Source organism: Neoarius graeffei, chromosome 25 (assembly GCF_027579695.1).
Source record: "Neoarius graeffei isolate fNeoGra1 chromosome 25, fNeoGra1.pri, whole genome shotgun sequence".
Lineage (NCBI taxonomy): Eukaryota > Metazoa > Chordata > Actinopteri > Siluriformes > Ariidae > Neoarius > Neoarius graeffei.
Genome location: NC_083593.1, coordinates 37,322,552 through 37,394,640, shown reverse-complemented (window position 1 = coordinate 37,394,640; position 72,089 = coordinate 37,322,552). Strand labels below are relative to the sequence as shown.

Sequence of the window (72,089 nt, the reverse complement as noted above, 5' to 3'; positions counted from 1 at the left end):
GCTTCAATCAGATATATGAAACGCAATGTTATTAAGCCGTTGTGGTTATGAAATGATTCAATGCCCTGTGCGTTGGATATGGTGCTCAGTGTGACTTGCTCTCCCCTCGTTTGTAACATGAATTGCGTGCCGCGCGTGCCTTGGTTGGGGTTACTTTACGGGGCTGGAAAAAGTTGGCTGTGTCTTACCCAGTGATGGGAATAACGGCGTTAGAAATAAACGGTGTTACTTTTTTTAGTAACGAGTAATCTAACTAATTACTTTTTACATCGTTATAACGCCGTTCCCGTTACTTACAATAAAATACTATGCGTTACTTTATTAAAGCTGTTCTCATCTGGCACGCTGCTCGTTCAGCCTTTCTTTACTCTGCTTTCGTATGGGGCGGGGAGACACGAGACAACGGCACAGTAAGCCAATCAGAGTAGATTTGGACAACATACGTAGGTAGGCCACGCCTACTGCACTACTGCGCGCTCTTTCAATCGGAAGACACAGCGATGGCGGGCGGTCAGCCCAAGACTGCGCTTTCAAATTGGAAATACAGCCATTACTTTTCATTACTTGAAATAAAAGGCAAGAGTGTTTACGTGCAATGCACATTATGTCGAGGAACAGAGCGTTTGTCCTCGTCAGTGGCCAGTAATTAGTAACATAATTTTAATAACTACAAAAATATATTACATTTGATAGATGTCTTATCTCACATTGTCCCACAAAAATATTAATATAGTGTAGATAACGTTACTAATTGGTTCTGTTAAGTGTCCATTTCAGTCATTAAACACATTTAACATTCACTTTTATTATGATTACACTAACTGAATTAGATTTTTTTTGAGGGGGAACAAAATGTAACGGAATAATTACTTTCCCTGGTAATTAGTTACTTTTATGACAAAGTAACTCCGTTACTAACTCAGTTACTTTTTGGGAAAAGTAACTAGTAACTATAATTACTTTTTGAAAGTAACATGCCCAACACTGGTCTTACCTGGCTCAGCTGCCCCACTGCCTTTGCTAGTATCTGCTGCATCATCCGAATCTTTTTTAAAATATTTATGTAGTGAGCCCCTGAGTCTCTTGGTTTCTTCCTCTCTTTTTCTCTTTTCTTTTCTTTTCTTTTCTGTGCTCCTGACTTGTGCATGTTGGCAAATGGCACGCACGCTGATTGGCGAAGCGCTATGATCGAATGATGTCGTTTTTTTCCCCTTAATCAAAGAGTCAGACCAAACCATTTTTGCATTAGGGGTGGTAGGGGGTTCTTGACGCCTTTTTCAAAGACAATAAAGACAAAAGATCTAGAAATCATTTATTGAATGCAAATATAGCACATTTCTCCCCCAAATCAACACATTTTGAAATGAAATAAAATAATCACAACTTCATGAGAGCCCAGTTCTGGGCCCCCCCCCCCCCCCCCCCCATTCCTGGGCCCGGGACAACATACCCGTTTGTCCCCCCCTGTCGGCGGGCCTGACAGTGCTAACCACTACACCACCGTGCCGCCCTGCCCTAACTTAGCCACTTTTAAATGTGAAAATAATCAATATCCTTTCAGAATTGCTACCTCAACTTAGAGCTACTTTGAATTAAATGTCAAAGTGCTTAATTACAAGTAAATTCATATTTTACGATTCATTTCCTTTAATGTTCACACTGAACATCAATGAGGGGTTGGGGAGGGAACATAATCTCAGTCAATTTGACCATGGCAGGGTTTTTGATACCAGATTGGATAGTTTGAGTATTTTAAAAAGGCTGATCTCCTAGGATTTTCACACACATCACTCTCTGGGGTTTACACAGAATGGTGTGAAAAACACAAAACATCCAGAGCAGAAATCCCACAGACTGGTTCAACCTGACAAGAAGACAATAGCAGCTCAAATAACTACTCTTTACAACAGTGGTGAGCTGAAAAGCACCTCAGAATGCACAACACCTTCAGGCAGATGGGTTTCAACAGCAGAAGATTAGATCAGGTTCATTTCCTGTCAGCCATAAACATGAATCTGAGGCTACACTGGGCACCGATTCGCCTAAACTAGATGGTTGAAGACTGGACAAACATTTCCTGGTCTTTTTCCAATCATTTCTAGTTTTGGTGAGCCTGTGCTCACTGTAGCCTCAGATTCATCCCGTTTATAACACATCATTGCGCTCTTGTGTAAAGATCCCTGTATATAATCAGGACCTGGAGCAAATTAGTTTGGGCTCCTGCCATTAACATCTGGAATCATGCATCCTCAGTATGTTTGGGGGAAAAACAGAATCCTCCCAGTATTAGGAAAATCATGCCAGGAAAACATCAAGATAGAGCATCTACACCCTTTCATTTCCTCTTGCTTACGCCGGACATGCACAGCTTATCTCTATCAGTAAAACACGGCTTGGAGCCCAATAGCGAGTTTCAATCAAGTATAATAATGAATGCAACCTATACCCTACCCTACAAAGTGGACATTATTGGATAAACTGCCCATGCAAATTGTGAAATGAATAGCTACAGTGGTGCTTGAAAGTTTGTGAACCCTTTAGAATTTTCTATATTTCTGCACAAATATGGCCTAAAACATCATCAGATTTTCACACAAGTCCTAAAAGTAGATAAAGAGAACCCAGTTAAACAAATGAGACAAAAATATTATACTTGGTCATTTATTTATTGAGGAAAATGATCCAATATTACATATCTGTGAGTGGCAAAAGTATGTGAACCTTTGCTTTCAGTATCTGGTGTGACCCCCTTGTGCAGCAATAACTGCAGCTAAATGTTTCCAGTAACTGTTGATCAGTCCTGCACACCGGCTTGGAGGAATTTTAGCTCATTCCTCCGTACAGAACAGCTTCAACTCTGGGATGTTGGTGGGTTTCCTCACATGAACTGCTCGCTTCAGGTCCTTCCACAACATTTCGATTGGATTAAGGTCAGGACTTTGACTTGGCCATTTCAAAACATTAACTTTATTCTTCTTTAACCATTCTTTGGTAGAATGACTTGTGTGCTTAGGGTCGTTGTCTTGCTGCATGATCCACCTTCTCTTGAGATTCAGTTCATGGACAGATGTCCTGACATTTTCCTTTAGAATTTGCTGGCATAAGTCAGCATTCATTGTTCCATCAATGATGGCAAGCCGTCCTGGCCCAGATGCAGCAAAACAGGCCGAAACCATGATACTACCACCACCACATTTCACAGATGGGATAAGGCTCTTATGCTGGAATGCAGTGTTTTCCTTTCTCCAAACATAACGCTTCTCATTTAAACTAAAAAGTTCTATTTTGGTCTCATCCGTCCACACAACATTTTTCCAATAGTCTTGTGGCTTGTCCACTTGATCTTTAGCAACTGCAGACAAGCAGCAATGTTCTTTTTGGAGAGCTTTCTCCTTGCAACCCTGCCATGCACACCATTGTTGTTCAGTGTTCTCCTGATGGTGGACTCATGAACATTAACATTAGCCAATGTGAGAGAAGCCTTCAGTTGCTTAGAAGTTACCCTGGGGTCCTTTGTGACCTCACCGACTATTACACACTTTGCTCTTGGAGTGATCTTTGTTGGTTGGCCACTCCTGAGGAGGGTAACAATGGCCTTGAATTTCCTCCATTTGTACACAATCTGTCTGACTGTGGATTGGTGGAATCCAAACTCTTTAGAGATGGTTTTGTAACCTTTTCCAGCCTGATGAGCATCAACAACGCTTTTTCTGAGGTCCTCAGAAATCTCCTTTGTTCATGCCATGATGCACTTCCACAAACATGTGTTGTGAAGATCAGACTTTGATAGATCCCTGTTCTTTAAATAAAACAGTGTGCCCACTCACACCTGATTGTCATCCCATTGATTGAAAACACCTGCCTCTAATTTCACCTTCAAATTAATTGCTAATCCTAGAGGTTCACATACTTTTGCCACTAACAGATATGTAATATTGGATCATTTTGCTCAATAAATAAATGAGCAAGTATAATATTTTTGTCTCATTTGTTTAACTGGGTTCTCTTTATCTACTTTGAGGACTTGTGTGAAAATCTGATGATGTTTTATTTATGCAGAAATATAGAAAATTCTAAAGGGTTCACAAACTTTCAAGCACCACTGTATTTCTTTCCATAAAACTGTTTTAGCAGATGAGATATAAAAGCACATATTAAAATACTTAGAATTAATAATCATATGCGTCCCATAATCAAGTATCACAGTGTAATAATGGAAGCAACAATCGGTTCCACTGCAAGAACAGGTAGCAATGTAAGTAATGGCGTACATTCAATCATGCATATGGTATAACAAATGCTCAGTTCACCTACAGAAACGGGCTTCATGCTTGCATTTGCATTTGTGTCAGTTCAGCATTTGTTGCTTTATTTGTACAGAAAGGAGGAAAATACACTCAGGGGAAAGAAAAGGAAACTGTGATGTAAATTTTTGTTTGAAATAAATAATGTCTGTGTTTTGGCAAGTAACAAAGAACAACTTAGAGTACGTGAAAGGAGTTGACGGACCACCTGAAGATAACAATTAGTGTAGTATTTTTATTTAAACAGAAATATTCTTACAACAATTTGCACTCGACTGTTTTTGGTCCTCTGAGTTGTTTGTAACACAAGGGCTGCGTTCAAAACAGTAGGTTGACGCCCTGTTATCTCACTGCTGTAATACAGTAGACAAGTGTCTCATAAGGCAGGACTTTAGACTGAAGGCAGTGGCGTGCACAGATAGACACGAGGTGGTGCTCAAGCACCTGCCCCTCTGCCCAAAAAAGTGCCCTTTTGAATTTTTTTTTTTTTTTTACAGTTTACTGAGGCCAATGTCGACATGATCTTTTGGAAAAGCCGCGGCATTAAAAGCGTGTGTGAAAATAATGTCCCGATGTGTGCCCCCTCCACACACACACCGGACCTCTGTCTCTCTTGCTCTGTCACGTGAACAAGCGTGCAGTGCATTCAATGTGAGGTTGCAGCAGCATAGCGTCCTGGAAGCCACGGCCTTGTCGTAGCGCAGACAACACATCGGGCAGTCAGTCAGCTCTTCCCCTGCCCCACCAGCCAGGTAACACATGAATCGAGTGAAAATGTATTGTTTGCCCTCTAAGCCCAAGCTGTAATTATTTTGTCGTGAAGTAGCCCGTCGCATACAGAAACAACTGCACATAAGTATTATATTTTTTGCTAGACCATTTTCAGATTTAGGAAAACAAAAATTTCTTTTTCTATTTTGTTCAACTAGAGATTCCTGGCAAAGTCAAAAAGCCTTGATGTAATAAATTAACATTAAGTGGTTGTTTTACACCTTTAAAAACTAAAACGGGTCAGTGACGACCCGAACACAAGAGGAGGGTTAAATCTCAGACTTTTATAATAAGGTGTTCCACATGCGCAAAAAAGTGCCCTTTTTTCCCCCCAGAGCACTTGCCCCCCAAAATGTCTGTGCACGCCACTGACTGAAGGCATCTTCTAAGGACGTTAGTTTAGAATGACCTTTTAGTATAGCAAGGGACAAGGGCTGCCTTGTCCCTTGCCTCACAAATTACACTCACTGGCCACTTTAATAGGAACTTGTTCTTGATTCGAAGATTCCTGTTCTTGGCTGCAGGAACGGAACCCAATGTGATCATCTGCTGTTGCATGATGAGATGCTTTTCTGCTCACCACGGTTGCAAAGAGTTGCTACGAGTTGCTATATCCTTCCTGGCAGCTCGAACCATTTTCCTCTGCCTTCTCTTATCAACAAGATGTTTCCACCCATAGAACCGTCGCTCACTCAATGTTTTTTGTTTTTCGCACCATTTTGTGTCAACTCTAGAGACTGTTTGTTGTGTGTGAAAACCCCAGGAGATCAGCAGTTTCTCAAACACTCAAACGAGTCCATCTGGCTCAAACCAACACGATGCCACAGTGAAAGTCACAGAGATCACAATAATTTCCCCCATTCTGATGTTTGAAGTGAACATTAACTGAAGCTCTTGATTTGTATCTGCATGATTTTATGCATTGTGCTGTTGTGGAGGGATTGGCTGATTAGAGAACTGCATAAATAAAACGGCAGCTGGATGGTCGTTTCTAATAAAGTGGCCAGTGAGTGGATATCAATAAAATTATTTGGCCCCGCAAAAAATTATATATTTGTATACAAAATCACTTTTCAGAGAAGTTTGATCCATAAGCATTTTTTTTTCATTGTTTGAAGGAGCTGCTGCACAGATTTATGGGTAATCAGCAGCATCGAAGATACATCGCTGTTGTCTTCAACTAGGGACAGTTTGAAGGGATTTTAGAAAACAGGAAATGAGAGTTTGATCGGTTTCTAACGGTCCTTGATGCCTCGCTGTTTTGTTAGACATTCTCCTGAAACAGCATTTTCCCCCATTTCAAGTGCACCCAAGGAATGTTGTGCAGGTGACAAGCAGGGTCCTTAACAGGTTTGGAAAAAATATGAAATATGAAACTCATTCATCCAAATTTTACTTACCAAATTAGCATAGTTACAACAGTAAAGACATTTCTGTTCATTATTTGATCTTCAGTATCTGTTTTATTCTGATCATAGTCAGAAATATGGGAATATGGTAAGACGGGCATCACGTACACACATATATATGTATTCACACAGTCAGTCATGCATGTTGTTCAAGGTGGAAAGAAGAAGCAGCAGCTTTTATTTGTCACATGCGCATTCAAGCACAGTGAAATTCATCCTCTGCATTTAACCCATCTGAAGCAGTGAACACACATATGCACACATACCCAGAGCAGTGGGTAGCTATGCTACAGCACCCAGGGAGCAGTTGGGGGTTAGGTGCCTTGCTCAAGGACGCTTCATTCCCAAGCACACCCCCCCCCCCCCCCCCATTTTAACCTAACCACATGTCTTTGGGGGGAAACCGGAGCACCCAGAGGAAACCCACGCAGACACAGGGAGAACATGCAAATTCCACACAGAAAAGCCCCTGTTGGCCGCTGGGCTCAAACCCAGAACCTTCTTGCTGTGAGGCAACAGTGCTAACCACTACACCACCACACCGCCCAAAAGAAAGAAATTGGAAGGAGGCCCATACAGACACTGGGAGAACATGCAAAACTTTACACAGACAGTAACCTGAGCTCATGTTCAAACTGGGGGGAATCATCACTAGTTACTGCACCACCAGTGTTATTAGTGGAGCTAAGACTATGGCTATGAACATGGTAGTAATGAGGATTAATTAGCAGGAAAAATCTTCTAAGGTCACTCTTTTACAAGCACCATATTTACATACTAATACAAAAAAATCTAAACTCTATTCCATAAAGCACAAAGACCACATGCATTCTCTGTGGACTTCAATATTATTCCATGTATAAGCTGGATATGCAGATACACGTCCACACACACACACACACACACACACACACACACACACACACACACACACACACAGAGCATCTGCTGGGACAGCTGGCTGCAGAGGCTCCCTGTGTCTGCACATCCACTACAGGGATTAGTGTTCTTCATGCAGTGTTCTCGGTGTGAACGCCCAAACTCCCCTCCCGCCTGTTCCCCCATTTCCCCATGACCCCCGATGCTCCCCCTCCAAATCCCCTCTCCCATTAGCAGGCTGAAAAAGAGCCCACAGAAAAACAGCGCCAGCTCCTCGTCATGCTCCTGCATACATACAGATCAGCCAGACTAGCTAATGAACGCTAAATGGGATGGGATGTGCAACAATAAAGAGCCATTTCATATGCCACCCTAAGTGTCTCCGCTGAATAGATTCAGATGAGCCTGAGTAGATAATAAACACCAAATTGAATGGGATATGCAGTAATAAAAATGCATTTCATATGCCACCCTAACCACCTTTCCACATGTTATCATGTTGGCACTCGATTACATTTTTTTTACTGCTTGTATCATTCATATTCTGATTAGCTGTTTTGTGAACAGTGTTTCCTGAGTACGAGCTCTTACGACAACTATTGTGTCCAGTTGCAGCTTTGTCTTTTGTTCTGGACAATTTATGAGAAAACGTGAAAACATTATAACATGATTGAATCTATTTCTCAAAATTTTAGCTGAGAAATTTGAAATAAATTGAACTGATTTGAATTAATCTAATCGTTTAAAATCATTTTATTGCATTGGTAGATCATTTTGGTTTCTTTCATACTCATTTAAAAAAAAAAATCTAAATTATCTTCCAGTGCAATCGGTTAACCTCTTAAAATCCCTGCTTACAGTTTGTTGCATAAGTATTCACCCCCTTTAACTTTTCTACATTTTGTAATGGCCTCATGGGTGCTTCTCGGACGACTGCCCTCTTATCCCTGCTCACTGACTTTTAGTGGACGGTCTCCTCTTGGCAGAATTGCAGTCGTGTCATGTTCTTTCCATTTTTAATCATGGATTTAAAAGTAGACGGCCTTTCAATTTCATTAAATCGGTGAATTTTAGTTCTTTTTGAAATTTGGTCATTGTGATATGTTTATTTTTGTAATATCTTTAAAAAAATAAAATAAAAAAATAAGTCATTCTGTGGCTGGGAAGTTATTTAATTTGAAGGGATTCCCTAGCAAATAATGTGCATGAAATCATTTGCTTTGGACAGTCAAGCAGACAGAGGAAGTCTGTGTGCGCTTAGTTATTGTCATCTTCTTCATCTTTTGGGTTTTACGGCAGCTGGCATCCACAGTGTTGCATTACTGCCATCTACAGGTTTACCTTTGACCGCTGATATTTATTAGTTTGGTCCTGCGTTTCCTTTCCTTCGCACATAACGCCTTTTCTTCTCGCTTTCTGCTACTGTAGTCAGTCTTTCATATTTCATTTGCACACTCACGTCCTCCATTTTTATCTCCTGTTTCAAATTTCTATCCCACAATGCTTTGCGTGAACGGGGAAAGCCCACCACGTGATGCATGACATAGTATCTTGAATTGGGTCATGGTGAAGCAGGAAAAAATAGTGGAGAATTTAGAGCCACGTGGCCCTAAATTAACTAACTGTTCTGTTTAAAAAAAAAAACTAATAAAATCAGAAGTCTGTGATTCGAATTCAGTAGCTTTCGGTCCACTAAACAAAAATAATTGGGTGTTGGGGAAAATTCTTTTTATGACCTACACTTGAAAAATCTGAAAGGTAGTCTACCTTTAATGGTGTTCTCTGGGATGTACAAAATTTGAGATATATTTCCTTTCTGACTGAAAACTTTGTCCTGGACTTCTTTTATTAGCTCTTCATGATGCTGTTTGATGAGATATGCTCTCTAACAAATTCTGGAGTCTTCTGTAAACATGTATTTTTAGACTGAGATCACATGGCACTTTAATTGTGCACGATCGACTCCACTCTAATTAATTATGTGACTTCTGATGGCAGTGGGGCTGAATATTTATGCGATACTTTTATGTTGTTTATATGTAAATGATTTTTTAAAAAGTTTACTTTTCAAACTGCTTTTTCTTGCCACTTCAATTTTATGGGCGATGTTGTTTAGATTCGTGATATAATCCCCCCCCAAATAAACCCATTTCAGTTATAGGTTGGTCTACTTCAAAATGTGGAAATGTTCAAGGGGGGGTGAATATTTATGCAAGACACTGTATTATTCATTTACTCAACTTAAAGCACATAATTCATTAACCATTATGAATTATTCAGTAATTATAGACAAATTTCCAAGGAGTCCAACATGTTTAAGGGATTAACAAGTCTTATAATAATTTGATGACAGTACACTCTCAGAAAATAAAGTACATTACTGTACCTGTAGGGGTACAATGGCTTGTCACTGGGGCAGCACTCTCAAATTTGTACCACTTATATACTGCTTGGGAATGTATGTGTACTTTTTTGGCCCTAAAAAGGTACGCATAGTTACCTTGAAGCCCAATAATGAGCCCTAAGGGGTACATTAGTGTACATTGTACCTTGGGGGACAGAAATGGACTCCTACTGTACCCCTATTTCTGACGGTGTATTGTTTGCAGTATGGCATTGTACAAAATGCTCATACTGTATCATTATATCCTTAGGTGATTATGCATTGTGGCACTTGTATCACTGCCAGCTCCTTTAGCTGTATGCATCCTTTCGATTCTTCCTCAACGTCAAGTCGCTTTGAATAAAATCATCTGTCAGTTCAGTAAGTGTAAATATTAGCATCTGGAGCTTCTGGGCACATTCATGAAGCTTCTACAGTACATGAGATCTCTATCACCTGAGACATTGCTGCAAAAGTGAAGTGAACCCTGTAGCTTTGTTTCTCAATCACGATGTTAACGATGGTCATCTTGGCACTACACAGAATAGAAACTACTGTAGATCAGTTTTCAGCTGCTCCAGCCCATTGACCTCTGAGCAAAAGGGCAAGAGTGTAAGGGCTGTGAGGGTATAACAGGCTACGGCGCATATACCCAAATAGTCTCCGAGATGTTTATTCTACTCATTGAATATTCACATGGTCTTTTTACAGAATACCAAGCTAGCAGTATATACCCGTCTGACCTAACTGTGAGGAAAGACGGTTCATGATCTCCCTCTTCTGGTGTGTGAGTAAAATGTGAGTGCATGCTTTATCACACTTTGACAGGATTTACATCATCAAAGAGGGCACCCTGTATTTCAAAATAAATAAAAAAGATGACCAGCAGTGCTAGGGTTGGTGATTGTGAGGAAACTTTCAAAACTGATGAAATGGTATTTGTCTGCTTAATTTCTGTGATGTTTTTTTGTTGTTGTTGTTGTTTTTAATAAGGTGTTACACATAGTTTCAAGTTCATTTTTTGTTCTTGAGCGCTCCCCTACAAAATGCTCTAATGGCTTTTGAGTAAGCATGAACACCACAGAGGTTGTGGTTGTACTTTGTGTGTGTGTGCGCACGCCAGCCAGCCAAAGGGTTGTTACATGCCAAGAACTGAGAAAGTGATTAATGAACCCCATCTGAAACTTTAATCATGGTAGAGGAGATCATTTAATTGTAATGAATAGACCTGCATAAACATCCCAGAGAAAGGACATACATGAGGGTAGGAGCACAAGAATGGAAAAAATATAGGAAGGAAATATATTTATCAAAAAAAGACAGTCTAAGTTAAAATCTCATACTGTTGCTTGGATTTTAAGAGGTAAATATCATCATTATAACTATATGCTAAATGAATGCTATATAACTATGCAAAAAAAAACACAAGGGAAGCATGCTAGTAAGTAGAAAAAGAGGACTCGTCTACCTTGCACGTGTTCTTGTATGCATGGTGTGTGTGCGTATGCAGTCCCTCTTGGCACTCGCATGCATCTCCCGGTTCTGACAATAAATCATCATAAATGCTTGATTTTCTGCCTTTCATTAAACTCCACCATTTATAAGCAATTAGGTTGGTCTCATAGGACCTGCTTTTCCCCCAGAAATCGAATCGTCATTTATTCACTAATGCCAGAAACACACTGCAGAAGAGAAGCAACCATAAACTGACTCCTGCATGTCTGCTAACAAACTCTCCAATAGCAGGAAAAGGACAATATTGGATATCATATCATATAGACAAACAGGTGCACAATTTTTGTGGACAGTGGGAAGAAACTGGAGAACCCAGAGAAAACCCACACAAACACGTGAAGCTCCACACAGACAGTAACTAGATTAAACAAGTGTTGCCAGGCAAAACAAACCTCGCCCGGTAGCACTTATGATGAATATGAAGGAAGATATCGTGAAAAAAAAAATAGGTACCCTATGGGTACATGTAGCTACTGCTTATAAATAAAATTGTTTTCTGATCCCATGTCCATGCACTAAATATAGCATATATATTTACTCTATAAGGCAGTAGCCACAAAAATGAAGCGTAATCCAAAAATGAACAATTCAAAAGTCACAGAAGTAAAACATACCAAGTGTCTGTACTTTATATTATTCTACTCTTACCTCTTACAGTTTTCGAAACTGAAACCTCCGAACCGAGGCTGACATGCACATGCTGTCGCCATGACCCAAACTCTTATTTCCTGGAAATGGCCTGGCGCTAGAGCTCACTTTCTCTCTGTAATAAGCATAAACATGTCTGAAAGCAATTTCTTTAGTCTAGTCCATTTATTTCGAATGGCGAACCAAATTGTATACACTCACCAGCCATTTTAATCAGAACACGTGTACGCGCAGTGCACGATCATTACACGTTTACATTCTTACAGCACAATGACATAGTGGCTAGCGCCTCTATATGAAGCAGTAGCCACAACAAAATCGATTTTGACCTTTTTGGTGACCTTGACCGGATGATCCTCAAAATGTTGGACGTTCTATTTGAGACCAATGCTCATCTATCCTGAAAGTTTCATGAGGATTGATCCAGCCATTTTCCTGTAATATCATTAACCAAAAACAAACAAATAAACCACACCAAAAACAATACCTCGCCCCTTGGTGGACTCCGTCCTGGACGAGGTCATAAACGAGACCGTCAATGATGGCATAGCTCACTCTGGCCCCGTCTAGTCCAGAAGGAACGCTCTAAAGTGGGCCACCTTGCACAACAAAAGTTGCAAGCTATATATACTATATACACGCTATATATAGAACCTATACACCCTAGGAATACCGACCTGTTTGCTAGAAAGAATCCAAAACGGCGAGGAATTGACCGAGAAGACGCAATTTTTGTTGAACTGGGGTGGGTTTCCCAAAAGCATCATAGGACAAAGATCATCGTTAGATAGTAAAGCAAGCATCACAATGAACACTTTCTCTCCTAGTTAAGATGCTCTTTGCATTAAGAGGCTTTTGGGAAACCCATCTGTGCTCATTAAGGCTTAATTAGTCCATAATTTAATTAATAATTGCAATTAAGCAAATCTGGTAGAAGTTATATGCACCCGAGGTACGCCTACCTTCATGCCAGAAAGAATCAAAATCGGTGAAGAATTGAGGGAGAGGAAGCGATTTGTGTGGTAACTGCTTGTTAGGGCTTAATTACTCCATATCTTCATTATTAATTGCAATTATGCAAATTTGGGTAGAAGCTATATGCACCCCAGGCAGACCCACCTTCCTGCCAAAAAGAATAAAAATTGGTGAAGAATTGAGAGAGAAGAAGCGATTTTCGTGAAATGTGGACGCCGCCGGATAGATGACAAACAACACACGATCGCATAAGCTCATCGCCTGTCGGCTGGCTGAGCAAATAAATAAACTAGATCTTAAGTTTTAACATTTAATATTTTAATATTCTTGAGATATTAGCTTCTTAATTAGTCATATGTTTCTTCTTTATGCATAGATTCCTTTCTCAGTATTTTTTCTCTTTCAGTAGTCATCCAAGTTATAAATTTATCAGAAGCTTGCTTGTGAAGGTGTGTTAAAAAAAAAAACTGCAGCTTCCGACACCTATGGTGTGTGCGCTTTTTGTGTGTGCACTGAATTAAGATCAATTTTGTGTCAATTGTGTACCTGTCCCCTGTCTCTCGGCTCTTAATAAATAATTCACAACACTACACTCTGCAAAATGCAAAAGCATGCATACAAACAGCAGAGAGAAACTGAGAGCAAATGAAAGCGAAGCAGTGCCTACGGACAGAACATAGAGCCCATGTCACTCTGGGGTGCTTATTGAAAAGGAAAGGCATGTCTCCCACTAGACTCAATCATGTGGCACCTGAGCCCTTCTGTGATTTCCCATCTCTTTATGAACACATCATGGGGCAGCTCCTGAGCTCTGAGCTGCCAATCGAAATCTCATAATATTTGAGTCGTGAAAATGCACAAGGTTTAAATGTTATACAGTCATTGCAGAAGAACATTTAAAAGCATCCAATGTGGCATTTAATGATGTGGTATGATGAGGATGTGCTGGACCTACACTGCAGCCAGTCTGGTGAGTTTTGACAACGCTAGAATGTGTGATGTGGTGCAATTATTATTCACACTGTTTATCTGAGCCTCGACAGGAAGCTTCATCAAACAGTGCGACTTCTGACTCGGGATTCTGAGGTAATGTCAGTTAAATGAAAATACAAGCAGAAGGAACCAGTAATTTGTGTCAAATCACTTAGAGCCATGTTGAGGCATTTGGCATTGCCTTCATCTTGCCACGGTTGTGACAGGCACAGCAAGTATGCATCATGCGTGAAGGATTACAGCATCCCACTGGGGAGCCCCCCTGCAGTGACTTCATACATTTCCTCCTTACACAGGGTTGTGATTAATAACAGCAGCAGAAGTAATGTTCAACAGCCTGAAAATATCCATCCATCCATTATCTGTAGCCGCTTATCCTGTTCTACAGGGTCGCAGGCAAGGTGGTGCCTATCCCAGCTGACTATGGGCAAGAGGCAGGGTACACCCTGGACAAGTCACCAGGTCATCGCAGGGCTGACACATAGACAACCATTCACGCTCACATTCACACCTACGGTCAATTTAGAGCCACCAATTAGCCTAACCTGCATGTCTTTGGACTGTGGGGGAAACCGGAGCACCTGGAGGAAACCCATGCGGACACGGGGAGAACATGCAAACTCCACACAGAAAGGCCCTCGCTGGCCACGGGGCTCGAACCCAGGACCTTCTTGCTGTGAGGCAACAGTGCTAACCACTACACCACCGTGCCGCCCAGCCTGAAAATATATATTGCTTATACAGAGCGTAAACAGCATCTCACGAGAACAATGAACCCACAAAGGCAGAAGATGATATTTTGGCCATGGTCAAGGCATAACTCTTTCAATCAGTTTGCCAATGATTATGTTTTTATTTATTAAACAATATCATCATACTTTTTAAATCCATTTCTTATTACATTTTATCAGAGGGGAACCGTCATGGCCTTCTAGGCCTTCAGAGAAGGCCCAAACATATCAGCATTTCAAATGTTATATTTAATTTCTTTCATTCTTTCATAATTTCATTATTCTTATTCTCTTCTAATTTTAATTCGGACTCATTTTCTATTAAATTTGCTTCAGAAATGAAATGGTTACTATCCTGAAAACATTAAAATCGAGCTCATCTCATTATCTCTAGCCGCTTTATCCTTCTACAGGGTCGCAGGCAAGTTGGAGCCTATCCCAGCTGACTACGGGCAAAAGGCGGGATACACCCTGGACAAGTCGCCAGGTCATCACAGGGCTGACACATAGACAACCATTCACATTCACACCTACGGTCAATTTTAGAGTCACCAGTTAACCTAACCTGCATGTCTTTGGACTGTGGGGGAAACCGGAGCACCCGGAGGAAACCCACGCGGACACGGGGAGAACATGCAAACTCCACACAGAAAGGCCCTTGCCGGCCCCAGGGCTCGAACCCAGGACCTTCTTGCTGTGAGGCGACAGCGCTAACCACTACACCATCGTGCCGCCTAAAATCGAGCTATCCAATGAAATTTTTTTTGTTTGTTTGTTCTGTCTAGGCAGAGAAGAGTTTAGAGCTGGCTCACTCATTGGTTAGGACTTCATTGCCGGGACAGAAGGCCATGGCATTGTATGTTTATGTAGGAAGTGACAGATGACTTAACCAATCAGATTTTGATTTATAGTGGGCGGGGCCAAAAGTTTATCGCCCTAGGCCTTCTCGAAGGCCAACGCGAGCTTAACTGCGAGTCAGTGCCGTCAGTGCAGCAGTGAAGTCACTTTCCAGCCGGTGTAGTGTTCATCAGTAGTGTTAGCAAATGCTAATAAAGCAGTCAAGCCAGTGCTATTGAGAGCAAGTAGCACAGGCTAACGACCTAGAAACTAATATTTCTGTCTCCAGACTCTTCTTCCACGCACACTCGCCACACTATTTTTCACTCAAACTTAAGTATTCATGTCCCTGTGTAATTTATTTAGTTACTTTTAAAATCAACATCGACAACTACACACAACAGAGCGACCTGGCAGCCTGCCACTAATCCCTTGCAAAATCCTTTGCCCTGTTGCTCTTTTGGTGTGTCTGGCTAAGTTTTGGCTGAGCTGAAGTCCTAGCTCTAACAGTTCGTGACTGCATTTTATGGTGTGGCACATCTGCAAAGCAAATAACACTATATGGCCAAAAGTTTGTGGACAGTTGTCTGTGTGGTTCTTCCCAAAACTGTTGGCACAAAGTTTGAAGCACACAACTGTCACACAAATATTTTCCTGTCTTAGAACTAAGAGGCCCAAACCTATTACAGCACGACAATGCCCCTGTGCATAAAGTATGGACTTTAAATACATGGTTGGCCAAGGTTGGAATAGAAAAACTCAAGTGTTCTGCACAGAGCCCTGACCTCAACCCTACTGAACACCTTTGTCATGAATTGGAATGCTGACTGCACCCCAGACCTCCTCACCCAATGTCAGTGCCTGAACTCACGAATACTTTTGTAACTGAATGATCACAAATCCCCAGAGCCACACCCCAACATCTAGTGGAAAACCTTCCCAGAAGAGTGGAGTATACTACAGCAGCAAGTCAAAGTCCTTCCCACGCCATGTGGCGCATAGGGCGGCGCCAATCTCCGTTTCCATAGCCCTTGGCCTCTCACATAGCTAGGGTTACAGTGGGGGGCTAGTCCTCTGGTAACCCTGAGAGTTTGACTCCCCACTCGCATCTGTATTGCAGCGTGCCTTGCCAGCCGGCAATAGGTACCATTTTTTTTATGATGGTCTTTGGTATGACCCAACCGTGAGTAGAACTTGTGATCTTCCGGTCGAGAGGCAGACACGCTAACCACTAGGCCGCTTGCGGTACTACAGCAGTAAAGGGGGACTAAATCCGGAATAGGATGTTTGAAAAGCGCATGATGGTCAGGTGTCCGCATACTTTTGGGCAAGTAGTGCAGTTCCTGTTATATTATATGTTATATTATATTATTATACTTATATTATAGAAGCTATAAACAGTTGTTCTGTCACCTGCCTTTCTTTTTCTTACTCAGAGTTACGACCAAAAAAAAAATGTAGCTTGTTCCCAAGAAGCCACAATGTGCAAAGTCCACTGTCTGAAAGACTCTCGTGGAAAAGCCTTAAGGGGCAGCTTTAGCTATGACTATTACAAAGCAACGACACTGGAGACTCCTTCTATAAAAGTTAAATAAACATCTCCTTCCATAAAACTTTGCTATATCCAAGTTTTCCTTTCTTAAATAACAACACACATTTTAATCTGTTTAGTATTATACTTTGATTATGGACTGGAGTGTCCACCTTACAAGACACTGTGAGTAAGCTGTTACTATGGAAACAACAATGCTTTAGACTAAGCCCATTGCAACCATGACTATTTGTCAAGCTCAGCTTATGTGATCCAAATTATTATGAAAAATATATAATAATGAATAGAGATTCAGATTCTAAATTTCTAAGGAACTGTACTGGGGGCTTGAGCAACATTCTTCTAAAAGATATTCTTATTGGTGATATGATGAAGAATGCTGTTTACCACCTTACTCTAAAATCTTCCATTGTGTTTAACTGGGTTGAGTTCTGGTGATCACAAAGGCCACAGCATATTATTTCCATTGCTTCCATCCTCATCCATCCATTCACTGAGCCGTCACTGAAGCCTGTGGATAGGAGCACTGGCATCCTGGAAGTGACCACACCCATCAGGATAGCAATTTTGCATCAGAGGATAATTGTGTTCAGTCATCCATCCATCCATCCATCCATCCATTATCTGCAACCTCTTATCCTGTACAGCAGGGGTCACCAAACTTTTTTCTCTGGGGGCCACATTGTCGTTCCTGACTGTGATGGGGGGCCGGGGTCGGGTCAGCTATATAACATAGAATTGTATGACCCAGACAAATATGACCACCAGCAGGCCTCATTGTGTAGTAGAGATTACTAGCCTGGCACAGCCATCCCCACTACTATATCCACACTACTATATCAACACTTGATTCCTGGCACATATTTGTTTATCTTTACTAGTGGTTTGCAAAAGTAGTAATCGAGTCTTCACACTTTGTTTTAATTTGAAATACCACAGATATTCCATTTATTTATTTTCTAATAAAAATAACATCAAAGCTGTCAAGGTAAGAAACATCTGCCTAGTTGAAGTGATTGACACTGGCAAAGGTGAGTGGAAAATTGTAGGTAGGCCTGTTGATATTATTAATAATATTAATAATAATTGTGTGCAGCACTTAATAAAGGTCAAATAAATAGGCCTATAAAATAAATACATTTAAAAAAACAGTGAAATGATAATAATATGAGCAATAGATCAATAGATCGTAGCAGTTGTGCTGTGTCCTGCACGTCATTGCTCTCATCCATGGCCAAAGCAAAAAACTCTAATTCTGACGCTTTCTCATTCAGCTGGTCATACACGTTGTCCCCCAAATCTTCGGTTCGCCTGGTCATAGTAGGTGCGGAGAGACTCACCGCGTTGAGCGCATCCTTCTTGTCGGGACACACCTCCTCGGCCACAGCAAGCATGCGTACTTTAACAAAGTCCCCATCAGTAAACGGCTTTCCATGGGTAGCTAGTAGGTGAGCTACCTTATACAGTAGCTAGTTCGGACAGCAGCCTGGTTGATCTGGGTTTTGCGAAGGAATACATTCTGTTGTGCAGCCAGTCCGCATTTCATCCTCCGAATCCTGTCTTCTCTTGTTTGCCCTCGCAAACTAGCATACTCTTTGTGGCAGGTTTCGTAGTGACGACGCAGATTATATTCTTTGAAAACCGACACACTTTCTTTACATACAAGACAAACTGCACGGTCCTTACACTGAACGAAAAAATAATCGGTGGTCCACTGTTCTTTAAAAACTCTGCACTCTCTGTCAGCTTTTCGCTTACCGCTCGCCATTTTGCTGTCCTGAACACTGACAGTTCTCTGCGCGTGCACTGCCTGCCACTGCTTGATCGTGAGCATATGATGAAAATTCGGAAAATATGAATAGATAATTTTATAACTAAATATCAATTTTAATTGATAAACTCAACAAAATACAAGATGCAGACATGTTATTATTTGCCAAAAAGCAATTTAAAAAAATAAGCCATGACCACTTTTGGGGATTGCCTCATAGAGCCGGTTCAAGTGGTGGGGGGCAGAGGGGCTGGAGGGCCGGTCAAAGGGGGGTGGCAGGCCGGAGTCGGCCTGTGGGGTGTAGTTTGATGACCCCTGCTGTACAGGGTCGCAGGCAACCTGGAGCCTATCCCAGCTGACTATGGGCGAGAGGTGGGGTACAGTCTGGACAAGTCACCAGGTTATCACAGGGCTGACACACAGAGACACACAACCATTCACACTCACATTCACACCATTCACACTCACATTCACACCTACAGTCAATTTAGAGCCACCAATTAGCCTAACCTGCATGTCTTTGGACCGTGGGGGAAACCGGAACACCCAAAGGAAACCCACGCAGACACGGGGAGAACATGCAAACTCCGCACAGAAAGGCCCCTGTCGGCCACTGGGCTCGAACCTGGTATGAATGTGAGTGTGAATGGTTGTTTGTCTCTATGTGTCAGCCCTGTGATGATCTGGCGACTTGTCCAAGATGTACCCCGCCTCTCGCCAATAGTCAGCTGGGATAGGCTTCAGCTTGCCCATGACCCTGCACAGGATAAACGGTTATGGAGGATGGATGGATGCTCACACATTTTTAAACATATGATATACACTCACAACCCACTTTAATAGGAACTTGTTCTTCATTCTAAGATTTCTGTTCTTGGCTGGCAGGAGCGGAACCCAATGTGGTTTTCTGCTGTCTTTGCATGATGAGATGCTTTTCTGTTCACTACGGTTGTAAAGAGTTGCTATGAGTTGCTACATCCTTCCTGGCAGCTCAAACCATTTTTCTCTGACCTCTCTTATCAACAAGACGTTTCCACCTACAGAACCGTCGCTCACTCGATGTTTTTTTGTTTTTCACACCATTCTGTGTAAACTCTAGAGACTGATTGTTGTGTGTGAAAACCCCAGGAGATCAGCAGTTTCTGAAATACTCGAACCAGTCCATCTGGCTCAAACCAACACCCATGACACAGTGAAAGTCATAGAGATCATGATAATTTTTCCCATTCTCATGTTTGAAGTGAACATTAACTGAAGCTCTTGATTTGTACCTGCATGGTTTTATGCATTGCGCTGCTGCTGTCAAAGCATTGGCTGATTAGAGAACTGCAGAAAACAGCAGGTGGATGGGTATTCCTAATAAAGTGGCCAGCGAGTGCATATTAAACATATATGAGAAAGCATTCTTCTTCTATTGAACCCTATTGGCAGTCATCTGATTGTCTGTGATATGAGAGGGATATTTGCTAGCTTAACTGTGCTTTGAGGATATGTCACTAAAAACATGCAGTCTGGTGTGGGTTTCCCAAAAGTATCGTAGCACAAAGATCATTGTTAAATGGCAGAGCGAGCATCACAATGAACTCTCTCTCCTAGTTAAGATGCTCTTAGTGTAAAGAGGCTTTTGGGAAACCCACCCCTGATCTTCTATGGTGTCTGTGAGGAGTGAAAATGTTCGGTTAACCAGTCACAGGTCTTATCAGCAAAACAGACACTGTACTGTAAGTGCAATATTTCCACTAAAAGAGCGCATCACCAATGCAGTCAAATGAAAAGAAATTCCACATAATAATGAACATAATTATCTGAGTGATGCTTTAGACATTGTAAACTAGATTTTCATGACTGACTTCGAGTGAATGTCTCATATTTATAATACATCACATGCATATAATCACATGCAAAGTCTACTGATTGTTGTTTGCAGACAATGTTTTGGGGTTTTCTTTTGTATTTTCACAAATGCAATATTTGTTTTTCGGTGGAAAGAAAGAAGGGAATATAATAGACCAACTGCTGAAGGCAGACAAATCATAGCTAAGCAGGGAAAAAAAAAACAACACACACACACAAAGGGACTTGGGGAAATTTGGAATGGAAATTTATAGCCTGCTGACTGGGTCGCCTAAAAACACAGGGTATTTCCATGGTAATATATCTGCTTCTGTATCCATGTGCTACGTTATTTGAATTCTGGGCTGACGAGCCTGTTGGTTTTATTTTATCGATTTGAATTCATAAATATGCATTAAGCATGGATATTTACTCTAATATGCAAATTAAGACAACCCTCGAGAAGATCAGCATTCCTGGTTTTCAAATATGAGTAAACCCCTGACAATTATGACAATACCCCACATCACATTCATATTCATTAGCTAGTTTCATCATGTGGAACAATATTGAGACCATTTTCAGCCTTGCTTTAGGTGTTGTTTTCTAAACATAATGCTCTTCTGCAATAATTCAAGGATCATATTAAACAGAAGCGACAAATGAAACTTTTTGATAACATTGAAAAACATCTGCTGTATTGAAAACAGTGCGTAAGTAATTTTAGACAGCTGTATACATTTGGCTCTCTGGTGGTTTGCATGTTGGTATGGCTGGTCTGGTTGATCAGAAAGATCAGGGTTATTATACAAGGAATAAAATATGACAGGGTGTGCTGTTATAAGAAAATAATCCATGACAGGCACGGGCGATTGCTCTAAGACAACGAGGGAGGCTCAGCCTCCTCTAAAAATTCTGGATCTGAAATAGCAATGTTATAAGTTATAACATTGCTATTTCAGATCCAGAATCATAGAAATATATGTGCTCAACCCAACTACAGTGCGAAATCATTCTGTTATAACTTTCCCCAGTTCGCCTAATGTGTGCGTGAGATTTTCCCCCTCGTGACAGCGCGATGCAGCCCAGCCTCAGGGGACTTCAATGGCATTTGGGAGCTCTGCCCTTTTCAATATCAAAATGCAAGACGGTTATTGGACAAATACTGCGAAAACGCCCGCCTACGGACTCCCAGCCTCAGTGGACTTCAGTGGCATTTGGGAGCTATGCGCTTTTCAATATCAAAATGCAAGACGGTCATTGGACAAATACTGCGAAAACGCCCGCCTACGGACTCCCAGCCTCAGGGGACTTCAATGGCATTTGGGAGCTCTGCGCTTTTCAATATCAAAATGCAAGACGGTTATTGGACAAATACTGCGAAAACGCCCGCCTACGGACTCCCAGCCTCAGTGGACTTCAATGGCATTTGGGAGCTATGCGCTTTTCAATATCAAAATGCAAGACGGTCATTGGACAAATACTGCGAAAACGCCCGCCCACCGGACTCCCAGCCTCACATGGGAGGGACATGGCAGTTTCCGCGAGGAGACTGGTGATTGGTGAAAGCGGCCGGATATTTTCTTTGATTGACAGCTCGTTTCAAATATAGACAGGCAGCGGTGAATTTCAGTTCAGTCCCATGCGGATTCGCAAGTGGTGTGGTGTATTGTAAGAGATCAGCTTACATTTCGATTTCATTCATTACATACGGTTTCTACCAGCTTTTTTAGTTTGTATATATTTTCATTGTAAATATAGTGTTGTCAAGTTTGCTATCTTAGTTCCAGAAATTTCATTTATTTGAGTGACTGAACTTGAACTTGAGGGGGCTAGTCAGCTCGCAAGAAAGCTGCGCACGGATGCCAAGCATTGCTGATTTAATTTTGGCGAAGCCATTTGCCAGTCTTCCTTTCGAGGAAAAAATTAAAATTAAAGAGCAGGGTAGACCAACGCCTCAAATTGACTTGGTGAAAAAGGTAGGGAATAATACTCGTTCCTTTCAGCTCTCCTGGTACGAGAAAGTGAATTGGCTAACAGCAAGTGACCCACATCAACAACAGTAAATAGGCTACTTTAGTAATATGTCATGGATGGACCAAAAATATAGTATCTATTTAAAATGTTTATGCTGAGTATATTATATTGGAATATATATTTTTCTGGATATGAATTAAACACAGCTACAGTTTGGAAAACATTTTTAAACAAAAACACAGCCGAGAACATTTCACACTACAGACCTGGATTAAAAGTGAAGGGTTATCAAAATTGCCAATAAAACATTTCTCAGTCAAAATAAGTAAAATATAGGGAAAGTGTCATTGAATGAAATGTGTGGCACCCAGCTCTATGTTTGGCTCCCCAAGGTCAGTGCTTGTGCCTATTCCAGAACACTCTGCTGTTACTGCTGAGGTTCCTGACAAAGAGCTGCTTTCAATAATGATCAATTTTTAAACAACATGCCACAATTTTAAAATATAAAATGTTAAAATATACCCCCCCCCAACACCACCATCATGTATATTGGACAGTAGGCTAATGGGCCAAAAGAACCTGTTATTTCACAGTTTGTGACCCTGCCAACAATCAGCCAGATCAGAGGCAAGAGTATGGGCAAAACTGATGTTTTTTTTCTTTTTTCTTTTAAAATCTGGAAATATCGTAACCGACCAGCCTCCCCTGTTTGAAAGACTACCAGCCACCACTGATGACAGGGTAGGGTAATGTGGTCTGACCTGAGGCAGAGTTACTGCTTCAATGATTATTTTCCAATACTAGCACATCCTGAAGTGTGTTTTCCTCGTATACTACAGGTAGTCGTCGACTTACGACCTATGCGACTTACGACCGATCGACTTTACGACCGTCTGGTTATGACTGGCAAGTGTTTCCCAGCTGAGCTAGCTGAGCATATGACAGTTTCCGCCCCAGCTCCCGACAACGCCTCTCGCCCCGTACAACAGTTTCCGCCCCAGCTCCAGGCACATGCGCAGTCTCTCGCGCACTTCGTCATACAGTTTCCGCCCCAGCTCCTGGTTTATGAAACGAGCAAATGCTCCCGCCAGCCCGAGTGCTGCAACAGCTGATGATGACATAGACGACCCACAGCCAAGCACCAGTGATGCCAGCGGTCACTAAATTTTGTATTTTGCTATGTTTTACATTTGTATTTTGGTATGTTTCAAACTTAAATGTTTTCTATTTTTCACACATGTATTTCATATTTTTTGTTTTGTACATCTTAAACAAATTGTACTGTACGCAGTGTAGTATGCAGTGTTTGACTTAAACCAAATAATGATCCAAGGTAATGAAATAAGAAAATGTTGATAAAATAAGACTTTAAGATGATTACAATATCATTATACATCACAATATACTTACATTCATTTAACATAGGCCGACTTATGACCAGATCGGTTTACGACCGGTCAGTCGTAACCAAACGCAGTCGTAAGTCGACGACTACCTGTATATCACTTTGATAACAGTTACAATCGGGAACCTATGAATGATAAACACATCATACTTTTTAACCATTTATAGTTTAATTAGATAAAGTATCCACATTCACTGGATATGAGCAATCACGCACTCTCATAGGCTACTCTACTATTAGGATATCGGCTCATATACCGTGAGTAGAGTAAAACAAAATGGCACAGCGCATCAGGTCAGATATATCACTTTATCAAGTATTTAAAAGAAACAGAAATAGCGAAAATAATATAATCCCCCCCCCCGCCAATATCGCCTGTTCCAAACTCCAGCCCAGTTGGTTTGCCAACTGCCAAAAAAACCTAAAGAAGAAGAAGAGCAAGAAAATGGTGGCGCGTGTTGCTGAACCAACCAAGGATGAAATAAAAACTCTCCTCGAAAACAAAACCTGAGAAAAATAAAAAAAAAGCAACAAAATATGGAATAAAAGTATTTGATGGTATTAAAGAACATATCTTTTTTATTTTTCAAGAATTATTATTATCACATTTTTCATAAATTGCGATTGTCATTTCACCGGTTTGTTTACATTCTAAGTGAAAATGATTTTGTCGGACGTTTTGTTTAAAGTTTTTATCAAATTTACAAAAAATAAAAATAAAAATGCTCTGTTTCTCAAAATCCAGCGAATGTGGATAGAATAAAACAGGTATTCCACTCAATCTCATCATACATAGCTTATAGCCAACAACGCTCGTGTACAACTCTATTTCGTGGAATAACTGTTAAAGTTCAAGTGCCAATTCTGAAAAAATGCTGAACATTGCAGAATATTATGGGGGAAAAAAAAGCTGAATATTACATTACAGGTATTTAGCAGACACTCTTATCCAGAGTGATGTACAAGACCCTGATACATCCACAGCAGCAGGCAGCCTGGGGAGCAGTTAGGGGTTAGGTGCCTTGCTCAAGGGCACGTCAACCACTCATGCTGGTCCAGGGAATCGAACCAGCAACTTTTTGGTCTCAAAGTTACTTCTCTCACCATCAGGCCATGGCGTAAAGAATATTGAATATTGGCTCTGATTATTGGTCTAGCTGATAATCGGTCAACCCCATAATCAACTCTGCATATACCCAGCAAAAAAGCTTGTCCTGCCCCTGACTGCCATGAAAAAAGTCTCTCATCTCATCTCCTCTAGCCACTCTTTCCTGTTCTACAGGGTCGCAGGCAAGCTGGAGCCTATCCCAGCTGACTACAGGTGAAAGGCGGGGTACACCCTGGACAAGTCGCCAGGTCATCACAGGGCTGACACATAGACACAGACAACCATTCACACTCGCATTCACACCTACGGTCAATTTAGAGTCACCAGTTAACCTAACCTGCATGTCTTTGGACTGTGGGGGAAACCGGAGCACCCGGAGGAAACCCACACGGACACGGGGAGAACATGCAAACTCCACACAGAAAGGCCTTCGCTGGTCACGGGGCTCAAACCCGGACCTTCTTACTGTGAGGCGACAGCACTAACCACTACACTACCGTGCCGCTCCCATAAAGAACGTTTAATAAAAATTATACATATTGCATTGACCCTTCACTGCTAAACAGAACAGGTTGATAAGGTTCAGGAGATCACCAAAAGAACTAAAAGTAACTTCCGTGTGTTCGAGTTTCAGGTCTTCAGAACACAACGGTGGCTGTTTCAGTCAGTTTTGTATACACAGCCTCTGAGGCAACTATTTGCACTTTTAATATGCATCTGTATAATTTTGCATGCAGCATGCTTTTCTATATTTACATCCATCTACATAATTAATCATGTGTGAACTTGCTTGCTCTTTTTAATAAATAGATCTTACAAAAGTGAGTATGAAAATGTGGCAGTAAGTTATGTAGTACACAATCCACTCTTGTATGTGGAGATGTAATGTCTCATAAAACAGAATACTGCTTCACGTTCCAGTTTGAATCCATATCATCCAAACGCAAAACTAAAAAAAAAAAAAACATTCAATAAAGGCAGTTGGAAAAGACAGGTATAAATAAATCTAAATATTATAATGCAAAGACATCCCATTACACAGCATTAACCACTGAACTGTATACATACACTACCATTCAAAAGTTTGGGGTCACCCAGACAATTTTGTGTTTTCCATGAAAAGTCACACTTTTATTTCCCACCATAAGTTGTAAAATGAATAGAAAATATAGTCAAGACATTTTTCTGGCCATTTTGAGCATTTAATCGACCCCACAAATGTGATGCTCCAGAAACTCAATCTGCTCAAAGGAAGGTCAGTTTTATAGCTTCTCTAAAGAGCTCAACTGTTTTCAGCTGTGCTAACATGATTGTACAAGGGTTTTCTAATCATCCATTAGCCTTCTGAGGCAATGAGCAAACACATTGTACCATTAGAACACTGGAGTGAGAGTTGCTGGAAATGGGCCTCTATACACCTATGGAAATATTGCACCAAAAACCAGACATTTGCAGCTAGAATAGTCATTTCCCACATTAGCAATGTATAGAGTGGATTTCTGATTAGTTTAAAGTGATCTTCATTGAAAAGAACAGTGCTTTTCTTTCAAAAATAAGGACATTTCAAAGTGACCCCAAACTTTTGAACGGTAGTGTATGACTTTTCTGTATAGACATGACTAACAGTATAAATGAACAGAAAAGATGCCAATTTCGTTACACTGTGGGAACTCTTAGGAGTTTCATTTTTCAGCCAGTCATCATTATGCACGTTATTTATCAATCTACTCACCCAAGGTGTAACCAAGCATCAAATATGCCTTTATCATCATGTTTCTTTCAAATACTATTATTGATGTCATTAAAGGGGGCAACTATGCGCAAACACACCCTGGTGCTAAATGGTTCATGGAAGAGAAATACTTAGCAAGTAAAATATAAAGTGGTGCTTGAAAGTTTGTGAACCCTCGAGAATGGTCTATATTTCTGCATAAATATGACCTAAAACATCAGATTTTCACACAAGTCCTAAAAGTAAATAAAGAGAACCCAGTTAAACAAATGAGACAAAAATATTATACTTGGTCATTTATTTATTGAGGAAAATGATCCAATATTACATATCTGTGAGTGGAAAAAGTATGTGAACCTCTTGGATTAGCAGTTAATTTGAAGGTGAAATTAGAGTCAGGTGTTTTCAATCAATGGAATGACAATCAGGTGTGAGCGGGCACCCTGTTTTATTTAAAGAACAGGGATCTATCAAAGTCTGATCTTCACAACACGTTTGTGGAAGTGTATCATGGCACGAACAAAGGAGATTTCCGAGGACCTCAGAAAAAGCACTGTTGATGCTCATCAGGCTGGAAAAGGTTACAAAACCATCTCTAAAGAGTTTGGACTCCACCAATCCACAGTCAGACAGATTGTGTACAAATGGAGGAAATTCAAGACCATTGTTACCCTCCCCAGGAGTGGTCGACCAACAAAGATCACTCCAAGAGCAAGGCGTGTAATAGTCGGTGAGGTCACAGGCCCCCAGGGTAACTTCTAAGCAACTGAAGGCCTCTCTCACATTGGCTAATGTTAATATTCATGAGTCCACCATCAGGAGAACACTGAACAATAACACTGGTGTGCATGGCACGGTTGCAAGGAGAAAGCCACTGCTCTCCAAAAAGAACATTGCTGCTCGTCTGCAGTTTGCTAAAGATCATGTGGACAAGCAGAATGCTATTGGAAAAATGTTGTGTGGTCAGAGGAGACCAAAATAGAACATTTTGGTTTAAATGAGAAGCATTATGTTTGGAGAAAGGAAAACACTGCGTTCCAGCATAAGAACCTTATCCCATCTGTGAAACATGGTGGTGGTAGTATCATGGTTTGGGCCTGTTTTGCTGCATCTGGGCCAGGACAGCTTGCCATCATTGATGGAACAATGAATGCTGACTTATACCAGCAAATTCTAAAGGAAAATGTCAGGACATCTGTCCATGAACTGAATCTCAAGAGAAGGTGGGTCATGCAGCAAGACAACGACCCGAAGCACACAAGTTCTACCAAAGAATGGTTAAAGAAGAATAAAAGTTAATGTGGCCAAGTCAAAATCCTGACCTTAATCCAATCGAAATGTTGTGGAAGGACCTGAAGCGAGCAGTTCATGTGAGGAAACCCACCAACATCCCAGAGCTGAAGCTGTTCTGTACGGAGGAATGGGCTAAAATTCCTCCAAGCCGGTGTGCAGGACTGATCAATAGTTACTGGAAACATTTAATTGCAGTTATTGCTGCACAAGGGGGTCACGCCAGGTACTGACAGCAAAAGGTTCACATACTTTTGCCACTCACAGATATGTAATATTGGATCATTTTCCTCAATAAATAAATGACCAAGTATAATATTTTTTTTCTCATTTGTTTAACTGGGCTCTCTTTATCTACTTTTAGGACTTGTGTGAAAATCTGATGTTTTAGGTCATATTTATGCAGAAATATGATCTAAAACATGCAAGCTCCACACAGAAAGGCCCCTGTTGGCCACGAGGTTTGAACCCGGAACCTTCTTGCTGTGAGGCAATAGTGATAACCATTACACCACCGTGCCACCCACCAAACCACTGCAGAAAAGTATAGAGAACAGATAATACTGATACCAGCCCCGTTTTAAGGAATAAAATCTCTCACTTTTTTCATGGCAATCAGGGGCAGGACAAGCTTTTTTGCTGGGTATATATGCAGAGTTGATTATAGGGGTTGACCGATTATCAGCTAGACCAATAATCAGAGCCAATATTCAATATTCTTTACGCCATGGCCTGATGGTGAGAGAAGTAACTTTGGGACCAAAAAGTTGCTGGTTCGATTCCCTGGACCAGCATGAATGGTTGAAGTGCCCTTGAGCAAGGCACCTAACCCCTAACTGCTCCCCAGGCTGCCTGCTGCTGTGGATATATCAGGGTCTTGTACATCACTCTTTATAAGAGTGTCTGCTAAATACCTGTAATGTAATATTCAGCTTTTTTTTTTCCCCCATAATATTCTGCAATGTTCAGCATTTTTTCAGAGTTGGCACTTGAACTTGTTTTCTTGCTGATAAAAGGATATTTTGTCATGTATGCATATATCTGATACAACCATGTTTAAAAAACACACACACTTCGATATTTCCACTCTTTACAAACCACGGTGAGCAGAAAATCATCTCAAAATGTATAAATCTTGAGGCAGATGAGCTAGAACAAAAGAAGACCACATTGAGTTTCACTCCCTTCAGCCAAGAACAAGAACCTGAGGTGATCATGAGCACGGCTTCATCTAAACTGAACAGATAAAGATTAGAAAAAGACCAATTCGTGCCATCTTCATTTTACACACTTGGCTGACAGGATAATTGCATGAGTAAGCAGGTGTTCCTAAAAAGTTGTCAGTGAACATATAATGGTTAACATGCTTCTGAAATTAGATTTAAGCCTGAGAATGTGTGCAATGCATAGGATTCGAAAAGTACATTTCCTTTTGCAGCACAAAATATCAGAAGACCTTCCTGGTCTTCAGGTTTCATCTCATCTCATCTCATTATCTCTAGCCGCTTTATCCTTCTACAGGGTCGCAAGCAAGCTGGAGCCTATCCCAGCTGACTACGGGCGAAAGGCGGGGTACACCCTGGACAAGTCGCCAGGTCATCACAGGGCTGACACATAGACACAGACAACCATTCACACTCACATTCACACCTATGGTCAATTTAGAGTCACCAGTTAACCTAACCTGCATGTCTTTGGACTGTGGGGGAAACCGGAGCACCCGGAGGAAACCCACGCGGACACGGGGAGAACATGCAAACTCCACACAGAAAGGCCCTCGCCGGCCCCGGGGCTCGAACCCAGGACCTTCTTGCTGTGAGGCGACAGCGCTAACCACTACACCACCGTGCCACCCGGTCTTCAGGTTTATACCGGAATTTTAAAATTAATTTAAGACACAGTCCTCAGTGAGGAGACAGACAGTAACTTTTATTTTGTCAAGTGACATCATATTAATATGTATATACAGTACATGACACCTAATTTACATTATAAGAAAGCAATTCAAAACAAGCAATAACAAAATAAAAGAAATGGTCTCTTGCTGAATTAAACATAAATGCATTCTAGAAACACTAAACACTTGAATAATATTTGCATATTACACATGAGAAAATGCACTATCAGAGCGCACACACCTATCCAGATAACCCGCTCACAGATGGCTTTATTATGCATCAAGAAGTATGAAGTTGGCTGGCTGGTTGGTTATGGTGGCTTTGTGCACTTTGGCACGTTCATTCATTCTTCAGTTAAATTTAAACAAAAAAAAAAAAGTTTTTAAAATGCAGATTTTCCTAAAATGGATTAAACAAACAACTAGCATTTATTTTCAAGGTACAATACATAGATCTTATTCCATGGTGTTACCAATCTCCATGACACGAGGTGATCGAGGTCTACAGTCCCTTAGTTTATTCAGGAAACGCGGAGACAACCACGTACACATTTTTACTCCGTCGAGCAACTGCAGTGCAAGCTACCGTGATATGGTTTATTAAAAAAAAAAAAAAAAAAAAAACTCCATTTCCTTTCATACAACATTCTTTCTTTAGCAGCTGTGATAAAAGCTAAGGCTTATTCACAAGCCAACAGAACAGTTTATATAAAAAAAAAAAAAGCATCTGTGGGTGAACTACAGTTTACACAACCTGTTTGTATTCGGAGAAATGTGCTACTGGATATGGGTGCATTCTGCTACTATTACTACATTAGTTTATATACACAATAACATTCAGCGAGTAATCGTAGGATGTGATGTTCGTCAATGGCTGTTACTGGTTTTAGAACCAAACGACGAGGCAAGTCATGGTGAATTATATTACAAAAGGTGCATGAGAGGGGGAGAAAGATCAGTGTATAACCTGTATATACACGCATGACAAATCAGTGACACATGGTTCTTTCAAGTGTATATGAGAAATTCTTTTTTTTTCTGTTCTAAAATACACACGACTCACAAAGAAACCATTCGAGAAATGAGCCTGACAATATTGTACAAGACCAACGGAAAGCACAGAGCGCCCTCTACCTGTACATCACTATACCTACACCTATACTGCATGATTAAAGCGTTATCATCTCTCATTTCTGCTCCAGATCAGATCTCGCTAACCCGGTGAAGGCTGACATGTACACATTCAGAAAAATGATAGAGTCACTCATTTTTTTAAGGAAAAAAACAGAAACCACACAGTGGTGAGACCTCACATGTCTAAAAAACAGAATTCCCATCCAGCAGGGAAATTAAACATAATATTCTACGAACACAACTTAAAATCCTTTAAAAATCCTACCAAAAAAAAAAAAAATCTATCATCACTAATGCCCATTTAAACTAGTGAAATATCCAGGGGCTCTTCGCTGAGCCAGTTCCTTTTGGAAGACTATGATACAGTAATGCTATTTTAGAGTATATAAATAATCTGCTTAAATAAATCCAGTCAGATAAAACCATCAGAACGTGTAAATAATAAACCTAAAATGCACTGAAAAGGTCACATCTACATGTGGTCAGTTGTGTCATATACAGCGTAGATTTATAGTCTAGGTCTTCTGCAGTTATGATTCACTACATGCTAAGGGTGCTTTCACACTTTTCTTTTTTGCAGGAAAAAAAAAAAATCACTGGCTAGTGGACTTTTTGTGCTGTTACAGGGGAATTTAAAAAAAATAATAAAACCGGCTGCACACCAACCATGACACTCTTACCGGTCCTTTTAATAACTACGATAACTAACTAGACAAGCTTGCCATTTAGATTTGATTGATTATTGTCAGCATATAAGATCAAATAAAGCTTAATCTTTAATTATAGGAATGAGGAGGTTGGTTGCACAAAACAAAACAAAAAAATTCACAAGAAGAGAAACTACTTGTGTGACTTTACTGCATGCAGCCACAGTTAAAATGGGACATCACATTGCATCCCAAAAACAGTGAGTGATTTGATGTAAATCTCCATATATCTGTTCACAAACCAGACATTTTTCTGTCAAGGTTTTCCCCCTGTGGTTGCGATGTCTCGCTTTTGCCCCTCAACTTGCAATCTGAGTAGTTGAGTGGTTTCATGTCACTCTACTTTGAAAATGCTCTTCTGGGACCAAAAACAACGCTTGTGGCAATTTTTTTTTTTTTTTAAAGCAGTGCATTTTGTCGCTGCTTCCCATAGGATTATGTGCAAAACATGTTTGCAGTTGAAGAAAAGAGGGGGGAGGGAGAAAAAAAAAAAAGTCTAGTGTGAAAGCATCCTAAACACACAATGTGTTCTGTAGTGGAAAATATGCACACAACTTTAGATCCATCCATCCATTCTATTTAAACATAGTCATGTTTTCAAGATTTAAAAACCTGTTGCAACAGCAGTGTTACAGTACATACAGCGCATTACATTAACTGTAGTGATGTTACTGGTGCTAGTTTTAGTGTTTTTAAAAAGCGTATCGTTCCGCATTATTTTGTGTACATTTTGATAACGACAATTTGGTCCAGTTTTTAAGGAGACAGACATTGCATATGCTCAAATCGCTTTCAAACCCCAAGAAAGACGTTGCTGAAGAATCAGTAATGAGATGCAAAACTATCTATCTAGACCAAAGTGTGAAATAGTGCTGGCGTAATTATTGTGTAACAATTACATGTGTTTCTAAAATCATGTCTTGTTCGTACTTTCATACAACTCACGACACAGAAATGCAGGGAAACCTGAGCTCATCTGAAGAGGCCAGGAGAAATGAAATGTGTGTTCCACGCTTGATTGAGATCTACAGCTGACAGGTGGAGGACAAACTGGGGTGAGGAGGGAGGTGGAGAAATGAGAGCCACTGTGGGGAGGACTCGTTTTCTCACGGTGTCTGAGCTCCAGATCTCTTGAATGTTCCCAGCAGGCTCTGCACACCCTTCTTAACACTGGAGCCCACCCTGCGAGCGACAGAGTCCGCGGGAGGGCCAGGCAGACACGAGATACTGCTGGGGGGCCTGGCATCCAGACACTTCTGATACCTCAGCTGGAACCAGACGTGCACACGGATATAAAATGACAAACACTGCAATCTTTAATACATGCAATATAGTACAGCATCAAAACAGTCACGAAAGGCAGGCAGTACACGAAGGGGATTACCAGCACAAAACAATTGCCCTTGTCCATTTGCAAAGAATATGAAAAATGTATAAATTGCTGAGCAGGCCTTGGAATTAACTTTTCAGTCCTTTCACAAATCACTAGTGCACATGCAGAGTTTTATGTTCACCACCAGGTACTTGGCATTGAACATGCTGCTGACTGGGGCAGGAGAGCGAGCAATGCTTTTAATCGCTTTCTAATAATCATTACCATTAAAATTATTTGTAAAGTGTTAGATTTAACTCTTCACTGTAAGTCTATTTAAGTCTTTTCCACAGGTTCTGACTATTTATCGCCAAAGTGGTTAGCGCGTAGCCTGGGCCCGCCCATCCTAAGCGTGACGCAACACGAGGGCCTGTTGCGAGCTTAGGCCAAGTTTACATTAGACCGTATCTGTCTCGTTTTCTTCGCGGATGCACTGTCCGTTTACATTAAAACGCCTGGAAACGCCGGGAAACGGGAATCCGCCAGGGTCCACGTATTCAATCTAGATCGTGTCTGGTCCGGTGCTGTGTAAACATTGAGAATATGCGGATACGCTGTGCTGAGCTCTAGCTGGCGTCGTCATTGGACAACGTCACTGTGACATCCACCTTCCTGATTCGCTGGCGTTGGTCATGTGACGCGACTGCTGAAAAACGGCGCGGACTTCCGCCTTGTATCACCTTTCATTAAAGAGTATAAAAGTATGAAAATACTGCAAATACTGATGCAAATACTGCCCATTGTGTAGTTATGATTGTCTTTAGGCTTGCCATCCTTCCACTTGCAAGTGGTAAGTGATATGCGCTGGGATCACACACACAGCGGCTCAGTCCCGAATCACTGCTTGTGCACTTCACTCGCGCGCTCTGTGAGCTGCGCAGGGCCGGAGTGCGCACCCTCCAGAGGGCACTCGCTGTTCAGGGCGGAGTGATTTGGAGCGCAGGATGCCTGCGGAGCCGAGCGTATCCGTGTATTGGTGTTGCTGTGTGCACACGAATCGTGTATTGGTGTTGCTGTGTGCACACTAATCGTTTTAAAAACGTTAATCTGATGATCCGCTGATACGGTCTAATGTAAACCCCACCACAGTCTGGCCAGGCAAGCTATCTACAGCTCTTCCAAGCTCCCGAAAAATCGGGAACCAATCAACTTTGAGCATCTCCAACGGCCCTGGGTAGAGGCGTGTTCAAGGCACTGACGTAGTAGAACTGCGACCGGAAGCCATAGATTGTTTACAGAATCTATGCCGGAAGCGCTTCATTCACGCTTCCGCATCTATTACGCATAGATGCTGTATTGAAAGCATTCAACGGGAAGTTCTCATTGAAAACGGAGCAAAGAGCAGCCCTGGAGGTATTTATTGAAAGGAAGGACGTTTTCGCCTTGCTCCCGACCGGCTTCGGTAAGAGTTTAATCTACCAGTTAGCCCCGTCGCGTCGCATACGTCAGAGGAAAGAGTGATGTGATTGGTTTAAGCTTTGTCACAGCCTTTTCTGGCTTCGACCAGTAGCAAACTGAGGCATTTCAGGGAGGCGGGTCAACCACGGGCTCTGGGAAACGGTTGGGCTTAATATCTTGGCCAGACCAATAGCTCGTAGAGCTTTGTCGCGTTAGCCAGACTAGTTAGCACGTCCGCCTCTCGATCGGGAGATCGCGAGTTCTACTCACGGTCGGGTCATACCAAAGACCATCATAAAAATGGTACCTACTGCCGTCTGGCAAGGCACGCTGCAATACAGATGTGAGTGGGGAGTCAAACTCTCGTGGTTACCAGAGGACTAGCCCCGCACTGTAACCCTAGCTATGTAATAGGCAAGAGGCCGAGGGCTACGGAAACGGAGATCGGCGCCGCCCTATGGCGTGGGAAGGACTTTGATTGATTGATTTGAATGTTAACTTCATATTTGGCTAACGTCAATAAGTCAAACATTAATAAAGGCCACATCTTTCCTGCAAGAATATCAAGAGATTAAATCATAATAATGTACGACAGAGGAAAGGGAGGGGCTTCCAGGGAGTCAATAAATACTGACAGACACAACCGTCAATCAGCTTACTTTTATATTGGAAGGTCTAAACTGTTCTTTTTGTGAATTTTTCAGTATGCAATAGCACACACTGATGTTAAAATCTACATTCCTTATTACAAAAAAAAAAAAAAGGTAAAATTTGGCAAACCTGCTTTTTTCTTTTTTTTTTTTTTTTAAGTATAATTGCATACATTTTCAGTGAAAAGTTAAGTGGGGAAAAAAAAAAAAAAAGATTCTACTGTTTTTTGCCACAAAATTAAGCAGGTCATATTCACACAGCCAGTCATGTCAGTTGTCATTACTGGGTTGTAAGGAACAGGTGGTAATAGTCATATCCCATTCATCCAGACACGAGTGTTTTACTGGGAAATACACCACTCGTCTTTTTCATACAAAGTACATCCAGGATATTTAGGAGCATATTTTCCAATATCCTCACTCGTGAGGAAATTCATGAATTGTTTTGATAAATTTGGGTACTTTTTGTTTGTGAATGTATCTATATACTGTATTGGTCCTAATAGACGCGCAATGCGTGAACGCAAGACCATTTGCATGCGCGTCCATTATGTACCAAACGCCTAGGTTCCGAACGAATATCGGTCACTGTGCATGTTTTCGTTTCCGAAACGTTATGATCAGCTTGAAGTGGTTTTGACGGTTTCCGAATTTTATCACCACCCAATAGGAAGCAACGACCGCGCATGCGCATGAAGAAGATCCATGGCTGCCAAGTTTGAGTTGGATTTGTGTGTGCGAGGTTTTCATGTTTACCAACACATGTGGAAACCAGAAATAGGTGAAACATTGCAGTGTCGAATAGAAGAAAATCCATTTGATAAAAACACTGTCACTGTTGTTCGCCAGGATAAAACTGTAGGCCGCGTCCCCAAAGAACACTCGAAAGTGTGCCGGTATTTCATTGCCCGGGGTGGGGTGATTACAGTTGCCGTCATTGGTAAACGGCGGAATACAGGTGTCGGACGCGAAATTCCTGCACGATATACATTTACTGGTGTGCCTGGAGATGTTAATAAACTGACAAAATTGTTGAGGTGAACAATTCAATCTGGCAATCTACACTGTTGTTGACTATTTCTGGTTCGAGTGCAGCGACTCTAGGCTATGCCATGCCGAACAAGCGAGGCAGTTACTGTGCTAGCTTCAAATTACAGGTGGTGGAATATGTTCTGAAAGGGCATTCCAAGAATAAAGCAGCACATCAGTTTGGAATACATCGTCACAGGGTCCAAGAATGGTGCATTGTTGAGAAAAAACTGCGAGAAATCTCGAAGGGTACCTGGCGGTGGAAGGAAACTCAGATTTGAGGAAACTGATGATACTCTTTGGAAATGGATAGTGTTTGGTTGCTTGGTACATGTAGCTCCTGTACGGTAGTAAACAATTGATGTTTCCATATTAAAAATGTTGTCGTTTGAAATACTTCAACTAGTCTTGCATGCATATGTCAGTTGATATTTTGTTGCGGGTAGAGAATACTGTATTCTTATTTTGTGATAATATTGAGTTCATCCAAAGTGCCATTTTAATATTTTACATTATTGTCCAGAGTGCCATTTGATATTCTGTATTGTGCTACGCTAGTCTTCATATGTGGGTGTTATCCAAAGTGTCAATAGATACAGTGCCTTGCAAAAGTATTCATACCCCTTGAACTTTTTCACATTTTTCCACCTTACAACCACAAACTTAAAAGTTTTTTATTGAGATTTTATGTGATAGACCAACACAGAGTAGCACATAATTGTGAAGTGAAATGAAAATGATAAATGGTCTTCAAAATTTTAAACAAAAAAAAAAAATCTGAAAAATGTGATGTGCATTAGTATTCAGCCCCCCTGCGTCAATCCTTTGTAGAGCCACCTTTTGCTGCAATTACAGCTGCAAGTCTTTTGTGGTATGTCTCTACCAGCTTTGCACATCTAGACACTGAAATTTTTGCCCATTCTTCTTTGCAAAATAGCTCAAGCTCAGCCAGATTGGATGGAGAGCGTCTGTGAACAGCAATTTTCAAGTCTTGCCACAGATGCTCAATGGGATTTAGGTCTGGACTTTGACTGGGCCATTCTAACACATGAATACTCTGATCTAAACCATTCCATTGTAGCTCTGGCTGTATGTTTAGGGTCATTGTCTTGCTGGAAGGTGAATCTCCTTCCCAGTCTCAAGTCTTTTGCAGCCTCCAACAGGTTTTCTTCCGGGACTGCCCTGTATTTAGCTCCATCCATCTTCCCATCAACTCTGACCAGCTTCCCTGTCCCTGCTGAAGAAAAGCATCCCTACAGCATGATGCTGCCACCACCATGTTTCACAGTGGGGATGGTGTGTGCAGGGTGATGAGCAGTGTTAGTTTTCCGCCACACACAGTGCTTTGCATTTAGGCCAAAAAGTTCAACTTGTCTCATCTGACCAAAGCACCTTCTTCCACATGTTTGCTATGTCCCCTACATGGCTTCTTATGCCTGTCTTTCAACAATGGCTTTCTTCTTGCCACTCTTCCAAAAAGGCCAGATTTGTGGAGTGTACGACTTATAGTTGTCCTGTGCACAGATTCTCCCACCTGAGCTGTGGATTTCTGCAGCTCCTCCAGAGTGATCATGGGGCTCTTGGCTGCTTCTCTGACCAGTGCTCTCCTTGCTCGCTCTGTCAGTTTAGGTGGACGGCCATGTCTTGGTAGGTTTGCAGTTGTGCCATACTTTTTCCATTTTTGAATGATGGATTGAACAGTGCTTCTTGAGATGTTCAGAGCTTGGGATATTTTTTATAACCTAACCCTGCTTTAAACTTCTCCAGAACTTTATCCCTGACCTGTCTGGTGAGTTCTTTGGTCTTCTTGATGCTGTTTGTTCTTCAGTGTTCTCTAACAAACCACTGAGGCCTTCACAGAACAAGTGTATTTATGCTGAGAGTAAATTACACACAGTAGGACTCTATTAACTAATTAGATGACTTCTGAAGGCAATTGATTGCACTGGATTGTATTTAGAGGTATCAGAGTACGGGGGCTGAATACTAATGCACACCACATTTTTCAGATTTTTATTTGTTTAAAATTTTGAAGACCATTTATCATTTTCGTTTCACTTCACAATTATGTGCTACTCTGTGTTGGTCTATCACATAAAATCTCAATAAAAAACTTTTAAGTTCGTGGTTGTAAGGTGGAAAAATGTGAAAAAGTTCAAGGGGTATGAATACTTCTGCAAGACACTGTATTTTGTTTCGGGGTACACCACACGCTTATTATGTTTAGATTTGTTTTCATTTGAAGTGCCATTTTGTGTTTTGTTACAAGTTGATGTATTGCTACTAGTGTAATATTTTAATACATGCACATGTGTTCGAGCTTGTTAATGAACGAAAATGTGAGCATAAAAAATACAGGGGTTTTTTTTCCATGGAATTGTTCACAAAGAATTGATAAAGTATAGTCTACGGGGAAAATTACAAAATCGCGCGGGAATTTTTTCGTAAATTCCCTATATTGTGCTCTTCTATTAGGGCGCGCTCTTCTATTAGGACCAATACGGTAATAAGAAAATCACAGAGTGACTTGAAGTTTATCTTCTCATGTTGAAAAACTTGTATTTTTCATACGAGATGCATCACGGATCCGTGTGACACATTTTCCTGACATTTCACCCTGATGACATCACTCCCAGTGTTTTTCCGCTGACTGGACATGATTTGTCAAAACGGCGAACCGGTTCAAAATTAAAATGCTTTTGATTAACTTGTGCATTTTTTTGTGGATGTGTCCATATAATAAAAAGAACGTGAAGATGTGAAGTTTGTCTTCTCGTGCTGAGAAATATTTCAGTCGTTGCGTCGCCCGCTCGTGAATATGTTCACCGCTCGAAGATAAACTTATTTTCGCACCACTGTGCAATATATCCTCTATATTGTGTGTGTTTCGTAATATATCATTTTAGTCTAAATACGGAGGTGATTATAGAAAATCACGCGCCCTGATTAGTCGAGAAATGCGGATTATTTCTTGATAATCACCTCGAGCGACTCGACAAAATGGCGGCTGTCACCGCACGCGAGGAAGAATTACAAATTATGAAAGAAAATGCTGTTCCTAAAAGCACTAAAAGATGCTACGAAGTTTGGTCTAAAACTATTTAAGGGTGGAATTGTGATTTATTTTAAAACCAAGTATTTTTTGCAAGTCGGCATAGATAAGTGACAAGTCCACATGCATTACATTTGCATGCCGCTTTTGAAGATTGTATTTAAAAAATAATAATAATACATTTTCACTCACCATGCATGCAGCCTGCACGGCCTCACTCAGACTGGCAGCATTGGGCTCGCACCAGAACATGTGGCAGATGAAATCTCCAGGGCCTTCAGCCATGATGAAGGCAAAAGTATGTACATCTTTCCCTACGCCCATGAATGACAGGAAGCGCACGCGACACTCTGACAGAACCTCCTCAGTCTTCACCCACACACAAAGTACAGATGAAATGTTATTTCAAACCACACCCAAAACAAATGCAATGTTTTTATAGAACAGGTTGAATTACAAAAATAACTACTGGACTGTGTAGGTGTGTAATTATACTCACATCTGAAATAAGAATAGTAAGAGTAGCAGAGGCCACATTCACAGTCACAGGACTCCAATCTGCTTTGTCTCTTGAGGCAAGTGCGTTCTCCAAGGCAGAATTAACAATATCCATACCTAAGTGGAGAACACGCAGCGAGACAAAAAGACCAGTGTTATAATTTTATGCAAAAATTCAAAACCCAAACTTAAATCAGACTGCTGAAAGTGTAACCACTTCAGAGTGCCTACACCCATCGTGTACATTTAATTAGCCAGCAACCCTTTTCTTTGGAGTGGGGGTGTCACACTCCAGTCTGTATCCTCATTTATTTAAAAAAAAAAAAAAGTCTGTATGAATTCCAGAATTAAATTATGTAGTAGCATATGCACAGAGATGCCTACCCCAAATTTTGAATTTCAGTATTCTTGAAAACATTTTTCAGTATTTTGGAATGACTTTCAGTAACATTAATTTATGCGCATTTCCATTATAGAGGTATATATACCAATATGTTTAACATTTAAATTATTAAAAAGAACCGTTTTGTGTGAATTGAGTAAACAAAACGCGAGCAGCCGTCTCAACTGAATTTCCACTCAACAAATTTCTAGAGCATACAATATATCACATTTTTATAAATACAATAGTGTTCCCTGTTTGCAGACATTACGGTTGACTACCAACCATTGGTATTGAATGCAACTCCTCAGAAGTATTATATTATATTGCCTGGCAAAATGTTCTACCTGTTAACTGATTCTAATAAAATTAAAAAAAAAAATTTCTTATTTCATGCCAAAGAGAGTCCGACATTGTTATCTTAATGCCCCAATATATAAATACTTCAGCATAATGCTTCAGAAGAGACATTGAATGACATTTATAATTGTATTTAAAACAGTGGAATGATCAATTTTTTGCCACAATCCCAACAGCACTAATCATAAAATTCTGTTTTTGATCATACTACATGTACATTTGCACTTGCAACACTGAAAAGACTTTGAATTAAAGGAGTACAGCCAGTGTTTGATATTTCAGTGAATAAAAATCAGACATGTAAAAAGAAACTGAATAAGTTTAAAGGAACAGTCCACCGTACTTCCATAATGAAATATGCTCTTATCTGAATTGAGACGAGCTGCTCCGTACCTCTCCGAGCTTTGCGCGACCTCCCAGTCAGTCAGACGCACTGTCACTCCTGTTAGCAATGTAGCTAGGCTCAGTATGGCCCATGGTATTTTTTGGGGCTGTAGTTAGATGCGACCAAACTCTTCTGCGTTTTTCCTGTTTACATAGGTTTATATGACCAGTGATATGAAACAAGTTCAGTTACACAAATTGAAACGTAGCGATTTTCTATGCTATGGAAAGTCCGCACTATAATGACAGGCGTACTAACACCTTCTGCGCTTCGACAGCGCATTGATATCTGAGCTCCGTATCAATACGCTGCCGAAGCGCGCAGAAGGTGTTAGTACGCCTGTCATTATAGTGCGGACTTTCCATAGCATAGAAAATCGCTACGTTTCAATTTGTGTAACTGAACTTGTTTCATATCACTGGTCATATAAACCTATGTAAACAGGAAAAACGCAGAAGAGTTTGGTCGCATCTAACTACAGCCCCAAAAAATACCACTGGCCATACTGAGCCTAGCTACATTGCTAACAGGAGTGACAGCGCGTCTGACTGACTGGGAGGTCGCGCAAAGCTCGGAGAGGTACGGAGCAGCTCGTCTCAATTCAGATAAGAGCATATTTCATTATGGAAGTACGGTGGACTGTTCCTTTAACTCACATTTCATGGCACTAATTGGCAAGTTCAACTCCAAGCATAGGTCAACCATCACTGCTTCAGCACGTGTCACGTTCCGTCTCTTTTCATCCACAGATTTCGTAAAAAACTGCTGGATACCCCCAGATTTACTTTCCGCCTGACTCGCCATTTCAGCATACTCCATATGTTTTTTGGAGTTGACATGCCGCGTGCAGTCATCGCGACCACCATGAGTGATGTTAATGTCAGTTCTACACAGTTTGCAGTGCGCGTATCCATTGCCCTTTTGACTGGGTGTAATGCACAGCCATTCTACCGTATCGAAAATAGCGCGAACAAATGTGCGGAATATGCACGTCACACACAGCATGTGTGCTTGTCGTAAAAATAAATAGCCTAGCCGTGAATCGCGCATGGATTGAAAAAGTCGCTTGGACATTTAAAAACAACTCACTGGAATTTTTTAAGACTTTATAATAATTCCGTACAGAATAACACTTTGCCATAACATCGTATTTACGTAACTTTTCCGTACAAAATACGGCCAATCCGTACTAGTAGGCATCTCTGTATGCATATAAAAAACATGCATACACCATCTCATATGCATTAGCCCCTTTATTATTCTCAACGCACATGTTAACTTAAACAAATTTGTGTATAAAATCTGTTGCATGTAGACCGAATGCAGTGTTTTATTTAATGACATTATATGACAGACAACACAACACTGTCCACATGGAACCTTGGAAGATCAATTTACATGAATCTCCACTGTAAGGTAACACTTCCACTTAACCACGAGACAGAGTGAAATCTAGCTGACAAAAAAAAAAGGCATTTAAATTTGAGCTTCATTTTGTGCACAACATTTCTAAAGCCCTCTCAGAGCCACATCACAGCACAGTCTGAATTTGGTGTCTTAAAAGAGGGAAAACAAACTATGTTGGGAGGTGGCCTTCCAGGACCCAAGTTTGACACTTGAGGTTTAGTCTGTTTTAGTAAAGCTTCGAGGCTACTCTGTGGTTGTGTCAGGAAATACCTCTCTCTCCCTAAATCATTTTCCTAAATCTGCATTCCTGAGCAAAAAACAAAACAAAAAACGCCAGTGTTAACACTTGACCCTGACAAAAGCAGCTTTCAGACTGACAACATTGAAGCCTCCAAAAGAGAAAAAGTATTCCTTACCTACTGGTTTTGCCACTGGTACATTACCAAGGTAGCGCACCTGGAAACGCTGGACCAGCTCATTCTTTGGTGCTGGGAACTCTACAAGTTAAAAATGTAGGATTCATGAGACCTGTTTCAACCATACAGGAAGAACCCTCCTATACAACAATACACTCACCGGCCACTTTAACAGGAATACCTGTACACCAGCCCATTCATATATTATCCAAATCAGCAATCATGCTGCAGCACGGCAACGTGTAAAATCATGCAGATATAGATCAAGAGCTTCAGTTAATGTTCACATCACTTATCAGAATGAGGAAAAATGGCTGGTCTGAATCTTTCAGAAACTGCTGATGATCTGGAATTTTCACACACAACAGTCTTTAGAGTTTACACTGAATGGGTGTGAAGAACAAAAAGCACCCAGTTCTGTGGTCACAAGAGAATGGCCAGACTGTTTTGAGCTGAAAGGAAGACTACGGTAACTCAACAAATCATTCTTTACAATTGTGGCGAGCAGAAAAGCATCTCTGATTGCACAACACATCAAAGCTTGAGGCAGATGAACATATCGGGTTTCACTCCTAGCAGCCAAGAACAGGAATTGGAGGCTACAGGAGGTCACAGGCTCACCTAAACTGGGCAGTAGAATATTGGAAAAAAACTTAATTGTCAGTTCAAGTCAACTGTCCAGTTACAACTCATTGGGCAACAACCAATGATTCACCCAATCCACAATTCAATTTTCATACAATTTTTTTTTTTTTTTTTTTTTTTTTGGGGGGGGGGGGGGGGGTGTTATTGCAAAAAAAAAAATTCAACATTTATTTTCCATCAATTTAAAGATTTTTGTTTATTAAAAAAATAAATAAAATAAAAACGTTTAATTTTCTTAATAACCAACAATAATTATTTACACACATTTGTAAAGGTTGGAGTAAAATATAATAGTCTATTAACTAAAATATTCCTTTTATTAAAATTTAGATGTTCATAAATTGCCCTTTTCCTAATAAATTTTTATGAACCCTAATATAATCTAATACTTTGATTTTTTTCCCCTCTTTTTCTTTAGCTTTTGGCAGGCAACACGGTGGTGTACTTGTTAGCACTGTTGCCTCACATGCCCCTTTTCCACCAAAGCAGTTCCAGGGCTGGTTCGGGGCCAGTGCTTAATTTGGAACCGGGTTTTCTGTTTCCACTGACAAAGAACTGGCTCTGGGGCCAGAAAAACCGGTTCCAGGCTAGCACCAACTCTCTGCTGGGCCAGAGGAAAGAACCACTTACGTCAGCCGGCGGGGGGGCGGAGTTGTTAAGACCAACAACAATAACAAGACCGCGAAAGATCGCCATTTTTAAGCGATGAGAAGCAGCAGCTGTACAAACGCGAAGTCATCCATTATTATTGTTGTTGTTGCTGCTTCTTCCGCGTTGTTTTTGCTTCGATATTCGTGCCAAGGTTTATGCAAACGTAGTGACGTAACTGACGTATACAGTGACGTAATGACGTGGCTTCCCTTAGCACCGCGAGCTATGGAAAAGCAAACTGGTTCTCAGCTGGCTCGCAAGTTGAACGAGTTGTGAACCAGCACTGGCCCCGAACCAGCCCTGGAACTGATTTGGTGGAAAAGGGTAACGGTAAGATGATTCTGGGTTCAAGCCCAGTGGCTGACGAGGGCCTTTCTGTGTGGAGTTTGCATGTTCTCCCCGAGTCTGTGTGGGTTTCCTCCGGGTGCTCCAGTTTCCCCCGCAGTCCAAAGTTAGGTTAACATGGGGCAGCCATAGGCTGAAGTGCCCTTGAGCAAGGCACCTAACCCCCAACTGCTCCCCAGATGCTGTAGCATAGCATCTTTCTCATTTTAGACCTGTTTTTTGTAGGTTTTTGGGGCATTAGATCTGTATTACATCTGCCTAGGCTGAAGTCACTTGGATTCCTGCTATTGTACGTTATTGTGTCCCCTGCTGTGTAAACAACGCAAAATTACTGCCAACTGTTAACTACAATTATGCAGCCTGATAATCGCGATTCATTTTTCATGTCATTGATTCGAATAGTCATAAATTTGTACCATAATTTATCGTTACATGCCTACTATTAATTGAAACTCTTGACCTGTATCTGCATGATTTTATGCACTGTGCTGCTGTTACACAATTGGCTGATTCTATAATTGCATGAATAAACAGGTGTTCCTATTAAAATTGCCAGTACATGCAAGTCCTATATTGTACAGAATATTCTTCATAATTTTCAAGTGATGTTACATACCCTGAACCGGAATGTCCACTAGTTTGGAGGGATCAATGTTCAGTCTGTTCAGACTTGATTTTGAAGACTTCCTCTGGGCCATAATCTGCAACATGCACAAAGCACAGACACAACCTTTTATGATTTTACCACAAGTAAGCAGTTCCCTGTTCCCCAAGTTGCTTTGCGAACTAAAATTTCATAGATGTGACTTCCTAATTTTTCACGTATAGAAAACTAAATTCACCAAAAAATTAATAAATAAATAAAAGAAAGAAAAGGGGGGGGGGGGGGGGGGGGACACCACATCCTATTTGGCCTTATTACTGGCTCATGGTTTATAATATTTATAATAATAATAATAATAATAATAATAATAATACAAACTGCAATGACAACAGAAAAAGGATTGGCCATAGTACATATGGTCACCATTTTACTGTTTAAGAACACAGATCAGTCAAGTTTTTGGATTCACGAAATTCAGTACAAAACACGGTCAGTGCTAATTCCTTAACAGAGAAATGCTAACCTTAGAACAGATGTCATGCATGCTGGTGGCAATGTTCTTGGCAGGAGTGTCGCACCGGAACACGTGACACTTCAGAACATGGGTTAGCTTGTCTCGAGCCACGTAGGCAAAGTCCCTGTGGTGAAAGAGTCATGACTGAGTGAACACATGCACAAAAATACACACATATTTGGGTTGTCAGGATTAAGGAAGATGGATGACTTTAAGACTAAAATGATGAAGGATGAAATGAAGGGCACTACAATGCCATACTATTACTGTTTCTAAGAATCACAAAATCAGTGTAATATACTGCACACTAGATCAAACTACAGACAGAAATGTATAAAATAAATATTTAAAAAAATCAACAACACTTTACACTGTGAATGTAAATTCCACACAGCAGTGAGCGAGTCATGAAAATGAGGCTGTGAGGTGAATCTCGGCTGTGGCAGCATATCGCCATGATGACCACAAATATGGAAAATAAGGCACAATAATAGCAATACACTACCTCTCCCTGAGTCCCAGAACGCAGCAGCATAGAGAGAAACCGAAACAAGTTTGAACAGCAAACAAATGAGGGAGCACAACAGAAGTCTAACTTAGTCTAACAAGTCAACTTAGGCCATGTACACACGTAGCCGGGTATTTTTAAAACCGAACATTCTCCCCCCCCGTTTATAAAAATGTTTTATCCACACCACCTCGTCTTCGAAAAAAATCCCTTCCACACATAACCGAACATCTGCGTTTTCAATCACATTCATAAGCATTCCAAACCTGTAGATGGCATTATTTCCCCAAATCCTACCCCCTAATCACAACAGAATAGCACCTGCACAATAATTAACGCTTTCAAGGCACTACTCCGATCCATTACTCTTTGTCCATGCTTAATCTGGCTTCTGCAGTAAACAAAGGTCGCACGTTTGACGTCAGGGCAGATTTGTTGTCATTTTTTTGGCGCAGATTGTGACGTTCTAAAACGCAAAACTCCGGTTATCTCTGTCTACACGAAAAGGCATACACGAAGTTTTCAAAAATCTTCACTTTGCCCGGAGTTTTTTTTAAATATTCGTTTTTGATGTGTTGTTTTCATGTGGATGACAGGCCAAAACGTAGAAAAATATCTTCGATTTAGCAGATACCCGGCTACGTGTGGACGGGGTCTTAAACTAAAATCAAATGAATCATGCATGTTGTCAAGCATTGTGTCTCGCAAAACATGCATCATTTATGCAGCACCATTGTTAAAACAAGAGCAATGTAAGCCAAACTGGAGAAAAAGCACTGTGCAGAGAATGGAAGGCCTGAAAAACTCAGAATACCCACATGAGTCATTCTTAAGAACGGATTAAATGTGCTGTTTAATATTTCATAGAATATTGTAGATGCATTAGAAAATTCAGAAATTAACAATTTTGCCATGAAATAGATCACGCTCTTTATTTAAGATTTCTCTTGATATTTTTTTTTCGCATTAGCTTAATGTCTGACCAGAAACCCCACACACAGGCAACACAGAAAGCAGACAGTTGTAGGGAAGAGGCAGGGTTTTCAGTGTTTTCATAACGATATGCCGTGCTGAAGAATTACTGCTCCTTTGAAGAGAACTGAACGGGGTGTTTAACAATCTGTGGTCAAATTAGCATCTCTGCGAACATGGACATGCTGAGATCTTCAGGTCATAATTATTTAGTAGCCTTTTCTGAAGTTGCTCAACAGCCCAACTCCCATTAAAAATAAATAATAGATGAACTGCACTTAAAATAAGTTATAGTAAAGGCTCATACATAGAACAGATGAATAGGCTGCGTACTGATGACTAAGAAAAGTGAAGTCACAAGTAAAAAGTAGCATCACTATGCCAGAATATCAGCTATTTTTTGCCGTTTAAAAAAAGCTGCACGGAAAATACTTGTACAAGTTGGATTTAAGCTAGCTGTAATGCGACAAATTGAGTATAGAAGTAAATATGTACACTTTTCACTTCGCTTAAAAAGTCAAGGAGCTCCTGGAAGAATTCCTGATTTGGGTTTTAAGGACCTGCAATGACCTTGAAGGCATTCCATAAGTATTTGGATATAAAGGTGTGTGTTTTGGTCACACCTTCACTCTTGCTTGTCTTGGTTATTGTACTAACCTGCCGTTGTCCCTGCCGACGCCCCACACACGGATGCTGACTATAGGCTGCGAGTGGAGAAGGGTTTGTCCCAGAGGATCAATCAGATTTAGCATCTCATTCTCTAGCACCAGGAGCATGTCCTTACCCTGGAGAACACAGTGGCAATAATCAGCAGCTTTCATTCATTTAACTCTGGTTTTCCTCTTTACATCAGACAGGCACTATTACACACACCTCTCCCCAGATGCCAGCTGTGTCGTGCAGGTTGTGTTTGTGGTAAGAGAGCTGTCTGATGCAGTTATTTACGGCAATGCTGCTCTTGCCAGGTGCCATCTCTTCCTCAGATATCTCCACCCAGCCCAGAGACCGCACAGCAAAACACTAGAGAAAGACACATACCAAAGAAGAGATTATGAATTGTGGTAGCACTGCATGACACGACAAATGCCCCTTTTCCACCAAAGCAGTTCCAGGGCTGGTTCGGGGCCAGTGCTTAGTTTGGAACCGGGTTTTCTGTTTCCACTGACAAAGAACTGGCTCTGGGGCCAGAAAAACCGGTTCCAGGCTAGCACCAACTCTCTGCTGGGCCAGAGGAAAGAACCGCTTACGTCAGCGGGGGGCGGAGTTGTTAAGACCAACAACAACAATAGCAAGATCGCGAAAGGTCGCCATTTTTAAGCGACGAGAAGCAGCAGCTGTACAAACGCGAAGTCATCCATTATTATTATTGTTGTTGCTGCTGCTGCTGCTTCCGTGTTGTTTTTGCTTCGATATTCGCGCCAAGGTTTATGCAAACGTAGCGACGTAACTGACGTATACAGCGACGTAACTGACGTGACTCCCCTTAGCACCGCGAGCTATGGAAAAGCAAACTGGTTCTCAGCTGGCTCGCAAGTTGAACGAGTTGTGAACCAGCACCAGCACTGGCCCCGAACCAGCCCTGGAACTGATTTGGTGGAAAAGGGGTATCAATAAGCTGGAAATAAAATAAGATGTTCATAATAACGGACAAGCTGTTTGCATGGACTTAACTGTCTGATCACATCATACCAAGCTCGCAACTTTATTTTATTTAATCAACTACCTTTTAAGGAAGTAACTCTGAAGCTTTTGAAACTTTAAAAGCAACTATTCCAACATACAAATAGCAGAGTAGTGTTGATAAACACTACATTCCATACCTTAGCCTCTCCATCAGTGCTGTATGAACTTGGTTTCTCTTCTCCCTCTGACTGAGCGCAGCTGGGAATAAACAGAAAATACATTTGAATGAAAATGTTTTAAGAGTGAGAATATACTGCAATTTTACATAGCACAGATAGATATCGTGCAATCCCTTATACTATATCTCCGAATGCTTTAAAAAAAGACGAGTTATACCCGAGATTGATGGAAGCGTAGCGTAGAGTAGCCCCTTCAAATTCCTTTAGACTCTGATCAGAAGTTACATCCTCCTCCTTCAACATAATAAAACAGCAGGAAAACGTCTCAGGCTTCAAGGTTTACTTTTAACCATTGTATAAATATGCAATACATAAACAGACAGGACACCACACTAGGGCTGCAACGATTCACCACGGTGCATCGAAAATCGAGTTCATGCCTGCCGTGCCGATTATCGATCCATGTAGCTGTATTTTTGGTTCGATTCGGCGACATTTTTTTATTTCAATTTGTACTGATTTATAAACGCAATTTTACCACGTGACCATTACACTTGCACTGTAGCCTGGGCCCGCCCATCCTAAGCGTGACGCAACACGAGGGCCTGTTGCGAGCTTAATCTGGCCAGGCAAGCTATCTACAGCTCTTCCAAGCTCCCGAAAAATCGGGAACCAATCAACTTTGAGCATCTCCAACGGCCCTGGGTAGAGGCGTGTTCAAGGCACTGACGTAGTAGAACTGCGACCGGAAGCCATAGATTGTTTACAGAATCTATGCCGGAAGCGCTTCATTCACGCTTCCGCATCTATTACGCATAGATGCTGTATTGAAAGCATTCAACGGGAAGTTCTCACTGAAAACGGAGCAAAGAGCAGCCCTGGAGGTATTTACTGAAAGGAAGGACGTTTTCGCCTTGCTCCCGACCGGCTTCGGTAAGAGTTTAATCTACCAGTTAGCCCCGTCGCGTCGCATACGTCAGAGGAAAGAGTGATGTGATTGGTTTAAGCTTCGTCACAGCCTTTTCTAGCTTCGACCAGTAGCAAACTGAGGCATTTCAGGGAGGCGGGTCAACCACGGGCTCTGGGAAACGGTTGGGCTTAATATCTTGGCCAGACCAATAGCTCGGAGAGCTTTGAAGTCGCGTTAGCCAGGCTACTTACACTGTTAAATCGATGCGAGAATGCGATCGGCCAGAATAGAGCACAGCTTTGCTTCTAAATAAAACGTGCAATCTGATTGGTTTGGGTCCTTGCTCTTGTCCAATCAGAGTAGCCGACACGTTACGTGGCAGCGCCGTTGCTGGGCACCAAAATGGCGGAAGCCAAGCTTAAAGATCCTTCGTCTCATCTTAAATCAAAAGTTTGGGCTTCGAGAAGACATGGACATTGTAACGTCCTCTTTCCCACGTCATGTGGCACGTAGGGCGGCGCCAATCTCCGTTTCCGTAGCCCTCAGCCTCTCGCCTATTGCATAGGCATTACAGTTACAGTGGGGGGCTAGTCCTCTGGTAACCACGAGAGTTTGACTCCCCACTCGCATCTGTATTGCAGCATGCCTTGCCAGACGGCAGTAGGTACCATTTTTATGACAGTCTTTGGTATAATCCGACCGCGGGTAGAACCCAAGATCTCCCGATCAAGAGGCGGACACGCTAACCACTAGGCCAACTCGCGGTACATTGTAACGTGCTGTACATGTTATGCTGATGTGAAGTATAAGGGAGGGTCAACTACAAACCTCGCAAATCAATTAAAGCGACAACACAACGAGGATGTAAACAAAGTAAGTGCCGCCGAATTGAAAACTGTGTTACGAACGTAGCAAAACCAGGTACGTGGGGACCGTTAAAACTGACTGATGTGATTTACTTTACCTGTTATCAGTTAGAGTTTAGAGCCAAAGTTACAAAAAACAGTTTTACATGTTGCTGAGTTCCTACTGTTACGTGTACTGACAGTACTGATTGAACTGTTATGAATACGCATAAATATTAAATAAGTCTCTTTGAAGAGGAAGGTGTCTGAGTGAGAGTAACTGATCCTCACTGCTCTGTGATCAGGAATTCATCCATTCAAGTTGCCAAAATAGACTTATTTTAAGCATTTTACACTTACATATCCTGTTCCCTAGTCAGCATTTGGAAAGGTTTCATCTTTCCACACAAATTTCAATGAGATTTTGTTAAAGTTTAAAATCTGAGGTTTGTCCGTCCTTTATGTTTAGTTGCAGAATCGAATCGAAGGGTCTGAATCGTGAATCCAAGTCTTAGTGAATCGTTGCAGCCCTGCACCACACCAAGCTGAAATGAAATAAGAAACACGACACCCACCTTCCACAAGTCATCATTGAATCTATTCTGACGAGGTACACCAGTCCATGTAATCTAAAAACAGAAGTGTGTTTTTAAGTTCGATACACACACATTAGACCAGAGAAAAGGCCATCCTTTCAACTATTAACACTGCTGTCCAACTGTACAGTATTAGTGGCAGAATTGGCTAAAAAAAGATGTCTATTAAAGGACATGGGACATGAAACATAAATGCACGCTATATCAGTTTCTTTCCATTAAAAATATGAAATAATTGCATCAACAAATACAAAATTATCTATTAAATTCAGCAAAATCGTTATATTCATGATGATATGGCATTTCTGCTCGAGCTCCGATATGCATATTTTACAACCGGAAGAGCCGCTGTCACGTGATCATACGTCACGAAAACTTTCGGGTACAGCACAAGCGGGTAGATGAATATGGAGAAGTGTGAATCGTGATGATGACGAATGCGACAAAATAGTTTCTGTGTCTTGGATGACAAGAAAATTGTTTCGTTTTTAGAGTGTTTAACGTACATTGAACATCATAGTGTATTGTGACCTCCCAGTCAGTCAGACGCGCTGTCACTCCTGTTAGCAATGTAGCTAGGCTCAGCATGGCCAATGGTATTTTTTGGGGCTGTAGTTAGATGCGACCAAACTCTTCCACGTTTTTCCTGTTTACATAGGTTTATATGACCAGTGACATGAAACAAGTTCAGTTACACAAATTGAAACGTGGCGATTTTCTATGCTATGGAAAGTCCGCACTATAATGACAGGCGTACTAACACCTTCTGCGCGCTTCGACAGCGCATTGATACCTTCACTCGGAGTTGTACCATTATTTTTTAGACAGGGCGGACGGACCAGGGCATTCGCCCGCCTGGCCGTGCCCGACGAGGAGCGCTCTCGGCCGGCTTGGGAGGCAGATGGCAGCCCCTCCTGGAAGTGTGGTTTTACCATGGGCCTCATGCGGTAAGGATTAGTATTATAATTTTGGGTGTATCAATTATTGATCATCATAATTCTGACTCGTTTCGCCATTTTGAATGTTTTCATCTCGGACTCTGGAAGCATTGTATCTCAATCAATCTCGAAAAACATCAGCAAAAAAAAAAAACTAGCTTGCAACGGACTTTAGCTAGATCTATGATGAACTTTCAATGTATGATACAAAAATAATACTTCTTTCAACAGATCATTAGCCTTTGAGCAGAATTGTTTTTAACTTACCAGGAAGTGTTATCGAGCCGACCGCTTTCAGTTTCATGGGGATTGAATGAACTCTCACTCTCAGAATCATCTGACCCGTCAGAGTAAAGACAAGATCTATGTTCATGTGAATTTCCAGCTATCGGTTCGAATTGATAGGGTCTAACTTCACATCTTTGTGAAACATCGGGAATGTCACTGTCGATGGTGTCCATTTCGGTAACCTGTTTACATTAGATACCCAAGCGCTGGCTCCTTGAAAAGTTTTTGTGACGTCACGGGTCACGTGACCGCTTAGCTAATTAACGAATCATTGTTTTACGCTGATGTATAAAAAAGTTGAATAATGTGATGATTTTCACATTTTTGACGCCCTGCAGGGATTTAGATGGCATTTCTTATGTCCTTTATACATAATTATACCCAGAAAAAAATCCATGTCCCATGTCCTTTAAAGTATAATATAAAAATGTTCAATTTAAATGGATCACTGCTTGTACCTGTGGTTCCTCAGAGGGTGTAATTGCAGGGGAGGTGCTTGATGGTCTCTCTGGCACCGCACCCTCTTCCATCGGAGATGGTGGCTCCCACTGCGTGGTGCCTGTTGGAATGTGCCAATAGTAGGTGCCAGAAGTGTCCCGCACCCGCATCCACCCGGCAGGCAGGTCTGTGTCTGTCTCAAATGCACTGCGATCCCAGTAAGACTCTAATATTCACACCGAGTGGTGGTGAGACAGCAATAAAGGGTGAAAGCACAAAAGAATTGTTACATAGAGGGGTTGCGTTTTAGGGCTCATTTCTAGGCCAGAAAATTTAAACAAATTCTGTAAATCTATATATTACAAGTGCTGAAACACTTAAAACTTGACTACGCTTATTTTAAATCATTACCAATGCTCATGGAAAAGTCCAAGCTAGAAAGGTTTGAAAGAGTAAAAACTAAACCAGTTGGAATCAAGCCTGAGCTACCTGTATCTCCATCAGGAGTGCTGGTGGCCGTACTCCCCTGAGACAGAGACATACAGCTGGAGTCTTCGTCACTGGGAGCACCATTCTTGCTGAACAGTAAACATCTGTTCTTGCTCCCTCCTTCACCGCTTTTCCTTGACTCGCTGCTGCTCTGTGCTTCAGAGGAATCTGTGTCTTTCTCCCCACCACTGGCAGGTAGGCTTTCTTCCTCATCGTCCTCTTCCTCCTCTTCCTCTTGCTCCTTACTCTTGGGAATCTCAGAGGTATCGATCAGTAGAGGTTCATTGGCAGCATTCCTGATGTCTATGTCAGAGCAGAGGACCTTCAGGTTCTTATTGTTCTCCACATCATGCTCTTGCTCCTCGAGCGTGCGGTTCTGGTTTGGGTTCACGTCTGGACTCTCGTTCTCGTTTTCCGTCAGGTTTAGATTCTGGTCTGGATTTCTGTTGAGGTCCTGCTGCTGCTCTGCGACTTTGCGCAGCTGGTTCTGACCTTCCTTCATCCACTTGGCATTGCTCCCAGAGATGGAATGACCTTGCTCGTTTTCTTGATTCCTTGCCCTCTCTTCCTCACGGTGAGACACGTCATCGTCCCGGCCACCCATGATGCCGGTGAGGAGCTGTGACGAGGTGGTGCTGGCGTAGATATGGCGGCTCTTGGAAGAAGAAGAAGTGGATGAGCCTTTAGCTTTGCCTTTAAGGCCTAGCTCTGTGTCCAGTAGAGCACCGTGTGGGCAGTGCAGATCAAGGCTCAGTGAGGAGGTTACACACGTGTTCTCGTTAACCAGGTCTGATGTGCTCTCCAAAGACATGGCACAGAACTAGACACCTCTGGAAAAGATTGGTGGAAGAGCATTGAACTATTTAAGAAACTGCCATGTTCAGAGGAAAAAAAAAACAAAACTCATAACTGAATCATAATTGAGATAAGTACCTTAACTAAAAATTGTGCAACGGTTCTCTGAGCCATGTTTTCTAAACTTTTATGAAATTCTATTGCAGTGAATAGAAATATTGAATCACCTTAACTGAAACAACATATGCAGTGTTGCCTTCAAAATAGAGCAATCACTAAGCCATATGTCAGTACTGGATCAGTACCAGGTAATTAGAGCATTGATACTGGTATCATATCACTGAATAAAATCGCTGCTTCCCTATGAGACAGCTTCCTAAGTGGTATTTTAGTACAGTGGTTTTCACAGTCCAGGGTCCATGGCATGCAGCTTCAGATCTTCAACTTGATTTCATTTTTGTGGCTACTACCTCTTAAAGGCGAAGCGAGGCAGTAGCCACCGTGTCATCGTGTTGTAAAAATCTACATGCGCATAAGCATTACAATCACCAGAATGGCGAATTGTGATCTCGCAATATGAATAGTTGATCTCGCGTTATCAAAGGTACACAAGAATGAGTGGCAAAGCCACTATGTCATCGTGTTATAAGAATGAGTGTAACAATAGCGAAACTTCGTAACCAATCAGCACTTATCCTGATCAAGTTCAATTCTCTGTTCTACTTCTTGATAAACTTCAGAACCAATCAGAGCCAGAAACGAAATAAGAGAAACCTCGTTATAACTTTGTAGTATTGGAAGATAATCAGCAGATAAAAAGATAAACGAAATTCATCTTGTGGTTCACCAAGGCTACTGATTCGATATCAGGTAAGTGCTATTTATTTTAAACGAGAACTGAAGTCATTTTTAAACTTGCTTTATTTCTTAATTAACGTGTTATTCAATTACGTTTTCGGTTTTAGTAACCTTATATCGTGACTCGTATTGGCAACTAATTGCAATTAAATATTATACTTAACAGCCTATTCGATTTTTAGCCATGTTGAATTTAGTTCGTTTGTTCCACGGCAGGCGTCGCTTATCCGCGCGATCTTCACGAGACTTGCGCGAGACTTCGAAACGTGAAGTGTCAGTGGCACCATTTTGAAAACTGTTTTCCAAACAAAATATTGCACAAAAACGAGTTGAAATGACGATTACTGCCTACTTTTTTCAAACTTTCCTGATTGCTATCAAAACAAAACTTCTGACTTGATTACATAAGCATTCGAAAGAGGACGCGCGTCTTTTGACAACGTTGGCAGATGTTGGTCACTTTGATTTCCGCTGTACGTTTTACTTCCGTCCTACGATGTCTCGCACAGGTCTCAACGAATCTCGTTTACGGCCATCGCTTTGACATATGGACTGATATATTACAGAGCATATTTCAAACACTCATAACTTGCTATAGCAGTGACAAAATGGCTATCAAAAATGCATTCCTATATTTAATAAAATGAGATAAATAGAATTTTGATGATTAAAAAAACTGCCTTCAGTTCTCCTTTAAGATAATTTACCTTTTGATTATCACAGCTTTTGTTTGGTCCTTCTGAAAGGTCAAATGAAAGGTTTAAGTGTTTTGGCAGATATACTGCGAAGCCGATATCAAACTTCTGCTACTCGCTTTCATTTTTTTTTTTTATTATTCATACTAAATAATGCTCCTAAGACAATTCATGAGCAAGTGCTTTCTTACTATTCTGAAAATATAGTTCATAGCAGTGTATTTTGAACAAAACACAGTAAACAAAATTGGTATCCAAAATACCAACCACATATAAAAAACATACAATCCAAAGTATTAAGAAGTATTGCAATACTAAACAAAGTTAAACAGTTTCTAGATCACAATTCACTCCGGATTCTTTACTGTTCCCTGGTTTCACCTTATTTAAGTTACTGTGCAGAGGTATGGGGCAATAATTACAAAAATACAATACATTCATTATTCATTCTCCAAAAAAGAGCAATAAGGATTATACACAAGGCTGGTTATCGGGATCATACAAATACATTATTCTTAGTCAGAAATACTGAAATTTGCAGATCTGGTGGACTATCAAACAGCACAAATCTTATTCAAAGCAAACAATAATCAACTACCACATAATATTCAAAAACTGTTCACTGAAAGAGATGGGAGTTATAATTTAAGGGGTTTATTTAAATTTAAAAATTATAGGGTGCGCACAACCAAGAAAAAAGTTTTTGTATTTCTGTTTGTGGGGTGAAGCGGTGGAACAGTTTAAATGAGGACCTCAAGGGATGTCCAGACATGAAGCGTTTTAAAAAGATGTACAAAAATTTGATTTTCACAAGGTATAAGGATGAAGGGGATTAATCATAACTGGCTGTTTATTGTGTAAATTTTCTTTTTTGAGTCTTTGTCTATTTGTTTTGTTTTTATTTTGTTCTCCATTTTGAGCGTGGTATTTGTAGTAAACTTGTGTGTAGACATATGGATATACATATATAATTAATTATATGATATAGTCAGAGAATTGATATCTGAATAGTTGAAGCAATGAGTAATATAGTGTATGTATGTATGCATGTGCGTTAGGGTATTAGGCAGAAAAAGAAATTTACCAGTCAAAAATAATATTTTATATAATCCTGATAAGCGCCGCAGGTGCGAAGACGAGCGCCGCAGGCGCGAAGTCCCTCTAGGGGGGTCTGGGGGCATGCCCCCCCAGAAAATTTTTGAAATGTAGACTTCATTTCCTGCATTCCAGGACATTTTCAGGGTGAAATGGCGTGTAATTTTTGATCAGAAATATTGCATATTTTTACTTTGTATTTTTTTCAGTTTCACTCCTGAATGTATCAGATGTATGTATGGTGTCTGATTTGGTAACAAAAGTGAAAAGAAAATAAACAACAATGAATTGTATATAATCTTTTGATCTAGTTACAGTATTTAATAAAAAAAAAAACCAACAGTATTCTATTTTACCATACCCCAATGAAACCCCCTTGTTAATCAATGTATCACACATACCTTTTCTGTCTTTTTGTGGAAAAACGAATCAGTTTTTGTCACATTCAATTTGGGGCGTTTGTTGGGATTCATCTTGATCCAGAAGAGTGAGTCAGCAAAAAAAAATGCGGTTCTCCCGCCAAGAAAGAGGAAACTACAACGCAGGGTGTTTGGCAATTTTCGACCAATCAGAATTCGCGATTTATTCAGTCCGCGTGTTACAAGATTCAGTGCGGGCCAAAATGGCGGAAACGATGAAATATTCTGATTTTTCATTTCAAGTTTTCAGTATTTTTCGTATTAAACTGTGTTTCTTACGATTTGTAAATGATGGCGGAACCACACACGGACTGGCCATCGGGAGTAGCGGGAGTTTTCCCAGTGGGCCGGTGGTTCAGTGTGGGCCAGCGGAGAAAAAAAAAAAAACAGTTGCGCGCTGGCCTTTAATATGATAAGCAATGTTAACAGTTTCTTTAACAAACTGTTAACATTGCTTATCATATTAAAGGCCAGCGCGCAACTGTAATAAGCAATGTTAACAGTCTGTTAAAGAAACTGTTAACATTGCTTATCATATTAAAGGCCAGCGCGCAACTGTTTTTTTTTTTTTTTTTTTTCTCCGCCGGCCCACGCTGAACCACCAGCCCACCGGGAAAACTCCCGCTACTCCCGATGGCCAGTCCGTGTGTGGGCGGAACATAACTGGATTTATCGGATGACATGTGGGAGTATTCATGTGCGAAAATTTTCGGCATTATCGTCCGTTTCAGTATCCGTCTGTGTGTATACTTGCCCGTTGAAATCGGCAATTGCCCGTCAAATTTACGGGTGGACGGGTCTCTGCCTAATACCTTAATGTGCGTGCGTGCATATATTATATATATATAAGGAAGCTTGATAATCAATTTATATTGACTAAAGTAGAGGGGTGGGATTAAATAAGTTTTTACTTCAGCCCACTCCTTTTCAGACATGTAAACTCAAAACTGCTTAGTGCGTCCTTGTTTGTATTTTTGTCTTGTTTTCTTTTGTTTTGATATATTATTACCTATATTATTTAAGGTTTATTTTCTAATTTAGTGGCTTTTTACGTGTTCTTGTTATCTGCATATTTATTCATTGTTTGTTTACATGTTTGAAATAAACCATCATCATCATCATCATCAATACGACAAGCCCGATGCTGCTCATAGCTTGGTGATGCTTGCAAGAGATGAAGCAAGTATAATTGATAACGTATATATACGCTATATTTACTGTATGGATATAGGATCAGAAAATTTTTATTTATAAGCAGTAGCCACATGTACCCATAGGGTATGTATTTTTTTTTTTTTTAATTTCTGTATTTGAAATGGTGTAATGACTTGTGATTTTCTCTCTCATAATAATGAGATATTAAGTCATAATTTTGGGGAAAAAAAGGTTCTCTTTTATGAAACAGTAAGTCATTATTATGATCTGCTATCATCACTGACATACTACAGTCCTGCTCACCATTATTGGCACCCATAAAGTTTAAGTACATAATGTGGAATATTTCCTGAAAAAAAATGAATCAAGTGAAACAACTTTTTTTCTATAGATAGTTTTCACATGACGTCACAGAGTCGGGGATTCCCTGGTGGCGGCCATCTTGGAGGGCTAGCTTACCGTACGGGTCACTGAGCACACATTGTAGCGCGCGAGTTACATTCATTTATATATTATTTACATTTATAGTTACATTACTATTTAAAGCTAGCAATGGTGCGCACTTGTTGTATTCACGGCTGTCGTAATAGGTCAGATGATGAAGTCAAGCGGAGCTTTTATGGAATTCCCACTGTACGGGAACACTAAGGCAGCAAACAAACTCGGCATACAAAGGAGAAATCTATGGCTTGCGAGAATCAACCGCAAGGATTATCAGCCTTCCAAACACAGCAAAGTCTGCTCCAATCATTTTATAAGTGGTAAGTTATTTAAATAAACAATCAATTGTGTTTAAGTTTGTTTTTGGAAATCAAAACATCATGTGAACAATCTCTGGAGAATGCCTAACTGGAACCGCTGAGTGTACGTTTACATTGTAATGTACACTTAATATCGCTCGTTTGTCACGTTTCTATTTGAAACTTGTCACTTCACTCACGCAAGGGTCATTTTTGAAAAACATTTTAGGTCTATTCTGTATGATTTGATTTGTGTTTGGGATGCAAACAACGTGCTTTTTGGCGGATGCCACCTGAATCGCGCAGATCCAATCTTTTTTTTTTTTTTTTTTTTGGGGGGGGGGCGTTGGAGTGTCTGATTATAATTTCAAAGTAAATTCTGTATTAAAATTACTAAATAAGCAAATCCGTTACAGTCCATGAAACAGGAAGTATAAGGATGAGAAAAAAAACAGTTTAAATCAGGAAGCTGCGCACATTTGTGCAGCCTAAGCGGTGTGCAGGACTGCGCAAATGTGCGCAGCTTCCCGATTTAAACTGTTTTTTTTGTTCTGCACGATTCAGGCAGCATCCGCCAAAAGGCGCGCTGTGAATATATAAAGTTGTATATATCAGACAGCCTTTAAAGTTTGATGAAATCAGTTTCAGGCTTTGGAGCAGGCTTTGGCAGCCCTGCATAGTCACTTGAAAATGCATCTTTGTCCACTTCGTAGGGGTCAATTCCCCCAATCAAGGCCAGTTTGGCTGCATACCGTTGTCGTGAAATGTGTATCTATATACTTCTGTTTGCTTGATTTTGCCGACATTGATCTTTATTTTAGAAAACTGACCATATAACTTCATAAATTCGTCCGAGATAACGTAGCCAGTAGTGGCGATGGTCCGTTTTGTTTGCCCCCCAAGATGGCGGCTGGGGGGCGTTCCCCGGGATGCCGTGACGTCAGTGAAAACTATCTATAGAGAACTCGTGTTTGATACAAAAGAGCAAATGATAAACAATTTAAAACAAACAATGAGGGGGAAAAAATAGAAAAACTTAAAGCTTGCTGTGTCACTGATATTGGCACCCTTTGCTGTAAATCAGTATGGAAACACATTACGACTCACCTGTGGTAAATCACAAATGAGAATCACCTGTGATAAATTGTCTGTGCCCATGTGACATGAATTAGCCAATGAATGATGGCTTCTGTGTTTTAAAAAGCCACCTGTTATTCCCTGTTCCGTTGTCACAATGGTGAAGACAAAGGAGCTGTCTGAGGATATCAGAAGAGCTATTATTAGCATACACAAGACCTCCAAAGGGTATAAGGCCATCTCTAAAGACCTTGGTATCCTTGTTTCAACAGTGCGTAACGTTATTAAGAAGTTTGCCAAGCATGGAACTGTCAAGAACCTCCCTGGACGTGGGGGGAAGAGAGAAATTGATGAGAGAAGTCTTCGAAGGTTGGTGCGAATGGTGGGGGGGAAAAAAAAAAAAAAAAACACCACGTCAAACATCCAAAGACCTGAAGGCCAACCTGGAACAGTCTGGGGTCATGATTTCAACAAGTACCATACGCCGCACACTAAACCAAACAGGGCTTTATGGGCGAAGGCCAAGGAAGACACCAATGCTGAGGAAAAGACATAAAAAGGAACGACTGATCTTTGCCAAAGAGTACTGGACAAACCACAATCCTTCTGGGAAAACGTTCTGTGGACAGATGAAACAAAAATAGAGCTTTTTGGCAATGCACACCAACAGTTTGTTTACAGATGGCGCAATGAAGCCTACAAGGAAAAGAACACCCTACCAACAGTTAAGCATGGTGGAGGATCCATAATGCTGTGGGGCTGCTTTGCTGCATCTGGTACTGGAGGCCTTGACCGTATCACAGGAATCATGAAATCAGAGAATTATCAAGAGATTTTAGAGCAAAATGTCCTACCCAGTGTAAGAAAACTTGGTTTGAGTCGAAGATCATGGGTCCTCCAGCAAGACAAAGACCCAAAGCACACATCCAAAAGCATGCAGGAATGATCGAAAAGGGAAATAATGGACTATGTTTTAAAATGGCCAGCAATGAGTTCTGATCTCAATCCGATCGAAAATTTTTGGGGTGAGCTGAAATCTGCCATTGGGGAAAAGAACCCTGCAAACATTCAAGAGCTTGAACAAATTGCAAAGGAAGAGTGGGACAAAATACCAGCTGAGAAGTGCAAGAAGCTTATAGATGGCTACAAGAAACGTTTAGAGGCCAAAGAAGAGAAGAAGAAACCTTTGTCACATGCGCACGTCAAGCACAGTGAAATTCATCCTCTGCATTTAACCCATCTGAAGCAGTGAACACACACGCGTGCACACCCAGAGCAGCGGGCAGCCACGCTACAATGCCCGGGGAGCAGTCAGGGGTTAGGTGCCTTGCTCAAGGGCACTTCAGCCCAAGGCCGCCCCACGTTAGGCCAAAAAAAATAAAACGTGTGTGTTTCCGGTTACCCGACCGACCCTAATCCGTACCGTCCGACCCTAAACTTTTTTTTACGTTTTTTTCCCAGTCGTGACTTTTACATATAACCCAAACGCGTGAACAGGAAGTTTTTGTCACTCACTGGGAAAATCAGGGCTTTCCACAAGCACCAGCTGCCGGCCATACAGCCAGCTACACAATTAAGTCCAGCCGGCTACTTTAATGACTTATTTTTGTAGCCCACAGGCTCTAAATATTAATTTTCGATTTTAATAAAATTAAATGTTTATCTAACGGACTGACAATGTCAAACTGAACCGCACTCATTTAAGTTGTGATTCGCGCTGTTTGTACCGATAATAACCACAAATTCCCCGCAGACTTCGTTGATCAGGGGAGAGTAACTCATCCGCGGCCCCGACATGCGGTGTGCGCGCGCACTCGGCGGAGGCAGTAGTGTGTCGGAGGGAACAGAAGCAGAGATAACGCTTATTTTGTCTTTCACCTAGAGACATGATTCAAACTTTAAAACAGAGACAAAATTCTCCTGTGTGGATCTGGCATTCAACTTTTTTGCTAGGCTCTATACTTTTTGATCAGTCACAGATCAAACACCATGAGCACATCTGGAGAAATTCAGGCTTTATAATGGGTGTCTATGGCGTTACACACCAGTGGCGCTCAGGAGTTTAGAGTGGAGAGCTTGAATAAAAAAAAAGCTCTAACTTTCTCATTTAAACTGTGTGTTCAGCCACAATTTTCTCAAAAGTAGTAGCCACACTTGTCTTGATTCACACAATGTGTCTACCTGAGCGATAGGATTTACAGTTTTTGAATGAGAAGCCAGAAAGTAAGGAGAGGACAGCCGCGCTCTCCCATAGACTCCATTATAAACGTGGCAGCGCTTTTACTGCAAAATCAGAAAAGTCACTTGTTTTTAACTCGCTCTAGTGTCCACATTTTTTACACTAGGGACAAAAAAATGACATTTATGTGTTCATGAGAGCCTTGTAGCACTCAATGTGAAAGAATTTTGTGAATATCTCCTTCCGTTTCCGTGTAAATCAGCGTTGTTCGATGAGAGGGAACTCAGAGAAAAACCGCTCTTTGCTTGTTATATTGTGTCTTTTCCCTGCACCGTTACCAAGGCGACGAGCTGCACTCAGGGAGCAGAGAGGGGCGGGGCTGCTCTCTCTCTCTCTCTCTCATGGTGTATTGAGCTGTTATATTTACAGAAAAAATCATGTTAAAAGGTGTCTCATGCTGCATCAGAAGGTGGTAACTCAGGTGACCTGCAAAGAAATTCATTATATTTTGTGAAATTATTCCTGTCTAAATATAGGTTATGGCAGCCATCTTGAAAAAAAAATAAAAAAAATGCCTGCTTACCGACCCTAGTTTTGAAATCCCCGTAACCGGAAACACACTTTTTTTTTTTTTTTTTTGGCCTTAACCTAACTGCATATCTTTGAACTGTGGGGGAAACCAGAGCATCCGGAGGAAACCCATGCAGACACGGGGAGAACATGCAAACTCCACACAGAAAGGCCCCTGCCAGCTGCTGGGCTCGAACCCAGAACCTTCATGCTGTGAGGCGACCATTATTGCTGCACATGGTGTCTTTTCTGTTTCTTCTTTGAAATTACAATATCTTCTTTTGGCTGCTCCCGATTAGGGGTCGCCACAGTGGATCTTTCATCTCCATTGCTCCCTGTCTTCCACATCCTTCTCTACCACACCTGCCAGTTTCATGTCCTCCCTCACCACATCCATGTATCTCCTCTTTGGCCTTCCTCATTTTCGCTTGCCTGGCAGCTCCATCCTCAACATTCTCCTTCCAACATGCTCTGCATCTCTTCTCAGGATGTGCCCGTACCATCTCAGTCTCATCTCTCTTAGCTTAATTCCCAAGCTCTCCACATGTGCTGTCCCTCTGACGTGCTCGTTCCTTATCCTGTCCAACCTCCCATCGCAAACCTTAACATCCTCAACTCCGACTTCTGCCTCTTCGTTAAGGGTACGGTCTCCAATCCAATCCATACATCACAGCTGGTCTCACTACTGTCTTATACATCTTACCTTTCACTTTTGCTGGGACTCTCCTATCACAAATGACTCCCGAAATCCTTCTCCAGCCTGCCTGCACTCTCTTTCTCACCTTACTATCACAGCCCCCATTTTCCTGCACAGTTGACCCCAGGTACTTGAATTCACCAACTTTCTTTACGTCTACTCCTTGCATCTTCACTACACTCTCATCCCCATTCTCACTGATGCACATGTATTCTGTTTTGCTCCTGCTCACCTTCGTTCCAAACCCAACTTCCTTTCTACTTTCACCACAAACATCGTGTTCCATGGTGAATCTTGCCTCAGTTCAATATGTAAGTTGAAAAAACAATTTTCTTTGTTAAATTACTTTGGACCTCCAATTAAAAGATCCTGATCATATAAATTTGGTACATTTCCATTTATTTCTCAACAGGTTATGCAAAAAATGAAGGGTTGCCAATAATAGTGAGCAGGACTGTATGTGACTTTCAGGTGGCAGAAACAGGATCCGTAGTACTGTAGTCAAAGGTGTGCCTACCTGTAAAAAGCTACTGGGATACTGGTAAATCTGCTTACATTTACTGAGTAAAATATTTATATAATTGACAATTATGGATCTCAGGGTGAACAAGGCTCTGTTCTTTATAAAAGATTATTATGACGGATTTAAATGACTGCAAACCTGGTTTATAACAAGGCCTTAGAGCAAAATAGTCCATTAAACGTGTCGGATTTTCTCTTATATCTCACCAGAAGTTTGAATAATATAGAAATAGAGCAGTTTTACACGTTTATCCAGCTATAACGCCAGCACAGGAGCATTTTGTGTGTTTATCTGCAGTATCACGAAGCACCGAGCTAGCGTGGGCCGTCCCGTTAGCTGCGCATTAGCCTAGCTGCTCGAAAGAGCTCATAACAGCATTAAATAAAAGCTCAAAATGTTGAAATATTATGTCAGAATTATCTCCAGTAAAACTAGTTAAATTAATTCAAATAAAATAACCGACCAGGCTAATTGTCATCGAGATAATTCTCCGCCTAGCCAACGCTAGCCAGTTCATCCTCCATGATCTTGACTGCATAACACAAACACACCCTTCCAGCGAACTCTCTCAATAAATTACGGGTTTTTTTTAATCTAATAAACACAAAACACTATCCTCTTACCTTTTATAAAATATTCTTCATCAATATGCACCATTTACGATTACTAAGTCGGCAAAAACAAAAACCGTCACGCCTCTACAATCACAGCTGCTCCACTAAATTCGATCACTCCAGAAGAATCGACTCCATAAGGAGTCGACTCTTCAGTTACGGGACGTCTACACAGCGCAATCGGCTCGGCTCCATCTAGGAATCGACTCCCGTGATTCCCAACATCCTGGAATCAGAATTGGAGTCGACTCCAAAATTAGCCAGCTAGCTAACACACTGGTCGGTATTTCCTACGTCACGCATCCCACGTAAACACAGTGTCAGAGAACCAGAGGGGCGGATAAAGAATCTGTTTTATTTTTATAGATATATGCTTTATATATATCTTTTTATATACATAGCAGTTACTACGGTTTCGCTCAGTGATGATCCGAGCTCATGATAAAATAAGATGTACTACAGAACACTTCACTAGGGTGGATCATTTCTTTTATTGCTCTTGTTTATTTCTGCATCATTAATTCTTTCTAATCATTTTACCACATGGTGGAGCTGAAAAGCTGTACATAAAGTACATTAAACTGCATGTGAAATGCTTCTGAGGATGTGAGTGAATTGTATAACTGCTAAAAAAAAAAAAAAAAACACACAGAAGCACTTTGCTTGCACAGTTGATCTGAGTTTATCTGCTTCTGTACATAAATTTGTAGGGCCAGGGTTTTATATTTTATTTGGAAACTTCTGAGAAAAAAACACTCAGAATTTTTGAGATTAAAGTTAAAAATTTCGAGGAAAAAAGTCAAAAGTTTCGAGAAAAAAGTCGAAATTTCCGAGAAAAAAAAAGTCAGAACTTTTGAGAAAAAAGTCAAAATTTTCGAGAAAAAAAAGTCAGAAATCTGTAGAAGGCAGGCTTCCATACGGAAGTGACACTCACTCGCGGCCGGTAGACATGAATAGCTGAGACCAGAGCCGTGGAATTCAGAGTTGTGACAACCAGGGTACAGGAAGTCGGTTGGTGATGTGATTCACGTAGATTCAAATACTTCTAGGCAGCGGCTTTCTGTTTGCTAGAGACTAACACAGAACCACTACCGGTACTTAACCTCCTAGGGCTTAGCGGTCACATGCGTGGACAGCACTTTATGGAAATTCGGAACAAGAATCCACATATGTGGACATACTTTTTCTCTAAAAGTACATCTTATCAAAAGATGATGCTTAGTTTTTATTCTAATCAGGTTCTAATAAGCCCAAATAGCAAAGAGAAATAAAAAATGCATGTAAAAAAACAGGTTGGGCCTTAGGAGAATAACAAGCAAAGATTAAGTAGAAACGAATCATAATATTGTGATTCTGTGCCAAGACTGCAAGGATCTCTTTGTTATAAAACCCAATCCCGAAATAGCATTTGATTAAGTCGTCCATTTCAGCAGCACTAAACACAGTAGTAGCAGACCAAGTCTCCGTCAGCTCTGAATGACCTGGTACTTCCTGGTAGCCTAAATTTGTGACTTTATTTCTTGAAAATTCCGACTTTTTTCTCAAAATTTTCAACTTTTTTTCCGCGAAAATTTCGACTTTTTTCTCAAATTTCGACTTTTTTCTCAAATTTTGACTTTTTCTCAAAATTTCTGACTTTAATCTCAAAAATTCTGATTTTTTTTCTCAGAAATTAAAAAAAATATATGTATTTCTTAGTGGAACTATCGCTCTTCCGTAAAATTTGCAGTATTAAAGAACATCCTGAAAATCTCACAGTAAAAATTTCTGTTCTCAATTTGACAAGATAGCACATATATTCACATATGTGTTGGTTAACATCACACGTTGATTCATAGCATGAAAATGCTCAAATTTTTCAAATCAAAAGGCAAAGATTTGATATTTTAAATGTGTGTTTGTTTAATTTGTTGCCATTTTAGCATCTGTGGCTATTTTATGGCCAAAGCAGATAAAAATAAATATTACACAATTTAAAAATAAGAAAAATAATAATTATTTTTTTTACATCAATACAAGTTAGAAAGTTTAAAGCTTTTAAAGGTGGGACCTTAGAAAAAATGTTTACAGCATTATCTTTATAAAACTGCTGCCTTTTTGATAAAAGCCTGTTGCAAAAATGACACCGTGGCATTGTCATGTTGGAAAATGCAAGGTCTTCCCTGAAAGAGACGTCGTCTGGATGGGAGCATATGTTGCTCTAGAACCTGGATATACCTTTCAGCACTGATGGTGTCTTTCCAGATGTGTAAGCTGCCCATGCCACACGCACTAATGCAACCCCATACCATCAGAGATGCAGGCTTCTGAACTGAGCGCCGATAACAACTTGGGTCGTCCTTCTCCTCTTTAGTCCGAATGACACGGCGTCCCTGATTTCCATAAAGAACTTCAAATTTTGATTCGTCTGACCACAGAACAGTTTTCCACTTTGCCACAGTCCATTTTAAATGAGCCTTGGCCCAGAGAAGACGTCTGCGCTTCTGGATCATGTTTAGATATGGCTTCTTCTTTGAACTATAGAGTTTTAGCTGGCAACGGCGGATGGCATCTGTGAATTGTGTTCACAGATAATGTTCTCTGGAAATATTCCTGAGCCCATTTTGTGATTTCCAATACAGAAGCATGCCTGTATGTGATGCAGTGCCGTTTAAGGGCCCGAAGATCACGGGCACCCAGTATGGTTTTCTGGCCTTGACCCTTACGCACAGAGATTCTTCCAGATTCTCTGAATCTTTTGATGATATTATGCACTGTAGATGATGATATGTTCAAACTCTTTGCAATTTTACACTGTCGAACTCCTTTCTGATATTGCTCCACTATTTGTCGGTGCAGAATTAGGGGGATTGGTGATCCTCTTCCCATCTTTACTTCTGAGAGCCGCTGCCACTCCAAGATGCTCTTTGTATACCCAGTCATGTTAATGACCTATTGCCAATTGACCTAATGAGTTGCAATTTGGTCCTCCAGCTGTTCCTTTTTTGTACCTTTAACTTTTCCAGCCTCTTATTGCCCCTGTCCCAACTTTTTTGAGATGTGTTGCTGTCATGAAATTTCAAATGAGCCAATATTTGGCATGAAATGTCAAAATGTCTCACTTTCAACATTTGATATGTTGTCTATGTTCTATTGTGAATACAATATCAGTTTTTGAGATTTGTAAATTATTGCATTCCGTTTTTATTTACAATTTGTACTTTGTCCCAACTTTTTTGGAATCGGGGTTGTATTATACATACACACTCTCCTCATATCAGCATTCTCAAAGGCCAACACTAGCTTACCCACGACTCGGTGCTGTTAGCGTGGCAGTCCCGTTACCTTCCAGCTGGAGTAGCATTAGCAAAAGCCAACGCTAGCTTACCTGCAACTCAGTGCTGTTAGCGTGGCAGTCCAGTTACCTTCCAGCCAGTGTAGCAGTAGCATTAACGAAGGCCAATGCTAGCTTACCCACAACACTGTGCTGTTAGCATGGTAGTGCAGTTACCTTCCAGCTGGTGTAGTGTTGGCGCAGATTAATACTAGCACAGTCAAGCCAAATATTATTATTATTATTATTATTATTATTTCCCCTGTGGGCGGCACGGTGGTGTAGTGGTTAGCACTGTCGCCTCACAGCAAGAAAGTCTTGGGTTCGAGCCCAGCGGCCAACGAGGGCCTTTCTGTGTGGAGTTTGCATGTTCTCCCCGTGTTTACGTGGGTTTCCTCCAGGTGCTCCCACAGTCCAAAGACATGCAGGTTAGGCTAATTGGTGGCTCTAAATTGACCGTAGGTGTGAATGTGAGTGTGATGGTTGTTTGTCTCTGTGTGTTGCCCTGCGATGATCTGGCGACTTGTCCAGGGTGTACCCCGCCTCTTGCCCATAGTCAGCTGGGATAGGCTCCAGCTTGCCTGCGACCCTGTAGAACAGGATAAGCAGCTACAGATAATGGATGGGTATTTCCCCTGTGTAATTTACTTCGTTACTTTTAAAATCAACATAGACAACTACACACAACGGCGTGACCTGGCAGCCAAAATTCTCTCAAAATCTTCCGCTTTTAACAAAACAAACCTTGCGGCCAAGTTTGTTTACAAATTGTCACAGTCACTCGCTAGCACGGAAGTTTTACATCTCTGACGTGTCTCTTTTCAAGTTTTTTTATGTCCGTTGGTATGTTTTTCTCTTGTAAATATGCGTCAAGAATCTATAATAAAGTTTTTTGGGTGTTCAGCGCATCTTCAGTTTCAGTTTTCGGTTTATTTATTTCGTGCTTAATCCTAGCAGTAGCACTGGATTAGCCTGGTCTTCTCTCTTTCCCTACAGACAAAGAAATGATTCTGCACATGCACAGCAGAAAAGTTTTGTCATTGGATATTCACATGAGCTCTGACGTGTAATGTCGTGTTGTCCTGACAACGTGCAATATTGTAACAATATTGTACGCTCATTCTCCATTGGGGAGAGTAGTGTAATACATGGAGGATAAGTGATATAACAATATTGCATGCTATCAATAAACCCACTAGAAGGGAATAGAATACATGTTTTTATTCCATGGAAAAAGTGGCCCGTATGTATAATAATAATTAAACAATACTGGCTGGCGTTGAGTGGTATATCAAATATATTCCATTCAGCTAGCATATAATTCACGATACCACTCAATTTACTACGATACGATACAATAAGAAACGATACGTAAGGGATAACGTCGAATGATTTTATGCTTCTGTAAATCCCATAGTTCATAGCAACAGTTAACAGACCACAGAATGCTGCAGCTGACCAATCAGAACAGAGTATTCAACAAAGAAGTGTAATAAAATGCAATATAATACGATTCAATTCTATTTAGTGGCCTACCATTAATTCACAAATTAGTTTACAGAATTGTGGGAATTAATTTGCATTAGAGTATCTACACATCAGTGTCAAAAATACATTTTTACACAGAAGTTATTTGTGCTTTTTATTATAATTGATTTGTATTTTTTGCATTAATTTCAGTCATTGCTTTTTAAATCAATTTGTCAATTGAAATTGGCAGATCATTACACCCTTAATGCAATGCAGAATAAATTATTACATTTTGTAGTTATACTGTATATATATATATATATATATATATATATATATATATATATATATATATAAAATTATCTCTAGCCACTTTATCCTGTTCTACAGGGTCGCAGGCAAGCTGGAGCCTATCCCAGCTGACTACGGGCGAAAGGCGGGGTACACCCTGGACAAGTCGCCAGGTCATCACAGGGCTGACACATAGACACAGACAACCATTCACACTCACATTCACACCTATGGTCAATTTAGAGTCACCAGTTAACCTAACCTGCATGTCTTTGGACTGTGGGGGAAACCGGAGCACCCGGAGGAAACCCACGCGGACATGGGGAGAACATGCAAACTCCGCACAGAAAGGCCCTCACCGGCCACGGGGCTCGAACCCGGACCTTCTTGCTGTTAGGTGATAGCACTAACCACTACACCACCGTGCCACCCCATTCTGCTTCATTATTTTTAATAATAAATACATTTTCTTTAACCAGCACAGAGTTAGAGGGGCACCAAAGTGGTGCAGTGGTCAGCACCATCACCTCACAGCAAGCAGGTTTTGGGATCAATCCTGCCGTTCAACTGGGCTCTTACTGTATGGTGTTTGCATGTTTTCTTTGTGCCTGTGTAGGTTTCCTCCCACAGTCCAAAGACATGCTGAGTCAACTGGATGCTCCAAGTTGCCCATAGGTGTGAATGTGAGTGTGAATGGCTGTCTGTTTCTCCAAGTTAGCCCTGTGATAAATTGGTGACCTATCCAAGGTGGACCTCACCTCTCGTCCAAAGTCAGCTGAGATTGACTCCAGCTCACCTACAGTATCCTGCGAAAGTATTCATCCCCCCTTGGTGTTTGTCCTGTTTTGTCACGTTACAAGCCGGAATTAAAATTGATTTTTTGGGGGTTAGCACCATTTGATTTACACAACACGCCTACAACTTTTAAAGGTGCAAATTTTCTCTTTATTGTGACACAAATAATAATTAAGATGGAAAAAAAACAGAAATCAGAAATATGGAGTGTGCATAGGTATTCACCCCCTTTTGTATGAAACCTCTAACTAAGAGCTGGTCCAACCAAGTCACATAATTAGTTGATTAAGATCCACCTGTGTGCAAAGTGTCATATGATCTGTCACATGATGTCTGTATAAATCAACCTGTTCTGGAAGGACCCTGACTCTGCAACACTACCAAGCAAGCAACATGAGAACCAAGGAGCCTCCAAACAGGTCAGAGATAAAGTTGTGGAGAAGTATAGCTCAGGGTTGGGTTATAAAAAATACCCCAAACTTTGAATATCCCTTGGAGCACCATTAAATCCATTATAGAAAAATGGAAAGAATATGGCACCACTACAAACCTGACAAGAGAAGGCCACCCACCAAAACTCACAGACCGGACAAGGAGGGCATTAATCAGAGATGCAACAAAGCCACCAAAGATAACACTGAAGGAGCTGCAAAGATCCACAGCAGAGATGTGAGTATCTGTACATAGGATCAGTTTAAGCTGTACACTCCACAGAGTGGAGATTTATGGAAGAGTGGCCAGAAAAAAGCCATTGCTTAAAGAAAAAATAAGAAAGCATGTTGGAGTTTGCCCAACAGCATGTGGCAGACTCCCCAAACACACAGATGATGATTCTCTGGTCAGAAGAGACTCAAATTGAACTTTTTGGCCATCATGGGAAACGCCATGTATGGTGCAAACCCAACATTTCCCAACACCCTGAGAACACCATTCCAACAGTGAAGCATGGTGGTGGCAGCATCATGCTGTGGGGATATTTTTCATCTGCAGGGACAGGAAAGCTGGTCAGGACTGAAGGAAAGATGGATGGCACTAAATACAGGGCAATTCTGGAGGAAAATCTGTTTGAGTCAACCAGAGGTTTGAGACTGGGACGAAGGTTCACATTCCGGCAGGACAATGACCCTAAACATACTGCTAAAGTTACACTGGAGTGGTTTAAAGGTAAACATTTAGAACAACAACAACTTTATTCATCACACACTTGTGAAATTCCTCTCTGCATTTAACTCATCTGAAGCAGTGAACACACATGTGAGCAATGAGCACACACACATACCCAGAGCAGTGGGCAGCCATGCTAACAGTGCCCGGGGAGCAGTTGGGAGTCAGGTGCCTCGCTCAAGGGCACCTCAGCCCAAGACCATCCCATATTAACCTAACCGCATGTCTCTGAATTGTGGGGGAAACCAGAGCACCCAGAGGAAACCCATGCAGATATGGAGCAAACATGCAAAC

At 41.0% G+C, this 72,089-nt stretch overlaps 1 protein-coding gene across 1 annotated transcript; it reads right to left on the bottom strand.

The window, feature by feature from the left end:
• Window positions 1-30,021: 30,021 nt before the first annotated feature.
• Window positions 30,022-64,889, bottom strand: apbb1 (amyloid beta (A4) precursor protein-binding, family B, member 1 (Fe65)). Its single transcript, XM_060909663.1, has 14 exons — window positions 64,772-64,889; window positions 53,346-54,175; window positions 52,877-53,082; window positions 51,172-51,225; window positions 49,059-49,135; window positions 48,860-48,920; window positions 47,913-48,059; window positions 47,697-47,824; window positions 45,569-45,683; window positions 45,058-45,142; window positions 42,801-42,881; window positions 39,852-39,967; window positions 39,545-39,721; window positions 30,022-33,119 (listed from the first exon to the last, which is right to left on the bottom strand). The coding sequence occupies exons 2-14, from the start codon at window positions 54,154-54,156 to the stop codon at window positions 32,958-32,960; spliced, it is 2,220 nt and encodes a 739-aa protein (XP_060765646.1). The 5' UTR covers window positions 54,157-54,175; window positions 64,772-64,889; the 3' UTR covers window positions 30,022-32,957.
• Between the last annotated feature and the right edge of the window lie 7,200 nt (window positions 64,890-72,089).

What these genes read in the sequence shown, in the direction of transcription:
- apbb1 (XM_060909663.1), bottom strand. Translation starts at nt 54,156, where the DNA reads ATGTCTTTGGAGAGCACATCAGACCTGGTTAACGAGAACACGTGTGTA. An exon ending in CACCCTCTGAGGAACCACAG is followed by an intron (nt 51,226 to 52,876) that starts GTACAAGCAGTG and finishes TTCTGTTTTTAG; the next exon opens with ATTACATGGACTGGTGTACC. An exon ending in AGTGGACATTCCGGTTCAGG is followed by an intron (nt 42,882 to 45,057) that starts GTATGTAACATC and finishes TTTAACTTGTAG; the next exon opens with AGTTCCCAGCACCAAAGAAT.